The sequence below is a fragment of the Anomaloglossus baeobatrachus genome, chromosome 1 (genome assembly GCF_048569485.1).
Source record: "Anomaloglossus baeobatrachus isolate aAnoBae1 chromosome 1, aAnoBae1.hap1, whole genome shotgun sequence".
Lineage (NCBI taxonomy): Eukaryota > Metazoa > Chordata > Amphibia > Anura > Aromobatidae > Anomaloglossus > Anomaloglossus baeobatrachus.
In genome coordinates, this window is record NC_134353.1 from 7,203,546 (window position 1) to 7,275,634 (window position 72,089).

Genomic DNA, 72,089 nt, shown 5'->3' on the forward strand with positions numbered 1-72,089 from the left:
CAGTTTTCTCACGTTCCGGAGACACGGGCACACGTACACCATTATAATCAATGGGTCTGTGTTCACGTGCATATTCTGCCATGGACCGTGTGTACGTGTGGAGCATATATGTGCCCGTGTGCTCCACACATGGACATGTCCATTTTTCTCCGGCATCACGGGAGTCACACGTCCCGTACACGGATCACACGGAGGTGTTCCGTGTGACATGCACCGGAGAACACACACGTGTCTGAGGAAAAAATAACAAAACTTTACTCACCTTCTCCAGCCCTGCAGTCTCTGCCGTTGCTGTCACTTGCTGCCGACCGCCGCTCATTATGCTCATTGCATATTCACTTCACTGCGGCCAGAAGCAATAGCAGCGAGGAGTCGGCAGGACCGGAGACCGAAGATCAGCACCATGGACAGTGACGCCAGGGACAGGTGAGCAGAAAGTTCCTGTCCTCCGTGTGTTATCATGGATAACACAAGGAGAACACACGTGGGCCATAAACACGGCTCACGGACGGCATTACGCACCTTTGACACGTCCGTGAAAAATGTGCGTGGTTTTTCACAGACATGTGAAAGAGGCGTAAGGCAGGGCCCAGTGCCATCTCTCTGGAATGCTATCACTTACAAGGCACTGCATTATCACTGGTCCTATATCTGGGTCTGCGTTCACAGAGTTGCGGTCTGGCGATTTATGGAACTGCTAGCAGCTACTGGACACTGTCTTTAGCCCTTACAAGGACTATTTATTAGTTGGATCTATGAACGCTGTTCCACACAATACAGTCTATGTATACTGCCAGCTCCCTATCACTGCGTGTTCACAAAATGGCGGCAGCCTTATATAGCCCCTATGACGCTGTGCGGCCAAGCCAATCACAGTAACTCCACAACAAAGATGCCTGCAGCGTTACTGTGAGGGCAAGCAACGTCAGATGTGCTCATTGGCTGGAAAACAGGCACCAGGAATCTCAGAAATGAAAAAGACGGCCAGAGAGCCCCATAGGGGTGAACAGGCCCATGACGATCGTGAGGGTTAGGGTAGGAAAGAGTTAAGTGCTGAGGTTGGAGGCACATAGGGGCTGCCTGATTGGTGGGAGAGTCGGGAAAAGGGATTGGGTGAGGGACAAGATATGGGAGGGTTGTTGTGGTGGATATAAAGGGGGCTGTGCAGAGGTCACTGCCCCTTTTGACCTACAGACAGTGTGTCCCCCCTGCGCTGCTGCCTCCCTGACTGAAGAATGGTGGCGGTGTTGGAGCTGGGGGCGGGGGGCATCTGAGGACATCGGCGAGGACGCGTATGCAGGGCTGGAGCGGCTATCTCTGCTCCTGCGCCCGGACCTGCGCTGCGTGCTCGGCGGGTGCGACCGCCGGAGCGCTACTCCCCCGGCGGGGGGGGGAGTAAACAGATGTAGGAGCCCCTTCGGGGACCCTCCGGGGCAGCGGAGTGCACCTCACCTCCAGACGTGTCTTCGGCCGCCGGGAGGAATCCTCGTCGGAGATCCCGCGGGCCGGGGGTGGGCGGAGCTTATGCGAGGCCTACTTCCGGTCTGCGGCCTGCACGGCCACGGACCAGAGCAGCGGCAGCCCCCAGTGAGGTGCGGGCTGGGGGTGGCGCCCGGCACCACAGAGCGGACGGGGAGACTCCCTGCAGACGGCAGGGGAGAGAGCAGGGATGGAGGGACGGCGCGGATCGGAGCAGTAGTCGGAGGGGGCTGGTGGCAGGGTCATGCAGTCGGCAGGGCCCTTGCGGCGGTCTGTTATTACGGTACCTCCCAGCAGGGATCAGGCTGGGGGGGTGTTCCCGGCATCCGGACGGAGAGGCACGGCCTTCCTGCAGTCGGCAGGGAGGGGGACCACCGGGAGCTACAGAGCTTACAGCGGTGCAGCAGGAGGGGGTAGCAAAGAAGGATGGCGGCAGGACGCCGTGCCGCGGCATGAAACAGAGGACAAACAGGAGGCGCACGGAGGAGCAGGGTGCGGTGACCGTGGGGGTTGACGGCCGCAAGGTGCGGGCTGTCCCCTCGCTGGTCCCCCCAGCGGACTTCAGCAGCTCTTCTTATTCGGGCGAGGAAGAAGGACCGGAGGAGGCGGCAGGACGGATGAACGGCAGCAGGATGTTCGCGGTACGGCTGCTCCGGATTTGGTTCAGAGGCAGCCCGGTGAGAGGACAATCAATATGTTTAATGTTGTGGGTAGTGTTAGCGGGGGCGGGGGTTCCACCGCGGGGAGTGGTTTGTTGGGGGTTTAGTGCGGTCGGTCAGTCGGGGTTACCCGGGGCGGAGTTTTGGGGGGCAGCTGCTAGGGGTGTTGCAGGGGTTGTCGGCTGAGCAGTCAGGTCGAAGCGGGCCTGGGTCCCTGGCGGGGGGCGTGGGTGGGTCCCACGGTCGGGGTGGCTGCCGGTGGTACCGGTGCGCGAGGTAGAGGCTTAGGAGGTTGTGCCGGCGGTCGTTGCGGGTCAGGCGGACGGCGCGGCGGTCGTGGCGTTGGTTAGCGAGGACGTGGAAAAGGATGATGAGGTTGTGCGTTTGGATGATAGGGCACGGAGCGAAGTTACGGGTGCTTTGAGAGTCCGTTGGGGTGCATTTGACAAAGGAGGTGAGGGAGTAGATAAGAAAAGGGGAGTATGGGGAAATATTTTCACTGCTTCCCTTGGAAAAGTTTAACTTAGATACAGTGAAGGCGAGTGAATCTAAAAGAAAAGAAGGATAAAAAAAAAAAAAAAAAAAAAAAAAAAGGGAGGTGTAGGTTGTTCCCGAGGACGTTTACTAACTGGCAACGTAAGGCTATGCGGCCGGGCATCCGGTGGGAACACAAAGATATATGTTTTGTGGATGCGTTTGATAACGGCTCCGGCGCACCCCTTTTGAGGGGGTGCCAGGGGCCCGGGTGCGAGTGGCGGGTCTTTGGCTGGAAAAAAGAAAGGGGCGTGTTGGCAATTTAGTGAGGGGCAATGTAAGTTTGGGGGGCAGCGTGTCAGTTCGAACACGAGTGTTCCGGTGGTGGAGGTTTCCCACTCTTTGGCCAGGTGTTTCAACGGGGGAAAGAAAAGTCGGGGGAAGGTTTTGGTGACAGGGAGGACGCCAGTGAGGGTCGAGGCGATGCGTCCCTATTTAAATGGATATCCGGATGATCGGGCGGCGGAGCTGTTTGCTACAGGTTTTTATGGAAGGTTTCCGGATTCCGTTTGAATTTGGGGCGCCGGTGTTCGCCCGGGTAATTCGGGGTCCGCGAAAGAACATCCGGAGGTGGTGACGGAAAGGCTACAGAAGGAGGTGGAGTGGGATGGATGGCGGGTCCTGGTCCAGGACCCGCCACTCCCTAACTTGAGGTTTTTCGCCGTTGGGAGTGGTACCCAAGAAGGAGTCGAACGAGTATCGGCTCCTTCATCATCTCTTACCCGGCTGGGTTGTGGGGGAACGGCGGGACTTCACCCGAGTTGCCGGCGGTCTGTTATGTATCGTTTGACAAGGCTTTGGAGTTAGTGTGGGTAGTGGGCAAGGGGCCCAGATGACCAAGGCGGACGTGGAAGCAGCTTTACGGTTACTTCCGGTGCACCCGGAGAGTTTTCACCTTTTGGGTGCATGTGGGATGGGCAATACTATGTGGATCGGTGCCTGCCCATGGGTTGTTCTATTTCATGCGCTTATTTTGAAGCGTTAGTTCGTTTGTGGAATGGGTAGTCAGGGTTGTGGCGGGTGTCCACTCAGTAATACACTATTTGGATGGTTTCTTTTGTGTGGGCCCAGCGGGCTCCTCGGTTTGTTTCTTGCTGTTATTTACATGAGAACGCATTGCAGGAAGCCTGGGATTCCGTTGGCACGGGAGAAAACAGAAGGGCCAGTGACGTTCCTGTGTTTCCTGGGCATTGAAATTGACACGGTGGCTATGGAATGCCGATTGCCGGAGGACGAGCTGCGCGTTTTGAAGGCGTCGGTGCAGTTGTTGCACCGGGCTAAGAAGGGGCGGTTACAGGATTTCAGTCGGTCCTTGGGAAGTTGAATTTTTGCCTGTCGCATTAGGCCGATGGGGCGAATATTTAACAGGCGTCTGGCGAGCGCGATAGCAGGGGTGATTGCTACAAATCATTTTGTCAGAGTGACAATGACGATGAAAGGAGGTTTGCTGGTGTGGGGCTGCATTCCTTGAATGATACAACGGACGGCCGTTATGGGTGAGCAGGGCAGTATCAGATAGCCAGCTGGAACTGTTTATTGATGCGGTGGGGGCATCAGGTTTTGGGGCAATTATAGGACGCATTGGTGTGTGGGCTAATGGCCACGGCTTTGGGTGGAAACAGGGGTTTGTGACGAATTTGGCGCTGGTGGAAATGTCCCCCATCATAGTGGCGATGGAGTTGTGGGGCCCAGAATTGGCGGGCAAGAAGCTTTGTGTGCATTGTAATGACATGGCAGTGGTGCATTTCGATCAATTCATGGTCGTCAAAATCGCCCCCGGTGGTGTGCTACTTGAGACATCTGGTGTTGGGTTGCTTAGAACTCAACATGTGCGTGGTGGAGGAGCATGTGCCCGGAGTGCAAAATGAAGTGGCTGGTGCGCTCTCTCGGTTTAGTTCCACGGGTTCAGGGACTAGTGCCAGGAGCGGACAAGGTTGGAGAACTATGCCCGGCATGGCTGTGGTACCTGGCGTCGGTGTAGCATTTGAGGGAACCAGGAGACTGGTGACTGAGGCTACTTGTGCCGATACCAGGCTGTGTGGCAGGAATGGGAGAAGTTGGAGAAGGCGGATTTTATGGAGCTTGGTTAGACAGGCCGAGTGCTGGGGGTTTTTGTCATTGATTAGCTGGGATTTTTCAGCTGGCCGGTCTGTTTCGGCGATGATTACAAGTTGGGCGGTGTTTGGCCTTCTTGTTAAAATGCAAGGGGTTCGGGAAGTGACAAAGGATTTTCTGGTGCGGCAGGTGATGAAGGGTTTTCAAAAGGACGCGCGGTCGCGAGACAGGATACGGCCACTATTGTTTCTGTCGTTGGTTTGTTTGGCGAGGTGTTTGGGAGAGATATGCTCGTCCGATTAGGAACGAGGCTGTTTACGGTTGCCTTCGTATTGGCATTTTTGGGGCTTTCTGCATCAGAGAATTGGGTAGCCCTGCCAGGCATGCGGTAGGCGGGCTGTTATTGGAGGTGGTTACGCTTGGAAAGGATGGCGCGAGTGCCGGCTACGGTTTTCAATAGACAGATCAAGTAGGTCAGGGACGTCTGGTGACATTGTTTGAATTGCCAGGGCACCACCTATGCCCAGTGGTTCAGGTGGCGGAATTCTTGCAGGTGTGGGGGGGGCTACCCCGGTGTTTTCATTGGACATGTGGATGGATTTGCCTTATCGTGATTCCAGTATGGCAGTGTTGAAGACAGCTTTAGTAAGGGCCGGGGGAGGAGCCAAGGGATTATGGGTCCCACTCCTTTCGGATTGGGGCAGCGACCGAAGCGGCTAAGTGGGGGGCTGAGTGAGGATTGGACCCGGTGGATTGGGAGCTGGGATTCATCCAGGTTTCGTTTGTATATTAGACCACATCTGATTAGGTGATGTTTGGTGACAGGGGGTCCTTTATTGAGGATGGTTTGGTGGGCAGTTTCTTTGTACGGAGCGGCGATATAGGAAGCCCGTGTGAAACGGCTCGGAGTTCGGGGCATGACTTGGAGTAGAGTTTGCCCTGAATTGGCGTATTATAGCCGGATTGACAAGGAACCTGTTGTTTTAATGCTGCATGTGGGGGGGAATGACTTTGGAGTGTGGACGGCGAGAGAGTTAAAAGGGATATCAAGTTGGACTTACTTCATTTGTGGAGGGCGTTCCATGGCATTGTGATTGTGAGGTCCGATATGGTAGCCCGGATGCAGTGGCGTTTTGGGAGGGCGGTGGATCGGATTAACAGGGCCCGGAAAAAAAAAAAAAAAAAAATTGAACCGGGCGATTGGCAGGTTTGGAGCGTGGAACGGCGGTTTGGTGGTTCGATTTGAGGAGTTGGAGAAGTCCACCGAGCAGTATTTGAGGCGTGATGGGGTCCATCTCACGGATGGCGGTTTGGATTTGTGGATGTTGGGTTTGAAGGATGGATTGGAATGAGCATTGGGGGTGTGGGGGACCCGGGCCAAGTAAGGTGTCACTTGGCCGGTCTGTGGCGGGGTGATAGGTCCGTTCAGAGAGGTTTGGTGTACCGACAGTAGGTTTGTTGGTATGAAGCCACTCAGGGGGAGTGGCTTTGAGTTGGATGGGAACTTGTAGGCGGAGGTCCTGCAGGTTCTGGGGAGGGGTAATTAACGATGGAACGTTAATTACCCTACACCTCGGGTCGGTTGGTCACGGCCGAGGTGGTCCCCTGGGCCGGTTGGAGGTTACGGCCGGGGGATAGGAATGATGGTTGCCTCTCGGATGGACCTATCAGGTGTCATTTTGTGGAGAATATGTATATATGTACAGGTTCAGGTGTTAATGGGGTGGCATGTTGAGCCACAAGTTTGGTACATATATACTGTTTAATAAAGCTGTGGCCATTCGGCAATAAAGCTGGAGTCTGTGTCGTTACTAATATATTTAAATTAAGGGGAAGTTTGTCACTGGAGACCCGCTTATCCCTTATAGATACGTCAAGACGGCCAGAGAGCCCCATAGGGGTGAACAGGCCCATGACGATCGTGAGGGTTAGGGTAGGAAAGAGTTAAGTGCTGAGGTTGGAGGCACATAGGGGCTGCCTGATTGGTGGGAGAGTCGGGAAAAGGGATTGGGTGAGGGACAAGATATGGGAGGGTTGTTGTGGTGGATATAAAGGGGGCTGTGCAGAGGTCACTGCCCCTTTTGACCTACAGACAGTGTGTCCCGCCCACCCGCCCTGTAATAATGTAAAAACAAAAAAAAAACAAAAAAAAAAATAATAATAAAAAAAAAAAAAAAAAAAAAAGAAAATAAAAAAAAAAATAAAAATGAAAAATAAACGTGACATATATAATATAACAAAAAAAAAAAAAAAGGATGTTGTTTTCTTTTGAGTTGTTGTCACAGCGGGGTGATAGGTCCGTTCAGAGAGGTTTGGTGTACCGACAGTAGGTTTGTTGGTATGAAGCCACTCAGGGGGAGTGGCTTTGAGTTGGATGGGAACTTGTAGGCGGAGGTCCTGCAGGTTCTGGGGAGGGGTAATTAACGATGGAACGTTAATTACCCTACACCTCGGGTCGGTTGGTCACGGCCGAGGTGGTCCCCTGGGCCGGTTGGAGGTTACGGCCGGGGGATAGGAATGATGGTTGCCTCTCGGATGGACCTATCAGGTGTCATTTTGTGGAGAATATGTATATATGTACAGGTTCAGGTGTTAATGGGGTGGCATGTTGAGCCACAAGTTTGGTACATATATACTGTTTAATAAAGCTGTGGCCATTCGGCAATAAAGCTGGAGTCTGTGTCGTTACTAATATATTTAAATTAAGGGGAAGTTTGTCACTGGAGACCCGCTTATCCCTTATAGATACGTCATGAAAGTATCGGAGCTGATGTTGTTTTATTTGTTGTTTACCGAATGGTGCGAATAGCCTGTTATCCGTCGGATACCGAATAGTGGCGAATACATTCACTCATCCCTAGTAATAATCTGACAACATTTCCCAGCAGCAACCTGGGTGTCAGAGACGTGTCCAGGCATCTTCCCCATTTTGTTCCCATTACATTTTCACACTGTCTCCATCCATTTCAGTGATTTCCCAGCCCCCCTTAAGACCTCCACTATACTCGTTCCTCTAATCGAGCCCATCCGAGCGCCTGGCCTGCTGGATTCGAGTAATGAGCACCCGATAATTTTACGGCTCGCTCATCACTACTGTTTTTCCAAAAATGAGACCCTGTCTAATATTATTTTTTGCCCCAAAAAAAGTGCTAGGTCTTATTTTCCAGGGAGGGCTTACTATTGGAGAAACATGGTTGGGGCTAAGCTTACTCCCCACAGAAAAGCAGATCCCCCTCTTCCTAGGAGAATAATACTTACCAGACATTGGACATCGGCGTGCCTCCCAGCTCCTGCTGCGATCTTCGGCAGGTGCTCCCAGCAGGTATGATCCATGCTGTCCTCCCCTGTTTCTTGCGGACATACTCACACACATCAGATCACAGACAATCACACATCAGAGTGCACACACACTCACACATCTGGCTATACTGATTGCTTTCAGCCAGCAGGGGATGATGGGATGCAGGGCAGTGGAGTGTGAGCACCTGTGGTGGAACGTATGCAAGACCTGTGGTGGAATGCATAAAGGACCTGCAGTGGAACGTATAGAGGACCTGCGGTGGTACACATCAATGTGTTCCACCGCAGGTCCTCTATGTACCACCTTGGATCCCCCATGCATTCCCCCGCAGGTCCTCGAGCTCCACTGTACTGTGTCCCAGGTTCATCTGCTGGCCAGAAGTTATCGGTATCACTGGATGTGGTGAGTGTGTGCTATATGATGTGTGATTCTGTGTGGGATCTAATGTAGATATGTGTGATCTGATGTGTATGAGTGTGTGATTTGATGTGTATTTGTGATCTGATGTGTGTGGGTGTGCGATTTGATATGTGTGGGTCCTATGATCTGATGTGTGTGGGTGTGTGATCTGATGTGTGTGGGTGTGTGATCTGATGTGTGTGGGTGTGTGATCTGATGTGTGTGGGTCTGGTGAGTGTGATTGGGGGTCTTCTATCTTCTTTCTTATTTCTTTTGGGGGTGTCTGCTTTCTATGATGGTGTCCTGCAGTATTCTGTCATTTTTTTTCAGCGGCGTGAACACTTTATTATTGAACCGCGACTAGGGCTTATTTTCGGGGTAGGGCCTATATTTAAGCCTTACACAAAAAATGATGAAAATTTGTGCTTAGGCTTATTTTTGGGTAAGACTTATTTTTGGAAAAACACAGTAGTTCTCATCTTTTCCTTCAGATGCCGGTGTCCCGCTGCTCAGATCCATGTTCACCTGGAAGCTGGAGGAAGGCAGGACGGACAATTCATCCCTGCTGCTACGACTGCGTCCTGTGTTCAGAAGGAGAGATCTCTAATATGACCGGTAGGTACAGTAAGAGGCTGTACATGTTTTTTTTTAGCAGAAATTAAAAAAAAATGTATCTGCTCAGTCACAGACTCGTTGCTACATAAGATGCTTCTTCACTTCTGTGGAGACACGAGGGTCAGTGGGTGGTCTCATCTCCTGGCCTGGCTGTCTTCAGAAAGACCACACGGAGCACGGCTCATCCCAGTGAGCGTTCACACTCCATCGTGGACAGAACACTACTCAGACAGCAGAGTGAGGGCAGGGGTGTATCTAGGCTTTCCAGCACCCGGGGCAAGAATTCAGTTTGGCGCCCCCCTAACCAAGCAGTTTGGGTGGTCGTCATGTGACTAATCATTCATATGTGATTTGCACACTTACAGTAATGTGATGACAAACTTCTCTTAATAATTCTCTCAATGTTTAATGAGAAACGTTGAAAGAAAAGCTAATTGTCACATGAAAGTATGAAAGTCACACAAGAGTGGAGCCGCCATGTGGTGGAACCAGCGAGCAGAGTGGAATTGTGACAGTGGGTATGGAGCACCCCATGGGGCCTTGGGGAAATGCTCGTCACCGGGCTGGTGCAGGGTGAGGGGATGTCACAGGTGGCCCTGTCCAGTTTCGTGAACCCGAGATGTGTGGCCAGGGAATAGTCGCCACTGTGGGTGCTGTTCTCTGGGCAAATGGTGTCACAGGTTGGATGGTTCGGCTCCCCACAGGTAGAGGTAGGCCCCAGGGAGGATGATGGGGGTGGCAGTCTATGGTGGTGTAAGCTGGGGTGCAGGGCTGAGGACACTGACAGTAACTGGACAACACAGGCCGGTAGTTCTTTTAACTTTTACTGGTCAGTTGTTATGGTCCCGAATTTACAGTGGTCCGGTCAGCCTGGTAGCAGTGGGGATCTCTCCTTTGCAGGTAGTTTAAGCCCTTCCTTAGTGCGCTCTGCATGTGGGTCACTGTGACCTGAAGCAGCACAGCATCCCTCTTCTGGAATACTATATGCCTTGCCCCCTGTGGCGGGCAGCGCAAGTCGGATGTAGGGCACACTTTTTTTACGGCCCCGGTCTCTTTGATGCTACTTCGCCTTTGGAGTCTCTGTTGGGCCAGGAGATGTGGAATCTCATGATCTCCGGGTTTTACTGCGGGGCCGTTAACACCCGACAGTCGAGGACCCCGGTATCCTGATTCCTGCGCTCGGTCCTGGAAAGCTTACACGACAGCTCTCTTACAGCAACCGTTCTCCTTTCCCGACTCTCATGTTCTCAGGTCCCTCTTCCTGTCTCTCTGAATAACCCCTCCCAAACCCAGAATGCACAAGGAAGCTCGTCCCTATCCGAACTTAAGCTCCCCCTTCTGGCCTGAGTTAGGAACTGTTGTGTGTGACTGTACCTGACATAGAGATTTCCCCGCTGCTTCCAGGCATAGCATTGTTCCCTGGTGGGAAGAACAATGCCACTGTGGCTCCAATGACCACTGGGGTGCCACAGGTATATTACTTGCTGTTAAAACTGAAGATACTACATGGCTTAATTTTGTAATTAAACGGGTTGTCCAGGTTTGAGATGAAAGTTTGCAGTGACTGTTCGTGCATGCTCTGCACACTGTTAGGATTTTCCGGTGCCAGTAACGAGAGTGGAGGATCATGTGAGCAAAAGTATGTGATTTGTATATGTAGCGCCCCACAGGGCAGGTGTTTTAACCTACTTGTCGCCGGGCCGGGGGTGCAGATCCTCTGCGTCATCTCAGGGTGGCTTCGCCTTGTTCAGTTGCCCTGAGGCGTACAGGAAGGGAAGGATGGCGGTGGACAGGAGGCAGAAATGGAGGATGAGGGTGATAGTTGGAGGTGGAGGATGGGGGTGACTTCTAGGAAAATCTTTCACATGATCATGATGTCACTTGTTGTACGCAGCCAGGTATGCGGCCGCCGCTGCAGAGTCTTTCAATGGGGCAGATGTTAGGTGCAGCCGGGATGGTGTCACTCCTCTAAGGTGGAGCAGGATTACCCCAGGGAGGATAACGGAGGATGGATGGGGATGGTCCTAGTCCCCAGTGGCACTGCAGTGCTGGGCGCCGGCAAATGAGAGGCATGGGCTGCGGTTCCAGGTGTCCGGAACCCGGGTTGTGCCTCCAGCTCCAAGCCACGGGTCAAAGTTGAGAGAGGAATGCTAAATGCTAAATGTCAGTGCAAGTGTGGCGCCCCAGGACCTGGTCGCCACAACAGCATTGCCCTCCCAAAGGGTTAATGCTGAGCCTGGAGGTAATTGGGAGATCTATTGGCCAGTAAGTTAACACCCAACACAGTTCTCCCTCCGGCCAGCAGGGGGAGCTCTGAACCTGGAACTTCAGGGAGCATTCCTTAAGTCTGGCTGAAGGGAGGAAGTAGTAGTTAGTCTGTAGGGAGCAGTAGAAGTGAACAGACGCAGAGTGAGCTGTCCTGTGAATCTGGGGCCTGGAGCTAGAGTAGCTTGGTCCAGAGAAGCAGGAGTAGCTGAGAGGCAGCAGAGAGACTCGGACATCGGAGTCTGTGGCCACCAGGGCTTAAACATATTCCCTGGTAGCCGAATCCGAAGGGCAGGAGAGCTGCAAGCCCCTGGCCCAAACATCCCAAAGGTACAGCTGCAGCATCGAGGCCCGGTGTGGACTCCAGCAGAGAAGCACCAGAGAGAGGGCCTGCGCAGCCTGCTACAGAGGGAAAGGGACGTACCATCGGTCCCAGCAGCACAGAGGGCCATTGCTGGATTCAGAGAAGCAGGGTCCTATGATAACAAAGAAAAGCACAGGAGTAGGCCTCATACTCAGCTGGCCAGAAAGATCACCCCAAGTACTTCCAGGCCGACCGGATCCCCATCACCACCTGTAACGGTCTCCCAGGACTGGACTGTGTTCGAAGTAAAAGAGGAAAAGGTAAAGAGACTGTTGTTTATGCCTGATTCTTTCATTGCCTGTCGGCCCTGCACCGTGTTAGCCGCATAACCCCATAGACTCTCACAAGCACCAACAGCGCCCCGGGCATTGCTCCACCTGTGGGGAGCAGTACCAACATTGCTGCCACATCATCACCCCGGAGGCCTTACACAGCAGCGGCGGCTTAATAGCCGCAGACCACAGGTGGCGTCACGAACACAAACTTTATTACTTCAAGCCACATATTTTACTGACACCCACCAGGGCCACGGAGCCGGGCCCAGCCACCACTGACTATCACCGGACCAGTTCTGCCCGGCACCGGGTGTCCCATAGCCCTGGGGTGGGCGAGTCAACTTTTGGCGTCACGAACAGGATTTCGTGCCCGGTCCCACCGGGTACTGTGCGCCTGCAGGAATTGTGCTTAAAAGACTGTGTACTGGTTGTAAATTGCCGCCGCCATTAGCCGCGCCGAGCGCAGGAAGAAAGGGGGCGTGCCTGACAAAGAGCGCGAAGGGAGCGCGCCATCAGAGCAGAGCGCTGTTAACCCCGCGCGACCCAGAAGAAAATTTGAAAAGTGAACGGAGCCTGGTAAGGTTCACTAAGGGGGAGGAAGATGTCCGACTCAGAGGGAGAGCAGGTGGCTGCCATCGCCCAAGGCGCCGCAGCACCGGCCGAAGCAGTCCCAGTCGCCGTCGTCCCAGCCCCCACTGTAGCGCCGGTAATGCCGATCACCATGCCGTACATACCGGGAGCAGAATGGCTGCCGCAGTACTCCGGGGAGTCCCATACCTTGAGTGACTTCAGAGAAAGCCTGCACAGCTTATTCCGGGTGTATCCGCTGACTGAGAGCCAGAAGGTGGGCATATTAATGGGGCAGCTAGCCGGCGCGGCCCAGCATGAAGTGAAGTCCTGGCCTGATACAGATAAAGGGACAGCAACCCAGATACTGGCCAAGCTAAAGAGTACTTTTGACACCCGCACCGCAGCAGAGATAAAGATGAGATTCTTTGGGTGCAAGCAGCGGGCCACAGACAGCATAAGGGACAATGCCTTAAAACTGCAAGAGGCCCTGAAAGCAATTAAACAGGTGGACCCAGAGAGTGTACGTGAAGAAGACAAACTCCTAACTGAGCAGTTCATAGAGGGGCTCCTGTCAGATGCCCACAGGACCCAGCTGCGTATCCTGGTCCTGCAGAACCCTGCTCTGGACTTTGCAAAGTTTAAGGACCAGGCCATCAGGGTACTGAAAGAATCTACACCGAATGACCCAGTACCCCTCCGGCCTCTTGCTATCACGTACCCCGGGGTGGTGCCTGCAACACGAGCCACTGCAGGGGCTGAGGCGCAGTCCCTGGATAAGGATCCCACTGCAGAGCTCAGACAGCAGGTCCAGGAGCTGACCAAGACTGTGGCTGCCCTTGCCAAGACCGTGCAGTCTCTACAAATGACCCCCTCGCCTGCAAAAATCGAGTTGGCCTCCAGCCCAGATGACGTCCCATGGATGCGACAGAGAAGGATTCTGCCGACCCGAGGCAGAGACACAGACCGGTATGATTCAACAGGACAACCGATCTGCCGCCGCTGCAGCCAGGCGGGCCACATTGCACGACGCTGTCCTTTAAATGGGCCGAGCCTGGGGCCAGGATCCAACCCCCAGGTGTAAGGAAGCCCGGCTCAAACCCCAGCCGCAGCAAGTATGTGGGAGGACGACCGGTCCTTCCCATTGTGCTGGATGGGATCCCTTTGAATGCCCTCCTGGATACGGGGTCCCAGGTAACAACCATCCCCCACAAACTGTACAAAAGATATTGGGCTGATTCAGACATTGACCATGGCCCAGATGATGATTTAACAATTGTGGCCAGTAATGGTCAGCCCTTACCTCAAATTGGGTACAAAGAAGTAACCATTAAAGTGGGGCGGGTGGAATTGCCATGTCAGGGGATGATAATTGTAGATATTGATCGCAAAGAATCTGACCCACTGCTAACCATTGGTACAAATGTGATAGAAAATTGTATTGCCGAGGTGATAATTTTGTTGCAACAGGCGTCTGAAACTGCCAGCTCCAGGCAGCAGCGTGCCCTACAGAGGGAGATCAGAGCCCTGATGAGGAGGCAGCAGGTAGAGCTGGCCGGAGGAGAAATTGGCAGTGTGAGGGTAAGTGACCCCCTCCCCATTGCAATACCCCCAAGAAGTGAAATGTTGATATGGTGTCGGGCAGCAATAGGCCTCAAGGGTCAGGATTACCATGCCTTGGTAGAACCGGTGTATTCAGACAGTAGGCCTGGAGTCCTGATAGCCAGAGGGGTAGCAGACGTTCGCAAGGGGAGAGTGCCCGTCCGTGTCTTGAATTGTGGGGAGGAGGAGGCCAAATTGCCCCGGTACGCCACTGTAGCAAAACTGTACACTGTCAGCAACAATACCATTAAAACAGTGGAACCCTTGATCCCGTCCGACCAGGCGGAAGACAATGGCTCCAAGGGGCAGCTGGAAGACTGGTGCCAAAAATTACATGTAGGCACCGACTCCACCCCCTCGCACCAAAAGCATGGGTTTTACCGGGTGGTACAGGAGTACGAGCGGGTCTTCAGCAAACACCCCCTAGATTTTGGGCAGGTGAAAGGGGTTAAACATCAAATCCCCACGGGTGACCATCATCCCATTAAAGAGAGATACCGCCCTGTACCCCCCGCACAGTATCAGTGTGCCAAGGAAATGTTACGAGAAATGAAGGAGGCTGGGGTTATCAGAGATAGTTGTAGCCCCTGGGCAGCTCCACTAGTGCTCGTAAAGAAAAAAGATGGTACAATGAGAATGTGTGTAGATTACAGGCAAATTAACCGCATTACACATAAAGATGCTTATCCACTGCCCAGAATAGAGGAGTCACTAACAGCCCCAGCAACTCCCTTAGCACCTGGAGAACAAGTCCTCAAGAAGAAGCGGAGGACGCATAAATTGGATGATCAGTGGGAAAACGAGCCCTACACCATTATCCCCTCCAACTTTGACAATAGTAAGGTATGCCTCATAAGCAAGGATGAAGGCAAGACCTATCAAGCAATTTCTCGAGACCGCCTGAAAGCGTGCCCTGAACGGTGCAGAATCCAAAAAGAAATGGAAGAAGTACAAGGAAGTCCCCAAAGTCAAGAGAAAGAAGGGGATATGATTCAAACCATCCTTGGAAAATTCCCCAAAACTTGGACCCGAATAAACAATGCCATAGTGGTACCAGTTTTGACGTTTCCGCAGTTGGTCGAGCCAGAAACAGAAAAGGTTCCGGATCCACCTAAAGAACCGTCCGCTCCAACACGAGATGACACGCCAGCAGTGGAACAGGAGGATCAACCCCCTGTCAGTGGTGAACCTGTCATACCCTTGGCGACTCTTAGACCACATAGGCAACCATCACACTTACCTATCGGGGTTAGGCCCACCTGTAGTGCTGAGGTAGAAGACACACCAAGTAGTCAGGGGCAAACACCAGAGCTACGCAGGTCCCAACGCAGCACTCGGGGACAACCCCCTCCAAGGTATAGAGAGTCAACTGTATAGGGGAAAGAGAGGGAGTACTTATTAGAATGTAAATAGTTATGCAAAATGTCTGTAATGTTGTGTACAAAATGTTTTTCTTTTTCTTTGATTGCAAAAATGGACAATTGGGCCACTGGACTATGGGTGGCCAACACCTAAATTGTTCATAGTTAGCATTAGTGTGTTCAACACCCCTGAAGGAAAACCCGTCCGGCGTGCATAGAGTGGGGTCATCAATGCTCTGACGCACGCCCAGAGCCTACGTTGGGGGTTTGATCGCGGCGGGTCCCCCATGGAGCAGTGTAATGGACACCCGGCAGGGAGCCGCACTGGACTCTTATAGTAATGTTTAAGTTTGTAACGTTCAAGTAATGCGCCTCCCATAATGGGATGAAATGTTCTAACATGTTATGTTTGTTTCTACAGTCCGGGAGTACTGAATTTAACTAAGGGGGAGTGTGGCGCCCCAGGACCTGGTCGCCACAACAGCATTGCCCTCCCAAAGGGTTAATGCTGAGCCTGGAGGTAATTGGGAGATCTATTGGCCAGTAAGTTAACACCCAACACAGTTCTCCCTCCGGCCAGCAGGGGGAGCTCTGAACCTGGAACTTCAGGGAGCATTCCTTAAGTCTGGCTGAAGGGAGGAAGTAGTAGTTAGTCTGTAGGGAGCAGTAGAAGTGAACAGACGCAGAGTGAGCTGTCCTCTGAATCTGGGGCCTGGAGCTAGAGTAGCTTGGTCCAGAGAAGCAGGAGTAGCTGAGAGGCAGCAGAGAGACTCGGACATCGGAGTCTGTGGCCACCAGGGCTTAAACATATTCCCTGGTAGCCGAATCCGAAGGGCAGGAGAGCTGCAAGCCCCTGGCCCAAACATCCCAAAGGTACAGCTGCAGCATCGAGGCCCGGTGTGGACTCCAGCAGAGAAGCACCAGAGAGGGCCTGCGCAGCCTGCTACAGAGGGAAAGGGACGTACCATCAGTCCCAGCAGCAAAGAGGGCCATTGCTGGATTCAGAGAAGCAGGGTCCTATGATAACAAAGAAAAGCACAGGAGTAGGCCTCATACTCAGCTGGCCAGAAAGATCACCCCAAGTACTTCCAGGCCGACCGGATCCCCATCACCACCTGTAACGGTCTCCCAGGACTGGACTGTGTTCGAAGTAAAAGAGGAAAAGGTAAAGAGACTGTTGTTTATGCCTGATTCTTTCATTGCCTGTCGGCCCTGCACCGTGTTAGCCGCACAACCCCATAGACTCTCACAAGCACCAACAGCGCCCCGGGCATTGCTCCACCTGTGGGGAGCAGTACCAACATTGCTGCCACATCATCACCCCGGAGGCCTTACACAGCAGCGGCAGCTTAATAGCCACAGACCACAGGTGGCGTCACGAACACAAACTTTATTACTTCAAGCCACATATTTTACTGACACCCACCAGGGCCACGGAGCCGGGCCCAGCCACCACTGACTATCACCGGACCAGTTCTGCCCGGCACCGGGTGTCCCATAGCCCTGGGGTGGGCGAGTCACAAGGTCTTATCCCAAGCTGTGCCCAAGAAGGTTCTATCTCAAGTGTGTTTGTTGTGCCTACTTCTACCCCATGTGGTGCCCACCCCCAGTGGTTGTCCTAGTGACTGGGAAAGTCCCATGTTTCGTGATGGCTAACTATCCTGTCTGCCCTAGTCCACCCCCTGTGAGTAAGCACCTTACTGTTATATATGTGTATTGTGTGAAGGCACCAGCAGGTTAACCCCCTCCTGACCCGTGATAGACATTACCCCTGAAAAATGGAGTAATACCCTGTGGTGCCTGAAGCCCAGGGGCGCCACATATACTTCTGGCCACATTCTGATTTGATGTGTCCAGCCTCAATCAATTCATTTTCATTGAGCATGTATGTTCAGCTCGTGACCACATCTATGTAAATGTCTTACTTGCAGTTTTATAACCTCCCACTCTCACCGCTGTCACTAGAGAATCCTTACAGCGTGCAGTGTGCGCACTGTGAGAATTCAGAAGTCTGTAGTCACATAGAGTGACACATAGAGTCACTGCAGGCTCATCACAAACTTGGATAACCTCTTTAATGCTCCTAACAACATAAATAAAAACATAGTAACTCTTAACTTGTCAGACGGCAGAAGACTTTATTAAAGAGATTGTCCACTACTTTAACATTGATGGCCTTTCCTTATGATAGGTCACCAATGTCTGATTGGTCGGGGTCCGGCACCTGGCACCCCAGACAATCGCTTGTTCTAGGTGCCGTGCCGGTGGTGGCAGGTGACCGGAAGTGCTCAGTTTTGGGTCTGCTCTGTCTTCTGATAATGGCATCAGCGGACACCATCAGAGGATGGAGCAGATCCAGAAATAAGCATTTCCGGCCACCTGCACCAAGAACAGCTGATCAGTGGGGGTCCCACTGCGCTCACATCAGAAGTAATGTGCCAGTGGGACCAAGGCCTAATTATGGGACATATTATCACAAATAAACATTTACATTCAGGTACCTTATAGATGATGTTGTCTCTAGTCGTTTTTTTATATTCTTCATATTGTCCTGATGTCATGATGAATTTTCACATTCATATATCGTCTCTGCAGATTTCCATCTTCTCTGGTCTTCTGCAGCACATCCCGACACGCTGGCCCTAAAAATAGCAGAATTATTATAATTAGGGATGAGCGAATATATTCGCCACTATTTGGTATCCGACGGCTAATAGGATATCCAAGGTTTTTGCTATCCAACGGCTAATATGGTATTCGCTCTGATACTTTCATTTTTGTTTCATGACTTCCTGGCACCTTTTTCCAGGCAATGAACACATCTGACGTTGCTTGCCCTCACAGTAACGCCGCAGCCATCTTTGTTGTGGTGTTATTGTGATTGGCTTGGCCGCACAGCGTCATAGGGGCTATATAAGTTAGCCGGCATTTTGTGTGCACGCATTAGTTCCTGAGCTGCCGGTGTAGTGAGACTGTACTGTGTGCAGGAAAGCGTTTATAAAGCCAACTAATATTAGTCCTTCTAAGGGCTGAAGACTGCACAGACAAAAACAAAGACCATTGCATCCAAATAAAGGCCCGTCCTAATGAAATAAACACAGACACCATTTTGTTGGCAGATATCGGTCACAGCTTTACTGATATATTATTATTTTACAAACTTTTACAAACTCATTAAAACTTGTGAAACATATTTTATAAACTTTTTTTCAAACTCTTTAGAACTTGTAAAACATAACTTGACTCCAGGTGAGAAGGGACACTCTACCACAGGACTAAGGACTTCCGCTCTCTCACCAGAATGCTGTTGACACATGCTGCTGTGACTTCACTGTACAAACATTTAGAAACTGTTACCAAAAAAGAAAAACGAGTAAAAAACAAGCATTAACAATAGGGAGGGAGGGAGGGAGAGCTGCTGCCGGATCCTGGGATACCAGGGGAAGAGGCCGGACACCGCTCCAGACCCCAATATATAGGTAGAAATTACACCCTATAGGTGGGATTGGGAAATTGGGAGGGGCCAGGACGGTGTCCCCTCCCAAATAAAGGAAGAGCAGGGCCTGGACGGGAGAGGGGGCTGGACAAAAACAGCATTGGGGTTAACCCCTTGCTGCACAGTCTGGGGCAGTTTCATTATGCACTACACCGCCCACCAGATATTTAGCATTGGCTGCTAGCGACTGTGTAAATCATAGAAACAGGTACAGGGACAGTGCAGTGCATTCTATCAGATAGTGTTCCTGCTGCACAATCCAAAATAGTCCTTGTAAGAGCTGAAGACAGTGTCCACTGTGTGCTAGCAGCTGTGAAAATCCTAGGACTGCTGAAAAAGAAATCCTCCTATTAGTGCTGCATACGGCCTGTTTCTGCAGTGTGTGATATAGGGACAGCTTATTCACAGGCAGGGAGAGATTTAAAGCTGTCCTGACATCTGCTACTAATAATCAACAGTCTCAGCACTGCTACATCCCTTGTGTCTTTTATACTAGCAATAGGTATTACAACTTGCAAAAAAAGTCCCAAAATTGTAAAAACAACGGGTTCAGGTGTAGTGTAGTGCCTGTCAGCCACCAACTCAATTCATAGTCTGAGTGTTACCAAATGTTTATTTATACTAGGTGTCAGTGGCACAACTTCTGCCTCAAGGCCAGTGCCTTCCTACCAGCAACCTAACATTTTGGGGGGCTTCATATCTTACAGAACCTGTTGGGAGTACCTACTGATGCAGTGCTCCATAGTGTCTGAACCATTATCCCCTGGGAAACTGAATGCATTAAACTCCTTGGCATCTTATGCCCTGTTGCTTATGTGACGACCCTGGACTATCAGGTCGTCACAGGGTATTGCATAATCTGCACTCCCATTTAGTATCCACCTCCTTCTTGGGCCTAGAGGAGCTGGACCCCTGGTCGCAGGGGATCGTGGCAAGGGGCACAGATCTGTCGAGGAGGACAGCCGGCAGCCTTGCACCATCACCAAATACCACACCTTGGCATCGGATTAACCAGCCAAGAAAGAAGTGAGTCAGTACCAAATCACCATGAAATATTTGATATTTTATTATTAATAGATTCATTCAATTATTATGCAAACAAGAGAGCCACCTGGGGGGCACATGGATCCAGAGAAATACAATCATCGAATTTATCCATTATTAGACATGACCAAAAAATTAAAAAAATTAAAGAAAGTAACAAAAAAAATGAAAAAACAAAATAATAAATAACCGTTCATCACACTGAACAGGTGTAGATTTATGTCATATCTTGTCCCAAATACAGTGTTTTATATATGAGTATACTATATGAGTCAGTGGCCTGAAGAGTTGCCATATAGTTTTAGAACATCATCATGGCATACACATTGGCATATATCTTAACATACCAATTTATTGCCAAATTAAGCATATCACTGCCACCGCTCATATATTTCACTCCCATATACTGGGGCAAAAAGCTACGTTTATCATCGGAGAACAACGTACTTAATTTTTCTTAACTATATTCCAATGTGTATTTTGGATGTGGAGATTGATTAACATCTGCTTCACATCTACAGTGCCTACAAGTAGTATTCAACCCCCTGCAGATTGTACAGTGCCTACAAGTAGTATTCAACCCCCTGCAGATTGTACAGTGCCTACAAGTAGTATTCAACCCCCTGCAGATTGTACAGTGCCTACAAGTAGTATTCAACCCCCTGCAGATTGTACAGTGCCTACAAGTAGTATTCAACCCCCTGCAGATTTAGCAGGTTTGATAAGATGCAAATAAGTTAGAGCAAACTTCAAACAAGAGCAGGATTTATTAACAGATGCATAAATCTTACAAACCAACAAGTTATGTTGCTCAGTTAAATTTTAATAAATTTTCAACATAAAAGTGTGGGTCAATTATTTTTCAACCCCTAGGTTTAATATTTTGTGGAACAACCCTTGTTTGCAATTACAGCTAATAATCGTCTTTTATAAGACCTGATCAGGCCGGCACAGGTCTCTGGAGTTATCTTGGCCCACTCCTCCATGCACATCTTCTCCAAGTTATCTAGGTTCTTTGGGTGTCTCATGTGGACTTTAATCTTGAGCTCCTTCCACAAGTTTTCAATTGGGTTAAGGTCAGGAGACTGACTAGGCCACTGCAACACCTTGATTTTTTCCCTCTTGAACCAGGCCTTGGTTTTCTTGGCTGTGTGCTTTGGGTCGTTGTCTTGTTGGAAGATGAAATGACGACCCATCTTAAGATTAGAGTTGAGCGCGGTTCGTGGTTCGTGGTTCTCCAGTTCTAGGCTCGAGTGATTTTGGGGCCTGTTCTAGATCGAACTAGAACTCGAGCTTTTTGCAAAAGCTCGATAGTTCTAGAAACGTTCGAGAACGGTTCTAGCAGCAAAAAAACAGCAAATTCATAGCTGGCTTTCCGCTGTAATAGTGTAAGTCACTCTGTGACTCACACTATTATGACATTTCAGTGTATAGTGTGCGTGAACAGCGCCTTCAGATCACTGCTGTTTCTATAATGGCGATCGCCATTTTTTTTTTTTTTTCCTTGTCTTCCTTCCCTAAGCGCGCGCGTCTTGTGGGGCGGGCCAGCATGTCAGCCAATCCCAGACACACACACAGCTAAGTGGACTTTTAGCCAGAGAAGCAACGGCAAGTGTGATAGGATGTCCATGTCACATGTCCCTGCATTATAAAACCGGACATTTTCCTCCAGGACGCCATTATCTCTTCTGCGTCTTTGGTGTCAGACATCACTGGCGCAGCTCCGTCCTGAGTCCTATCGCTGATACAGCTGTATGCGCTCCATAAACAGCGCTGGACAGCATAGGGAGAGCACTTTCCATCAGTCCTTTTAAGGGCTCGTACGGGCAGGGTCAGAGCCATAGGTGACAGGTCCTGAAAACAGCGACAGCGTCTGTGTAGCTAAGGTCAGGGATTTCGTCGCTGCATTTCCCCATTAGGAGGGAATAGAAAGGCAGGCTTCCATTCCTCTACCCAGAGCCCCACAATCCTGGCACTGTACCCTCCTGTCCTCTGCACACTCCAACTCATTATAACTAAGACATTATACTAGCAAACACTCAGTGTACCTAGTGGCATCCTAAACGTGGCTATTGGACTTTGCTATAGTCCCACTAGTGCAAAGACATTTGCAGCACCTCTACCTGCATTGCACACTCCAACTCATTATAACTAAGCCATTATACTAGCAAACACTCAGTGTACCTAGTGGCATCCTAAACGTGGCTATTGGACTTTGCTATAGTCCCACTAGTGCAAAGACATTTGCAGAGCACCTCTGCCTGCATTGCACACCCCAACTCATTATAACTAAGCCATTATACTAGCAAACACTCAGTGTACCTAGTGGCATCCTAAACGTGGCTATTGGACTTTGCTATAGTCCCACTAGTGCAAAGACATTTGCAGCACCTCTGCCTGCATTGCACACTCTAACTCATTATAACTAAGCCATTATACTAGCAAACACTCAGTGTACCTAGTGGCATTCTAAACGTGGCTATTGGACTTTTGTGTAGTCAAACTAGTGGAAAGATATTTGCAGCACGTCTGCCTGCATTGCACACTCCAACTCTTTTTAACTAAGCCATTATACTAGCAAACAGTCAGTGTACCTAGTGGCATCCTAAACGTGGCTATTGTACTTTTGTCTAGTCACACTATTGCAAAGATATTTGCAGCACCTCTGCCTGCATTGCACACTCAAACTTTTTTTAACTAAGCCATTATACTAGCAAACAGTCAGTGTACCTAGTGGCATCCTAAACGTGGCTATTGGACTTTGCTATAGTCCCACTAGTGCAAAGACATTTGCAGCACCTCTACCTGCATTGCACACTCCAACTCATTATAACTAAGCCATTATACTAGCAATTTTTGCTGCCAGTTTAAGGGCCGTAGTTGCATTGTCAGGGATATTTATTCTTTATTATTCTGCTGTTAATAAAGCTTGACCACCGCTGCAATCTACACCACCTCTCAATTTTTACTACCACATTTTCAGTGCACAATCTTGTTGCAATCAACATGAGTGGCAAAATGACAGATGCTGGTGGAAAGGGGAAGAGGCGTGGTGGAAAAGGCAAAACAGGTTTTGTCCGTGGGGAAGGTGGCAAAGCTCCATTATCATCTGCTGAAGAGAGACCATCTACCAGCAAAAGTAAGATGTCTACTACTTACCGTGGACAATCCGATGTGCTCCCTTTTTTACGGACACGAACAACAGGAACAAAGGTAGATGATGGCCAAAAAAGAAAAATGCTTGAATGGATCTCATGTGGTCCAACAAGTGCCCTCTCAGCCACTTCAAGTACCGCATCCAAAAAACACCAGTCCTCTGAGTTGTCATCCCAATCAAACTTGCTTTCTCCCAGCTCTGAAGTCTCCATCAGCCCTGCACAGTATGGTGGAACTGAGATGGCTGAGTCTGCAGAGCTGTTCAGTCACACTATAGCCTGGGAATCAGAGGTCTGCTCCCAAGCTACAGTGAGTACAGACCAGGAAATGGTCTGCAGTGATGCCCAGAACCTTTGTGACTCTGATTCTGGCCGTGAGGACCAAGTTTCTGAGCATAATGTTGACCCTTTGTCACAAACTGTAACACCTGTGGTTATAGACAATGAAAAACATACTGATGAAGATGAGACGCAGATACCCGATTGGGATGATAACATAAATATTCGGTCAGGGCAAGAAGAGGCTCGGTCTGAGGGGGAGGGGAGTGCAAACACAACAATTGATGATGAAGTTCTAGATCCCACCTACTGTCAACCCCCAGTCAGGCACTCGAGGAGGTCAACAGAGGCGGTGGAGGAGGATGCAACCGACGACGAAGTTACCTTGCACCTTCCTGGACAGAGTCGGAGCACTGGTAGCACGTCTACAACTGCATCCTCAGCCACCACTCTGCCTATGAGCATTATTCGGGGTGGATCAACAGGTCGCATGGCCTCTAAGCCTTGCCTAGCCTGGTCCTTTTTTGACATAGAAAAAGATCGCCCAAATTATGTGATCTGTAAACTTTGTCATGGTTCTCTTAGTAGAGGTCAAAACCTCAGCAGTTTGACAACTTCTTCCATGAATCGTCACATGAATAAATATCATAGGTCCCGGTGGGAAGCTCACTGTGCTGCAATGCGGCCTAGCGGAGCGAACCATCCACGGCCTGCCCCTTCCAGTGCATCCGCGCGCTCTTCATCTTCTAGGACTGTGGGGACAGCTGTCACACCTGTTTTTCCACGCACAACTTCCACCACTGTAACCGCAACAGGCAGTTTGCTTGGTAGGTCGTCAGTTGGTTTGGAAGGGGAAACAAGTGAGTGTGTACAGCTCTCTCAGACATCGATAGCACCAACGTTGGATGAAGGCAACATCATGTCTCCGCCTGCACTTTCCTCACAAACCTGCATTTTTCCAGGGACACCCTACTCAACACCGTCTACACACAGCAGCCAGATCTCTGTCCCTCAGATGTGGTCAAATAAAAGGCCACTTCCTGCGACCCATGACAAAGCTAAGAGGTTGACTCTATCCCTCTGTAAGCTCTTGGCTACCGAAATGCTGCCTTTCCGCCTAGTGGACACACAGGATTTTAGAGACCTTATGTCTGTCGCTGTGCCCCAGTACCAGATGCCTAGTCGCCACTACTTCTCTAAGAAAGGTGTGCCCGCGCTACACCAGCATGTCGCACACAACATCACCGCTTCCTTGAGAAACTCTGTGTGTGAACGGGTGCATTTCACCACCGATACTTGGACCAGTAAGCATGGACAGGGACGTTACATGTCGCCGACTGGGCACTGGGTAACTATGGTGATAGATGGTGAAGGGTCTGCTGCACAAGTCTTGCCGTCCCCACGACTTGTGTGTCAATCCTCTGTCTGTCCAAGTTCCGCCACTGGTTCTGCATCCTCCACCTCATCTGGGTCCTCCACCTCCGCCCCAAGCCTGCCTGGTCAGGCCACCAGCGTTCTCACTGTGCAGAAGGAATCACGCATCCCTCATTACTATGCTGGCAGCAGAGCGCAACGGCATCAGGCGGTCTTTAGCTTGACATGTCTTGGGAATAAGAGTCACACAGCTGAGGAGTTGTGGTCAGCTCTGCGGTCCGAGTTTAATAAATGGTTGTCTCCACTCAACCTGCAGCCTGGTAAGGCCGTGTGCGACAATGCTGCAAACCTGGGTGCGGCCCTTCGCCTGGGCAAGGTGACACACGTACCTTGTATGGCTCACGTGTTGAACCTTGTCGTCCAGCAATTTTTAACACACTATCCCGGCCTAGATGGCCTTCTGAACAGGGCACGAAAACTGTCTGCTCACTTCCGCCGTTCAAGCGCCGCAGCTGAGCGACTTGCATCGCTCCAGAAGTCTTTCGGCCTGCCGGTTCATCGCCTGAAATGCGATGTGGCGACACGCTGGAATTCAACTCTCCACATGTTACAGCGACTGTGGCAGCACCGCAGAGCCCTGGTGCAATACGTCATGATGTATAGCCTGGGCCAACGAGATGCAGAGGTGGGGCAGATCACCCTGATGGAGTGGTCTCAGATCAAGGACCTATGCACCCTTCTGCACAGTTTCGACATGGCAACGAATATGTTTAGCGCTGACAATGCCATTATCAGCATGACGATTCCAGTCATTTACATGCTGGAGCACACGCTAAACACTATTCGGAGTCAGGGGGTGGGACAACAGGAAAGGGAGGAACTACAGGAGGATTCATATGCGCAAGGGACAACAACATCACCAAGGTCCAGACGTTCATCATCACCAACGCAGCAGGGATGGGACCATGGGGGACAGGGATCAACAAGGGCGCATAGTAGCAGGCGAAATGTTGAGGAAGGTGCAGGAGAACATGAAGAAATGGAGGACGAACTGTCCATGGACATGGAAGACTCAGCGGATGAGGGAGACCTTGGTCAAATTTCAGTTGAAAGAGGTTGGGGGGAGATGTCAGTGGAAGAAATAACGGGTAGCACCTCTATGCCACAAACACAGCGTGGACTTGGTCCGCATGGCTGCGCAAGACACATGAGTGCCTTCTTGTTGCACTACCTCCAACATGACTCTCGTATTGTCAAAATTAGACGTGATGATGACTACTGGATTGCCACACTATTAGATCCCCGGTACAAGTCCAAATTTTGTGACATAATTCCAGCCATAGAAAGGGACGCACGTATGCAGGAGTATCAGCAGAAGCTGAAGCTGTTACTCGATCTTAGCTCGGCTTTTCCACCAAACAACCGTGCAGGTGCAGGGAGTAAATCTCCCAGTTGTAACTTGCCTAACATGGGACGGTCTCGTCATCTTCAACAGTCTACCCGTACCAGTAGCACCGTATCTGGTGCTGGTAACAGCAATTTTATGGAATATTTTCATAATTTTTTTAGACCCTCTTTTGCAAGGCCACCAGAGACAACAAGTCTGACACATAGTCAACGGCTGGAGAGGATGATACAGGAGTATCTCCAAATGAACATCGATGCCATGACTGTGCAAATGGAGCCTTGCTCCTTTTGGGCTTCAAATCTAGAAAAATGGCCAGAGCTCTCCAGTTACGCCTTGGAGATTTTGTCGTGTCCAGCTGCCAGCGTTGTCTCTGAACGTGTCTTCAGTGCTGCTGGGTGTGTGCTGACAGATAAACGCACGCGTCTGTCCAGTGACAATGTGGACAGACTGACGTTCATCAAAATGAACAAGTCATGGATCCAGAAGGAATTTACTACCCCTGTGTCATCCTGGGGAGAGTAAATGCTTGTGGATTTGGAATGTGCTTGATGCAAATCTAGCTGTGAAGTGTACAACTAGGGCACAAGTGCTGCCACTGAATGGGTGGGTGTGTGTGGGGCACAATTTTTGGAAAAAAGGGAGACTCCGCTTGGAGTAACCCTTACTTGCTGTGTTTTTTAAAAGGAGCCAAGATGAACAAGTCATGGTTCAGCAAAGACTTTATCTATCTACCCCGGTGTCATCCTGGGGACGGTTAAGTATGGCGTATTTTTGAATGTGCTTGATGCAAATCTAGCTGTGAAGTGTACAACTAGGGCACAAGTGCTGCCACTGAATGGGTGGGTGTGTGTGGGGCACAATTTTTGGAAAAAAAGGGAGACTCCACTTGGAGTAACCCTTACTTGCTGTGTTTTTTAAAAATGATCCAAGATGAACAGAGCTGGGATCAGGAAAGAATTTGCTACCTACCCCGGTGTCATCCTGGGGACGGTTAAGAAGAGCGGATTTTTGAATGTGCTTGATGCAAATCTAGCTGTGAAGTGTACAACTAGGGCACAAGTGCTGCCACTGAATGGGTGGGTGTGTGTGGGGCACAATTTTTGTAAAAAAAGGGAGACTACGCTTGGAGTCACCTTGCGGTGTTTTACATGATTTTAGAAGGGCGTGCCATGCCTATATCTGTGTGTCCTCCTCTTTTTCCTTGTCCAGCTGTTTTGTTTTCGCATGAGTATATGTTCTTGTCACTTTCCCATGTGTTTGTGTTGTGTTGTGAGTTGTTTGTCACCTTTTGGACACCTTTGAGGGTGTTTTCTAGGTGTTTTTATGTGTTTGTGATTGCCTGCCATTGTTTCCTATGCAGTTCGAGTTCGGTTCGTCGAACGTTTGACGAGCCGAACTCGAACGGGACCTCCGTTCGGCGAGCCGACCTCGAGCCGAACCGGGACCGGTTCGCTCATCTCTACTTAAGATCCTTGATGGAGGAGCGGAGGTTCTTGGCCAAAATCTCCAGGTAGGCCGTGCTATCCATCTTCCCATGGATGCGGACCAGATGGCCAGGCCCCTTGGCTGAGAAACAGCCCCACAGCATAATGCTGCCACCACCATGCTTGACTGTAGGGATGGTATTCTTGGGGTCGTATGTAGTGCAATCCAGTCTCCAAACGTCACGTGTGTGGTTGGCACCAAAGATCTGGATCTTGGTCTCATCAGACCAGAGAACCTTGAACCAGTCTGTCTCAGAGTCCTCCAAGTGATCATGACGAGACGAGCCTTGACATGACGCTTTGAAAGTAAAAGGTACCTTATGGTCTCGTCTGGAACGGAGACCATTGTGGTGGAGTACGTTACATATGGTATTGACTGAAACCAATGTCCCCACTGCCATGAGATCTTCCCGGAGCTCCTTCCTTGTTGTCCTTGGGTTAGCCTTGACTCTTCGGACAAGCCTGGCCTCGGCACGGGTGGAAACTTTCAAAGGCTGTCCAGGCCGTGGAAGGCTAACAGTAGTCCCATAAGCCTTCCACTTCCGGATGATGCTCCCAACAGTGGAGACAGGTAGGCTCAACTCCTTGGAAAGGGTTTTCTACCCCTTGCCAGCCTTGTGACCCTCCACGATCTTGTCTTTGATGGCCTTGGAATGCTCCTTTGTCTTTCCCATGTTGACCAAGTATGAGTGCTGTTCACAAGTTTGGGGAGGGTCTTAATTAGTCAGAAAAGGCTGGAAAAAGAGATAATTTATCCAAACATGTGAAGCTCATTGTTCTTTGTGCCATACTTCTTAATACTTTAGGGGAACCAAACAGAATTCTGGTGGTTTGAGGGGTTGAATAATAAATGACCCTCTGAATAAACTTTTCACAATTTAAAAAAAAAAATAAAAAAAGAAATAACATTATTTTTTGCTGCAGTGCATTTCACACTTCCAGGCTGATCTACAGTCCAAATGTCACAATGCCAAGTTAATTCCGAATGTGTAAACCTGCTAAATCTGCAGGGGGTTGAATACTACTTGTAGGCACTGTATGTTAACAAACATGCATACTGACAATATAAAGCAACATAATCGAGCTCCATTAGCACCTATCTGCAGAAGGTATGTGTATCTCACTACTCAGATATCCAGCCCAGCATATCAGACACTATTACTACTGCCCGATCAGCTGAGAATGCACGATCACTGAATGTAACAAGGCAATACCAATGTAAATGATACATAATTATCATACCCAAGAATGATAAAGCGAGCAGCGAAACGTACGTCAGGGTTGGTGGGACAATCGATAATTGATCATGACGCCCCCGTTCCTCATCGACTGACGTCCTCTGCTTACCCTTCACTCACTCTCAACAGTATCCCGTGTATCTATATATCAGTGGGTAAGGTGCAACACCAAAGATAAAGCCCACAAGAGTAGTATGTACACATAGAATGTGCAGAGAAAAGGGAACTATGTCTGTCACTATTCATCCGTCATAGACTATTAGGGATGGGCCAGACTACGTCCTCAAGTCGACATTCAATAAATATCTAATATTGACTTAAGCTGTTTTTGTCCAGGATTCACCCTACGCGTTTCGCCCCTTAGTTAGCAAATAGGGGCTCATCAGGGGTATATCAGCATGGATCCTTGAAACACACAGCTTCAAACCTAGAATAGAACAAAGGTTTTTTTTTATCTTATACTATAGGAACCACTGTTGCCATCAATACGGATAAAATCACCACAGTATGGCATATAAATTGTGAATCACTGACCATTTACATAAAATAGCACCGGGACCAATAGATAATATGGTACGTCCTCCAGAAACAGTATAACACCACTTGATGCACCTGACAATCAAAAAGGGGGCATTTGCTCGATTATGAAGCAGATGTTAATCGATCTCCACATCCAAAATACACATTGGAATATAGTTAAGAAAAATTAAGTACGTTGTTCTCCGATGATAAACGTAGCTTTTTGCCCCAGTATATGGGAGTGAAATATATGAGCGGTGGCAGTGATATGCTTAATTTGGCAATAAATTGGTATGTTAAGATATATGCCAATGTGTATGCCATGATGATGTTCTAAAACTATATGGCAACTCTTCAGGCCACTGACTCATATAGTATACTCATATATAAAACACTGTATTTGGGACAAGATATGACATAAATCTTCACCTGCTCAGTGTGATGAACGGTTATTTATTATTTTGTTTTTTCATTTTTTTGTTACTTTCTTTAATTTTTTTAATTTTTTTGTCATGTCTAATAATGGATAAATTCGATGATTGTATTTCTCTGGATCCATGTGCCCCCCAGGTGGCTCTCTTGTTTGCATAATAATTGAATGAATCTATTAATAATAAAATATCAAATATTTCATGGTGATTTGGTACTGACTCACTTCTTTCTTGGCTGGTTAATCCGGTGCCAAGGTGTGGTATTCAAGTTTGTTTGAAGTGTATACTTTTTGGACGTTGTGTGATTAATTGCACCATCACCGGGCTGGGACCAGGGCACAACGGGGTACGTGGACCCTAGGTCACGGAGCAGCTTCAGGGAACCCGATAATTTTCACGAGGAGAACAGAGTCTTCAAGAGCCGTTCCCACCCGCTCCAAAATGGGGGTACTAGCGCAACGAGGGGGATAGGACTTTCCCCTCAAAATGGTCCAGAAAATCCCAAGCGTGAACCCTGAGAGCAAGATCCCACACTTAGCTATAGTGGAGAGCGGGACCCGACAAGTTTCATACTACCGGGATCACCAAAGAAGTAAATTGAGTGCCAGGAGGCAGGTCACGGATCACCAGGCAGCACCATTGGGGACGGGACCCCAATTAAGCTCCCCTCAGCGGCAACAGTGTCCCGAGACTTGTTTGACCAGTTGTTGGTGTCAGCTTAATAGACTGAGTGAGTACTGCAGTGAGCTCCTTGCATCCAACAGCACCCCCCTACCATCATTGAGCCCCGGGGTATTCCCCCTACCCGTGGAAGGTCACAACACCTGGCTGCCCCATTCCATCATCCCCGGGTACTCCCAATTGCAGCGGTGGTACTGTAAAAATTACCACATAGCACGGGTGGCATCACGAACTTTATAAATTCCCTTGTACATAATTCCCCCCTTCATTTGAGTGGCCGCATGACCACCGGGTCCGTAGATCCTCGAGCCACCGAGCAACCGGATCCGAAAAGCTTGGCTGCTGGCACGAGGGTGGCACACTTATGCTACCAAAATTTTATAAAATAAGCTGTTAAGAGCTCTTGGTAGTACCTTGTGATACTTAGCTACATGGTTTCTGAACCACCACACTCTAAGGGAACTGAATGTATTAAACTCCTTGACATGTTATGCCCTGTTGCAAATCCTACCATTTTTTTAAAAAAATAAGCTGTTGGGAGCTGTTGGGAGTAAATTCTGATGCTGTGCTACATATGCTACATACTTTTAACCATTCCCCCCTGGGGAGACGGATTTTTTTGAAATCCTCGGTGGAATAAAGCCTGAGTTCCAGAGTGAAACAACTGCCACTTCCACGGTGCTGCATGCTTCACAAATTGCGGTCTAGGAAGCAGGCGATGATGCCTCCTGCTCCCAACCTGCTTTTGGTCAGATGCAATCATCATCAACGACATCAGCTTCAATGTCCCAGCGTGGCGTTCATTTGCCTATAAAACATACATTACAGAATCATTTGAATAGAATTTGAATAGAGGCCAGTGGAGCCGGTGGTGTTGGTGGAGGAGGAGGAGGGCAAGGCCAACACCCAAATGGCCACATTGGCAATAGCACTGTAAAGTGTTATAGAGTACGTATTCCAACTTTCACACTAATGATATAGGGGACGCAGAAAACTACAAGTGACTGCCATCCCTCCCAATGTATGTTACAGGGCCCACCTGAGGGCCCTAAGAAGTCTGAGATTTGAAGACAGCCAGTGGCCCTTCTTGCATTTGTATAGAGGGCCACTGGAGCCGGTGGTGCTGGTGGAGGAGGAGGAGGGCAAGGCCAACATCCCAATGGGCACATTGTAGCTGACCTTTTAAAGTGCTGTCAAATTTGTCCCAAAAAAGGAGGTGTGAGACAGACCCCAATATAGTGTATCAGTTACAGCCCTTTCTAATCAAAAAAGAAGGAAAAATGTAAAAAATGAAACGTGTGAACATATGCTAAAGTGTTTTTTTAGGAGGTCGGGGCTTGATTTGACGTTTTATTACAGTGATTAGGCACTAGAAACTGTTTCTTAGCAATTTCCCCTCCTTTACTTTGGTGTGAGAGCTGTTCTGGCGACTACGTAAACGCCGCGTGCTGCTCTGACCACGTTATTCAGAGACTCCAGAAATGCAGTCAGGCCCCTTCTACAGGCTGTGCCCGCACTGTGCAGCCTTTTCCCATCCATTTCAGCCTCTTCCTCAGTCACCACAGGTCACCGACAGGTCCAACGTAAAATTATTCTGGCTTCCCATAGACTTACATTCCATACCAAATATTCATGAATAGTCGAATAGCGGTGACCTATTTGTTGGTTATTTGCAAAGTCGAATATTTTGGTATTCGATCAGCCTTATTAGTAAACTTTTTGGATGGTGTTTTGAGTACTTTGAGGGGTGCTGTTTTGAGAATGGTGTCACTTTTGGGTATTTTCTGTCACTTAGGCCTCTCAAAGTCACTTCAAATGTGATGTGGCCCCTAAAGAAATGGTTTTGTAAATTTTGTTGAAAAAAAATGAGAAATTGCTGATGAACTTTGACTCTTCTAACTTCTTGACCCCAAATATTTTTGTCTCAAAAATTGTCCTGATGTAAAGTAACAAGTGGCAGATGTTATTTATTAACTATTTTGTGTGACATAACTCTCTGCTTTAAGGGCATAAAAATTAAAAGTTTGAAAATTGCGAAATTTTCTAAATTTTCATCAAATGTCTGATTTTTTCCACAAATAAAAGCAAAAAATATCTTGAATGCACCACTATCATGAAGTGCAATATGTCTCGAAAAAACAATGTCAGAATCACTGGAATCCGTTGAAGCGTTCTAGAGGTATAACCTGTCAAAGTGACACTGGTCAGAATTCTGAAATTTGACCTGGGCATTAAGTACAACATTGGCTTCGTCTTTAAGGGTTAACAGACAAAAAATCTCCAGTCAGTCTGACATGAAACAATAAGTAATGGGGAACTCGAGCACTCAATAAGAAAGGAGAGGAAAATTTGAATGCAAGTGTTTTTATTCACAACCGACAAAAATTGCAAAATGTGATCCCTGACACAAAGCAACAAACCAACGTTTCGGTTTATCAGACCTTTCTCAAGGTAGTTGCTTATAATATAAGGACCATATAGTGCTGGAACAGCGGTGGCAGTGGTGATGACGCTGCCATCACCACTGTCACCGCTGTTCCAGCACTATATGGTCCTTGTTACGGGGGGCTGTCTGATAACCTAAAGGAGTATCAGACAGTCAGGGTCCACCGTGCAAAGACTCTGCTGCAGACTATGGCAGAGTGCAATACCTCTGTTAACTCACAGAAGGATATAATAAGTAAGTAAAGCAATTCCTCCCTTACTTGGAGGGTGTGTGGAATGATCTCTGTTAATAATCACAGAGACAAAGGCAATGTGTGCGAAATGGCACCTACCTAGGTCCGCTCTTCTAGTGGTGCAAAAGAGACGAACAGCAGCGTAAGCCGCACAAAGCTCCTACCTGCGTTCGCTCCACTAGTGTGCGAGGACAGGAACCACTAGATATGGCACCTGCCTAGGTCCGCTCTTCTAGTGGTGCAAAAGAGACGAACAGCAGCGTAAGCCGCACAAAGCTCCTACCTCTGTTCGCTCCCCTAGTGTGCGAGGATACGAACAACTGCCAGACGCAGTATAAGGAACGTTACCCTAGCGGCAACGTCCACCTACGAGTCGAACCACAAGGCCCAGCCAGACCATGTGCCTCAGGCACCTGCCTATGTCCGCTCCCCTAAGAGGTAAGGATACGGACAGCAGCCGAAGCTGTAAGGTATAAGAACGCTACCCTGCCGGTAGCGCTCACCTAGCATAGACAGAGGAATGCCTAGAGGAACGCGCACAGAGCGTCTACTCTTATGCATGAACCAAGAGGACTGAGCGCCATGCGGCGTGTGTCAGGGTCTTATATAGACTCTGTGCCTCATCCAAGATGGAGGACACCAGAGCCAATCCGCTGCCAGAACGACAGGAGTGACGTCATGCTGGCCTATCACCGAGCAAGGCATCACAAGCACATGACCAGCGACCAATCGGCATAAAAGGTGTCAGAGACATGTGACCTCGTGTCAGCGATGATGTCACCCGCACATGTGCAATGGCTCCAAGATAGGACTTAGTCTCCGGCGCTCGCACATGTGCAGTAGCAAGAAATCTGGACTTAGTCTCCAGCGCTCACACATGTGCAGTAGCAAGAAATCTGGACTTAGTCTCCAGCGCTCGCACATGTGCAGTAGTAAGAAATCTGGACTTAGTCTCCAGTGCTCGCAGCAACCGTAACAGTACCTCCCCCTCAAGGGCCCCCCTCCCGGCGACGCAGGTAATCGGCAACTAAGTCGGGAGCATGGACAGCCTCCTCAGGCTCCCAAGAGCGATGTTCCGGGCCGTAACCCTCCCAATCTATCAAGAAGAACCTGCGCCCTCTAACCATCTTAGAACCAACTATGGCTCGTACCTCATAGCTAGAGCGAGAGGAATCAGAGGCAGGAGAGTGCACTTCACGAGCGTGAGGTAAAATAGCCGGCTTTAGCAGTGAGACATGGAATTTGTCATGAATCTTAAGATGGACGGGTAACTTCAATTGGTAGACTACAGGATTTACCTGTCGAAGAACCTCATAAGGACCCAGGAAGCGAGGAGCAAATTTGACAGAGCTCACTCTAAGTCTCACGTGTTTTGCAGAGAGCCACACAAAGTCCCCTGGAGAAAAGACAGGAGCCGGGCGACGAAACCGATCGGACACCGTCTTCATACGGTCCTTAGCTGCTTGGATCGACTCTTGAGTCCGATCCCAAACCTCTCTGGCATTAGTTGCCCAGTCGGCCACAAGAGGAGGAGGTGCAGCAGCGGGAAACGGTACCGGTACCCTAGGGTGTTGCCCATTATTGAGTACGAACGGTGTCTGCCCAGTGGCCTCAGCCAGCGAATTGTTAAGGGCAAATTCTGCCCAGGGTAGGAGGGAGGACCAGTTATCGTGGTTCTCAGCAACAAAGTGTCGAAGGTATATAATCATAGATTGATTGGTACGCTCAACCAAACCATTGGTCTCCGGATGGTATGCCGAAGAGATATTCAACTCAATTTGCAGAAGGCTACAAAGATCTCACCAGAAACGGGAAGTAAATTGCGGGCCTCTATCACAAATGATACGATCTGGCATCCCGTGAAGCCTAAAGACATGCTTGAGGAATAGTTTGGCTAGTACCCTGGAAGATGGGATTCTCGATAACGGTACGAGATGAACCATCCGGGAGAAATGGTCCGTAATGACCCACACAAATCTATGTCCCTGTGAACATGGAAGATCACCCACAAAGTCCATGCCTACCACCTCCCATGGTCTATCTGGCACTGGTAAAGGATGCAAGAGTCCAGCCGGTCTCTGCCGTAATGGACGGTTGCGAGCACACGAGTAGCAGGAACCGACATATCTCTTGACGTGGCTGGCTAAGTGTGGCCACCAATACCACCTCTCCAGTAACTCTCGTGTCCGCCTAATACCAAAATGCCCACCCACCTTTGAGGTGTGGGCCCATGACAGTATATCATTCTGTCGATCAGGCGGAACAAAGGTCTTGCCCGGTGGGATTTGGTCTAACGTCACAGGGGAGAGCGTATGAAAAACCCTGGAGGGAAGGATAAGACGAGGTTCGTCAATCTCCTCCTTGGTAGAAAGCATAGAGCGAGACAGGGCGTCTGCCTTGTTATTCTTACTCCCAGACAGATAGTTGATGGAGAAGTGAAAGCGGGAGAAAAACAAGGACCAGCGGGCTTGGCGAGGATTCAGACGCTGAGCGGTTTGTAAGTACGTCAGATTCTTATGGTCTGTATAGACCTGGAAAGGATGTTTCGCTCCTTCCAGCAAGTGACGCCACTCCTCCAAGGCTAATCTCAAGGCGAGCAGTTCCCTATCCCCAATGGTATAGTTTCTCTCTGCTGGTGAAAAGGTTTTCGCAAAGAAGAAACACGGCCTTTTTCTACCTGCACCGTTCTTTTGATACAAGACCGCACCAGCACCCACTGAAGAGGCATCAACCTCTAAGAGGAAGGGCTTACTCTCATCGGGTCTTTGAAGAACGGGAGCAGTTGAAAAGTGTCTTTTTACTGCCTCAAAAGCCTGAGATGTCTCAGTAGACCAGGCTTTGGGATTAGCACCTTTCTTAGTCAAGGCCACCAAAGGGGCCACCAAAGTAGAAAAATGGGGTATGAACTGCCTGTAATAATTTATGAATCCTAAGAAGCGTTGCACCGCCTTCAAGGAATGAGGTTCGGACCATTGCAGGACAGCAGAGAGCTTCGCAGGATCCATAGCCAGGCCCTCTTGTGAGATAATGTAACCCAAAAAAGGCAATGAGGACTGCTCGAATACACATTTCTCGAGTTTAGCAAACAATGAGTGCTCCCTTAAACGGGAAAGGACACGAACGACATCCTGACGATGAGTCTCCAGATCAGGAGAAAAAATCAGGATGTCGTCCAGATATACCACTACTGAGCATAACAGTAAATCCTTGAACACATCGTTTACGAAGTCCTGAAATACTGCGGGTGCATTACATAACCCAAAAGGCATGACGAGGTATTCATAGTGACCGTCTCGGGTGTTAAAAGCGGTCTTCCATTCGTCACCCTTTCGAATTCGTACCAAGTTATACGCACCCCGCAGATCCAACTTTGTAAAAACTTGAGCTCCTCTCAATCTGTCAAAGAGCTCCGAAATTAAAGGTAATGGGTATTTGTTCTTTATTGTGATTGCGTTGAGACCCCTGTAATCTATGCAGGGACGCAAATCACCCTCTTTCTTCCGAACAAAGAAAAACCCAGCTCCCGCGGGAGAGACAGACTTACGAATGAACCCCTTCTCTAAACTCTCTCTTATATAGGTCGACATGGCCTCCGACTCAGGTATCGACAGGGGGTAAACCCTGCCTTTAGGTGGAACCGAACCTGGGATAAGGTCTATGGCACAGTCATACGGCCTATGGGGTGGAAGAACCTCAGCACCCTGTTTGGAGAACACGTCAGCGAAATCCAGATAGGGTGTAGGTATGGGAGAGAGATCAGTAGATGCAACCGCAATGACCTTAGGTGGTAAGGGAAGACATTGGGACTGACATTTCGAACCCCAACTAATAATGCTGTCAGACTCCCAGTCAATGTGAGGAGCATGAGTCCGAAGCCATGGGAGACCCAGAAGGATGTCGTCTATACCCTCAGGCAAAACAAGAAAAGAAATCTCCTCTATGTGACCCTGAGACAGGGAAAGGCGCAAGGGAACTGTCCTCAATGTAATGGAGTCAGACAACATAGTTCCATTAACAACACGGACAGGAATAGGCGCCTCTAACATGATAGAGGGAATATTGTGTCCCTTTACAAATCCTGAGGACACAAAAGTCCCGTCAGCTCCGGAATCCACAAAAGCCATAATAGGCCATGTATTCTCAGATAACGAGAGCTGACCTGGGATACAACACTTAGAGGGTGCAGAAGACGTCTCTAGTAACCCCCCTCTAATGGTTACTAGGCCAGGGAGTTTCCCTGACGACTAGGACACTTGTTGGCATAGTGCCCAGCCTGACGACATACGTAACATATAGGAGGACCAGACTTGCGTAGTCTGGAAGATGTATGACCTAACTCCATAGGAGTGGGAGATGTTTCAGATGCTGAGGAAGATGGTAGTGGACCCTCAACAACTGGAATAGCCCGATGCTTAGGGCGTGAGGAAGAGACCTCGAGTCTACGTTCCTTATGGCGTACATCGATCCTCGTTGCTACTGTGATCAAGTCCTCCAGAGAAGCAGGGACCTCACGAGTAGCAAGAGCATCCTTGACATAGCCTGCCAACCCTCTTCAGAAGATAGGAATCAACACCTTCTCTGGCCAATCTAGTTCTGCCACCAGAGTTCTAAAAGCAATGGCATAAGAACTAGTGGATAACGAACCCTGAGATAGATCTAACAGTCTCAGGGCCGCATCATGGGTAACCTGCGGACCCATGAATACCGCCTTAAGAGCATCAAGAAAGTCTTGATGTCTCAGAGTAACCACATCAGAGCGCTCCCATAGGGGAGTCGCCCATTCTAAGGCTTTGTCCTGAAGTAAGGAGATGATAAAGCCTACTCTGGACCTCTCCGTAGAGAAGCGAGAAGAGTTGACCTCTAGGTGTATCTGACACTGACTAATGAAACCACGACATGATCTGGCATCGCCAGAATATCTGTTTGGCAGAGCAAGTCGAGGATCATGTGCAGATGTCACCATGGTCTGAGGTTTATCCTCTATACTCTTGAGCCGTGACTCAAGTACTTGTATGTAACGGTGTAACTGCTGATATTCTGCCATAACTGCCAGACCCTTGGCTCAGTCCTAATGTTACGGGGGGCTGTCTGATAACCTAAAGGAGTATCAGACAGTCAGGGTCCACCGTGCAAAGACTCTGCTGCAGACTATGGCAGAGTGCAATACCTCTGTTAACTCACAGAAGGATATAATAAGTAAGTAAAGCAATTCCTCCCTTACTTGGAGGGTGTGTGGAATGATCTCTGTTAATAATCACAGAGACAAAGGCAATGTGTGCGAAATGGCACCTACCTAGGTCCGCTCTTCTAGTGGTGCAAAAGAGACGAACAGCAGCGTAAGCCGCACAAAGCTCCTACCTGCGTTCGCTCCACTAGTGTGCGAGGACACGAACCACTAGATATGGCACCTGCCTAGGTCCGCTCTTCTAGTGGTGCAAAAGAGACGAACAGCAGCGTAAGCCGCACAAAGCTCCTACCTCTGTTCGCTCCCCTAGTGTGCGAGGATACGAACAACTGCCAGACGCAGTATAAGGAACGTTACCCTAGCGGCAACGTCCACCTACGAGTCGAACCACAAGGCCCAGCCAGACCATGTGCCTCAGGCACCTGCCTATGTCCGCTCCCCTAAGAGGTAAGGATACGGACAGCAGCCGAAGCTGTAAGGTATAAGAACGCTACCCTGCCGGTAGCGCTCACCTAGCATAGACAGAGGAATGCCTAGAGGAACGCGCACAGAGCGTCTACTCTTATGCATGAACCAAGAGGACTGAGCGCCATGCGGCGTGTGTAAGGGTCTTATATAGACTCTGTGCCTCATCCAAGATGGAGGACACCAGAGCCAATCCGCTGCCAGAACGACAGGAGTGACGTCATGCTGGCCTATCACCGAGCAAGGCATCACAAGCACATGACCAGCGACCAATCGGCATAGAAGGTGTCAGAGACATGTGACCTCGTGTCAGCGATGATGTCACCCGCACATGTGCAATGGCTCCAAGATAGGACTTAGTCTCCGGCGCTCGCACATGTGCAGTAGCAAGAAATCTGGACTTAGTCTCCAGCGCTCGCACATGTGCAGTAGCAAGAAATCTGGACTTAGTCTCCAGCGCTCGCACATGTGCAGTAGTAAGAAATCTGGACTTAGTCTCCAGTGCTCGCAGCAACCGTAACAGTCCTCTATGAGCAGGCGTCTTCTCCTCTCCTCCTCTGCCTCTGTGTTTAATCATCACATCACCACCATTCTGATACCGCTTAATGCTGAATATGACACCATCCACTTACCCTCTACCCTAAAGGCTGTCCCTGTGACCCGTATACCTCTGCGTCTCTATTGTAAACAACTACCTTGAGAAAGGTCTGATAAACCGAAACGTTGGTTTGTTGCTTTGTGTCAGGGTTCACATTTTGCAATTTTTGTCGGTTGTGAATAAAAACACTTACATTCAAATTTTCCTCTCCTTTCTTATTGAGTGCTCGGGTTCCCCATTACTTGTTACTAATTGATTACCTGATAGCACCTATCTGTAGCAGTTGTAGCCGGACTTTTCTGTATTTAATTGACATGAAACAATGGCAAACTTGTCTTGATTTACCAATCAAAGGAACAATATGTCTGGCCTAATTAAGAGCAGTTAACCCCACACACAAGTAGTCAGATGCTGATTTGTCAAACATCTACTAGATATCTCTGTAGAACAATGATCAGTAACCAGTGGATAATGATGCAGAGAATAGATAGATAATGGATAGATAATAGATAAATAGATAATTTTTACTGTTATATATGTTAATTTTATGTAATTTCCTTACAGACGCTGACAAATGCATTCAATGCCAAAGTGATGAATGGCCAAATGAGAAAAGTGACCGGTGTCTGCCCAAAGTGATGGACTTCATCTCTTACCAGAAGGACCCCATTGCTTCTGTATTTTCCGGTGTTTCGCTCTTCGGATGTCTTGTGACCGGCTTCATATTTGGAATATTTATTTCCTACCGGGACACTCCTATTGTTAGAGCTAATAACCGGAACCTGAGTTATCTCCTCCTGGTCTCCATCTTCCTCAGCTTCCTCTCGGGCTTCTTGTTTCTTGGTCGTCCCACTGATGTAACTTGTAGATTACGGGAGACCAGTTTTGGGATTTTCTTCTCAGTTGCCATCTCGTCACTTCTTGCCAAGACTGTCATGGTTTGTGTGGCTTTTAAGTCCACCAAGCCCGGAAGCCCCTGGAGAAGATGGCTGAGTGTGAAACTGCCCTATACCATAGTGTTGTTGTGTTCGTCCCTTCAGGTTTTGATCTGTGCTATCTGGTTGTCTATTTCTCCCCCATTCCAGGACCTGGACACCGAGTCTTACCCTGGGACAATCATCATTCAGTGTAATGAAGGCTCAGATCTCTGGTTCTGCTCCATGTTGGGTTATCTGGGGCTCCTGGCAGCTGTCAGCTTTGTTCTGGCTTTCATGGTGAGGACATTACCGGATAGTTTTAATGAGGCCAAGTACATCACCTTCAGCATGCTGGTGTTCATCAGCGTCTGGATCGCCATGATCCCGGCTTATCTGAGCACCAGAGGGAAGTCCATGGTGGCTGTGGAGATATTTGCAGTCATGGGTTCCAGTGCTGGGCTCTTGGGTTGTGTGTTTTTCCCAAAATGTTTTATTATTTTATTTAGATCTGAAAGGAATAGAAAAACTGATCTGCTCCGGAAAAGTAATGAGAGACTGTGAGATATTAGCCGTGTGGTGATAGTGACTGATTCTGTGCATTAGAGGAGGCCATATTACAGTAGAGCTTCTCTATCGGCTCGTGTATGAAGGAAACATAGAATAATGTAACAAATACATGTAATATCTCCGGTTATCAGTGCAATTATTAGAATATCACATATTTATAAAGGAATAAATATGAGTAAATGCAAAAAGCTGCTTCTTGTAAGGACATTATTCCAGGCTCCAGATCTATGCAGAGAGGGAGAAACTGTGCAATGGGTTTTATCTGAGGAAATAGAAATTATCATATGTGCTCATCTCGGTGGAAATAAGGCTTATGAATGACCGCAGTTGCAGATCCACAGGATCAAAGAGCCGATAACAAGGAGAGAAGGACGATTAGTGGTTATTCCGCGCTGCCGGTCAATAACGATGCTGTGCGCCATTCAAACAACGGGTCCATCGATTCAATGAGCTTAGAACCTGCCTCGGCTCTGCAGACACCACGGATAGACTGTAAAACACAGGCGGCTCCTGCACATCTCCTGTGCTCCAGAACTGGGATGTACAATTACTGTAGTTTACAGTAAAGGGGATCTTTGATGAAAACAAGTTATCACCGATCCACAGGATCCACAGGATCGTTATGAAATAACTTATTGATCTCTGGAACCAGACCAGTTGAAACCGCACTGATCGGAAGAATGTGGAACTTTTATTCCCATTATATAATGCAGGGGCGGCTGGTGGGAAGTGTGACCGCAGCTCCATTCATCCTCTATGGGGTGGGATGTGTGACCGCAGCTCCATTCATCCTCTGTGAGGTGGGATGTGTGACCGCAGCTCCATTCATCCTCTGTGGGGTGGAATGTGTGACCGCAGCTCCATTCATCCTCTGTGGGGTGGGGTGTGTGACCGCAGCTCCATTCATCCTCTGTGGGGTGGGGTGTGTGAAACGCAGCTCCATTCATCGTCTGTGGGGTGGAATGTGTGACCGCAGCTCCATTCATCCTCTGTGGGGTGGGATGTGTGACCGCAGCTCCATTTATCCTCTGTGGGGTGGGGTGTGTGACCGCAGCTCCATTCATCCTCTGTGAGGTGGGGTGTGTGACCGCAGCTCCATTCATCCTCTGTGGGGTGGAATGTGTGACCGCAGCTCCATTCATCCTCTGTGGGGTGGGATGTGTGACCGCAGCTCCATTCATGCTCTGTGGGACGGGGTGTGTGACCGCAGCTCCATTCATCCTCTGTGGTGTGGGATGTGTTACCGCAGCTCCATTTATCCTCTGTGGGGTGGGGTGTGTGACCGCAGCTCTATTCATCCTGTGTGGGGGGGGGGGGTGTGACCACAGTTCCGTTCATCCTCTGTGGGGTGGGGTGTGTGACCACAGTTCCATTCATCCTCTATGGTGTGGGATGTGTGACCGCAGCTCCATTCATCCTCTGTGGGGTGGGGTGTGTGACCGCAGCTCCATTCATCCTCTGTGGAGCAGCCAGATAAGAACAAGTGCAGCGCTCGCAGCCACTGAGGGAATGAATGCACCGGGGGTTGAGTCGGACATGACTTCCAGTGTAATGGAGATAAGGCCTCTGTCACACGTTTGTGCCTCCGGTACATGTTTGGCAGTTTTTTCACGTACCGGAGACACGTACACACAGGGACCAATGTTTTCCTAATGTATTGGACACACGTATGTAATTTTGAACAGAACGTGTGTCCGTTCCGTACTTATGTGTGTCCGTGAGTTTCTCATGCTGACATGTCCGTTTCTCTCCGGCATCACGGGTGTCACATGGCCCGCGCCCGTACCACACGGATGTTGTGTGGATGCGGTCCCATGTGACACGCGTTGGAGAAAACTCACGTGTCATAGAAAAAAATAACAAATCTTTACTCACCTTCTCCTGCCCTCCTGTCTCTGTCGCTGGTGTCACTTGCTTCCGACCGCCGCTCATTATGCTCATTTAATATTTACTTCACTGCGGCTGTAAGCAGCAGCAGCAGGGAGTTGGCAGGACTGGAGACAGAAGATCAGCACCATGTACAGCAGCAAGGACCACGTGAGTATGCAAATTACCGGTTTTCCGCATGTTATCGCGGATAGCACACGGAGAACACACGCTCCCCCTCCCTGTCCCCTCGCTGTGTTTAAAAGAACCAAGATGAACAAGTCATGGCTCTCAGAGGACTTTTCTTCACCTGGGTCATCCAGGGGAGGTGAAAGGCACATGTATTTTTGAGAGTGCTTCATGCAAAGCATCTTTTTCATCTTAAAAATGGGGGTCAACTGATGCCAGTGAAGTGGTGTGTATGTGTGGACCATATTTTGGAAACAAGGGAGACTGTGGTTGGAGTCCCCTTGTTGTGTTTTACATGCTTTTAGAAGGGCATGACATGGCTTAGAGGTTGACTTTCAGGATCTGCAAACTGTTGGCTACCGAAATGCTTCCTTTCCAAACCTTTTTAACCGAGGATTTTCGAGACCTTATGCCCATCGCAGTGCCCCAAGAGCCGATGCCCCAGCGCCACTCCTTCTCCAACAAAGGCGTGCCCGCGCTACACCAGCATGTCGAACAAAACATCACCGCTTCTTAGAGAAACTGTTTGTGACAGGGTGCATTTCACCACAGATACTTGGACCAGTAGGCATGGAAAGGGGCGTTACATGTCGCTGACTGGGCAATGGGTTACTATGGGGAGAGATGGAGAAGGGTCTGCTGTACAAGTCTTGCCGTCCCCACGAGTTGTCAATCCTTCCTCTGTATGTAGAAGTTCCTACACTGATTATGCCTCCTCAACCTCGTTTGGGTCACCAACCTCGGCCCAAACCCTGTGTGGTCAGGCCACCCTTCCTTGTAACTGTGCCCAAGTAATCCCACACACCTCCTTACTATGCTGGCAGCAGAGCTCAAGGCCATCTTGCGGTCAAATATTTACTTTGAAATGTATGGGAAATGTGAGTCACACCGCTGAGGAGTTGTGGATGGTTAGCTCTGGAGACCAAGTTTCATCAATGATTGTCTCCACTCAACCAGCAGCCAGGGAAGGCCGGGTGCGACAATGATGCAAACATGGGTGCGGCCCTTCGCCGTGACAATGTGACACACGTGCCTTGTATGGCTCACGTGTTGAACCTGGTTGTCCAGCAATTTTTAAAGCACTATCCTGGCCCACATGGCCTTCTGCAGAGGGCACGGTGTAACACCTTCCTTGATCCACACACTCAGATGGGCTGTAAAGGATAGGTTAGAGGGAAGCCACTCACCAAGCAGGACCACCAGAACCCTGAAACCCTTTAACCCCTATACAGGGATTAGGAATTACACAGGGCCCAAGGTGATCAATACCTGTGGAAGGCTGCAGTTCCAAAGAATAGTAGTCAGGCAGGGTCAAAACAATAATTGAGGAAGAGGAACAGAATGGGACGGCCAGGACTTCATCAGAAAACAAGCAGAGGTGAAATGCGGATCGGCCAACGAGGTACATAAACAGCAGGCAGGAAAAGTAGTCAGGAAACAAGCACACAAAATCACAAAACTGAACTGGGGGTAACAGTAACAAGAGGTTCCTAGCTTTGTCTGGCAGTGGTCAGCAGACAGGAGGGGCCTAAAAAAGGGTGTTGTGTCTTCCCATTGGTTGTAGCTGAATGATGGTACTTCATCTGTGAGATACCCACCACTTACATTCAGCCAGAGATTCTGCATCTGTCAAGGTAACGCAACCCAGTGGGTGAGCATAACCTGCGTCCACCTGCGCCGCTGGCATCGACTCCTTTCCCATCATCAGCACTATGCACGAAAGGAACACATAGTCACCTGGAGACCGGAGTACAAATTGATGGAGCGGACTCCAGTGGTGACTTAACAGCCGTGTGCGGCAATGATGCAAACCTGGCTGTGGCCCTTCGTCAGGGCAATGTGACACGTGTTGAATCTGATTCTCCAGCAATTTTTAAACCACCATCCCGGCCAACATGGCCTTGTGCATCAGGCATGCTCGCTATGTGCTCACTAGAGTTGAGCACGGTTCGCGGTTCATGGTTCTCCAGTTCGCAGTTCGAGTGATTTTGGCAGGTGTTCTAGATCGAAATAGAACTCGAGCTTTTTGCTAAAAACTCGATAGTTCGAGTTACGTTCGAGAACGGTTTTTGCAGCAAAAAGCCAAGCTAATTCCTAGCTGGCTTTCCGCTGTAACAGTGTAAGTCACTCTGTGACTCACACTATTATGAAATTTCAGCGTATAGTGTGCGGGGACAGCGCGTTCAGATCATTGCTGCTGTGATAATGGCGATCACCATTTTTCTTTTTCTTCCTTCCTTAAGCGCGCGTGTAGTGGGGCGGGCCAGCATGTCAGCCAATCCCAGACACACACACACGGCTAAGTGGACTTTTTGCCAGAGAAGCAAGGGCATTTGTCATAGGTTGTCTATGTCACATGTCCTTGCATAATATAGACGGACATTTTGTTCCAGCACGCTATTATCTGCCTTATGCTTCTGGGTGACAGTGACCGCAGACGCAGCTCCTGCCGCCGATCCTGTTGTGTACGCTCTACACAAAGCGCTATACAGAATAGAGATAGAAGTTTCTTTCAGCCCTTTTAAGGGCTCATTACAGCTTGCTCAGAGCCATAGGTGACAGTCAGGTCCGTGGAAAGAGTTTTTAACAGCTACAGATAACAGCATCTGTGTAGCTAAGGTCAGTGACTTCCTTGCTGCATTTCACCATTAGGAGGGATAGAAAGTGAGGCTTCCTTCCCTGTCCACTGACCCACAACCCGGCCACTGTACCCTCCTGCCCTTTTTAGCAAAGCCATTTTAATTGCAGAGTGCTTCCAGTTAGTGGCATCCTAAAAGTGGCTGTTGGACTTCAATTACTGTCCCACTGGTGTCAAGCTATTAACAGCGCATCTGCATTGCACCTTCAAGCTCATTTTTACTAAGCCATTGTAATAGCAAACACTGAGAAAACTTAGTTGCATCCTAAAAGTGGCTGTTGGACATCATTAGTGTCCCGCTGGTGGCAAGCTATTTCCAGCACCTCTGCATTGCACCCTCAAACTCATTGTTACTAAGCTATTAGAATAGCAAACTGTGCTGCCAGTTTAAGGGCCATAGTTGCATTGTTGGGGATAGTTATTGTTGTTTATTCTGCTGTCAATAAAGGTAGATCACCGCTGCAATCTACACCACCTCTCAATTTTTACTACAACATTTTAAGTGGACAATCTTGTCACTATCAAAATGAGTGGCAAAATGACAGATGCTGGTGGAAAGGTGAACAGGCGTGTTGGAAAAGGAAAAAAAGTTTGTGTCCATGGGGAAGGTGGCAAAGCTCCATTAACATCTGCTGAAGATAGGCCATCTACCAGCAAAAGTAAGATGTCTACTACTTTCCGTGGACAATCCGATGTGCTCCCTTTTTTACGGACACGAAAAACTGGAACAAAGGTAGATGTTGCCCAAAAAAAGAAAATGCTTGAATGGATCTCAAGTGGTCCAACAAGTGCCCTCTCCTCCACTTCAACTACCGCATCCAAAAAACACCAGTCCTCTGAGTTGTCATCCCAATCACACTTGCTTTCTCCCAGCTCTCAAGTCTCCATCCGCCCTGCACAGTATGGTGGAACAGAGATGGCTGAGTCTGCCGAGCTGTTCAGTCACACTATAGCCTAGGAATCAGAGGTCTGCTCCCAAGCTACAGTGAGTACAGACCAGGAAATGGGCTGCAGTGATGCCCAGAACCTTTGTGACTCTGATTCAGGCCGTGAGGAATAACTTTCTGAGCATAATGTTGACCCTTATTCACCAACTGTAACACCTGTTGTTATAGACAATAAGGACATACTGATGACGATGAGACACAGATACCAGATTGGGATGAAAACTTAAATATTCGGTCAGGGCAGGAAGAGGCTCAGTCTGAGGGTGAGGGGAGTGCAAACACCACAATTGATGAGGAAGTTCTAGATCCCACCTACTGTCAACCCACAGTCAGGCACTCGAGGAGGTCAACAGAGGCGGTGTAGGAGGATGCAACTGACGACGAAGTTACCTTGCGTCTTCCTGGACAGAGGAGGAGTACTGGTAGCACGTCTACAACTGCATCCTCAGCCACCACTCTGCCTCTGAGCACTAGTCAGGGTGGCTCAGCAGGTCACATGTCCTCTAAGCCTTGCCTAGCCTTGTCCTTTTTTGACCTTTCAAAGGATTGCCCAAATCATGTGATCTGTAAAATTTGTCGGGAATCTGTTAGTAGAGGCCAAAACCTTAGCAGTTTGACAACTTCTTCCATGAATCGTCACATGAAAAAAGATCATATGTCCCAGTGGGAAGCTCACCGTGCTGCAATGCGGCCTAGCGGAGCGGACCATCCACCGCCTGCCCCTTCCAGTGCATCCGCTCGCTCTTCATATTCTTGGACTGTGGGGACAACTGTCACACCTGGTTTTGCACGCACAACTTCCACCACTGTAACCGCAACAGGCAGCTTGCTTGTTAGGTCGTCAGTTGGTTTGGAAGGGGAAACAAGTGCGTGTGTAGAGCTCTATCAGACATTGATAGCACCAACGTTGGATGAAGGCAACATCATGTCTACGCCTGCCCTTTCCTCACAAACCTGCATTTTTCCAGGGACACCCTACTCAACACCGTCTACACACAGCAGCCAGATCTCTGTCCCTCAGATATGGACAAATAAAAGGCCATTTCCTGCGACCCATGACAAAGCTAAGAGGTTGAATTTATCCCTCTGTAAGCTCTTGGCTACCGAAATGCTGCCTTTCCGCCTGGTGGACACACAGGATTTTAGAGACCTTATGTCTGTCGCTGTGCCCCAGTACCAGATGCCCAGTCGCCACTACGTCTCTAAGAAAGGTGTGCCTGCGCTACACCAGCATATCGCACACAACATCACCGCTTCCTTGAGAAACTCTGTGTATGAACGGGTGCATTTCACCACCGATACTTGGACCAGTAAGCATGGACAGGGATGTTACATGTCACTGACTGGGCACTGGGTAACTGTTACACATCGTGGCTCTCTTACTGCAAGGAATGAGGTGGTCCCCCATTCCTTGTCTGCCACGAGCCCTCCTGCTCAGCAGCGCCAAAGGTCTGGGAGACTGCAGGAGTTGCCTTCTCAGAGACACAGCAGAAGGGTGACACCTAGTGGTTCTCCCCTTGCAAGGAATGGAGCGGTCTCCCATCCCTTGCCTGCCACGAGCTCTCCTGCTCAGCATCACAGAGGCTTTGGGAGGTTGCGCAGTGTGCAAAGAATAGATGCTCAGGTAAGCAGCAAGACTTCCCATGTCTCTGCACATTGTGAAACCGGGGATCCCGCCTTTATGACCCCGAGGCAGGAAGATGAGCATGTGCTCCACGTGACGTCTTCTGATTCGCTCACTGATATCACACGGCCCGATGACGAGGCTGGTGATGTGCTGAATCCTGACTGGCTGGGCCAGGACGTCACGAATCCTGATTGGGTCACGCCCGTCTCGCGCCCGCCCTTGGGTGGAGCTACACCTCCTTAAAAGCTCCCCCTGCCATCATGGCGGCGTGTGACCGTCCTTCTATGTTTGGATGTCTGGCAGCGTGCTGCCACACCACTGCTTAGGCATTATTGTCTTTTTTGGGCTTTGCCCTTGCTGCTCAGGCAGCACCTAGTTTGCAGGTCTTGCCCCTGCCTTGCTGCTCCGGCAGTATCCAGTTTAGCAGGCTGTGTTCCTGTCCCAGGTGAGCTCCTCGAGTCTCTGTCGGACTCACTTGGTTTCTGAAGCACACGTGCGTGGGCACCTCTGTGCTACCCCCGTGCCATATTCCTGTGACTCCCGCTGGCACACGTGTGTAGGCACCTCTGTGCGTCCCCGTGCAACAGGTACACCGATCGAGAAGCCCCGAGCCATACAACCCTCACGGGTTAGGGCGGACCGGTGTACATAGATCGTCTGTGACATTCCAGACGATCACTAGCAGCAACCCGCTCACTCTTTCCTGACCATAGCAGCGGTCCCTTACACCGCACAGTGTACCTTGACCGGCGGAAGCTGTCCATTTCCCATCTTGGCACACTTCCCCGGGTCCCCCTCGTAACATTACGGTCGCGCCAAAGGTCTGGCTATGGCGGAAGAGCAGCAGCAGTTGCTGCGTTATGTGCAGCAGTTGGAGTCACGATTGGCAGCAGTGGAGCGGTCTTCCCCCGATAAGGCTGCTCTAGCAACAGTCGCCACCCAGGCGGCTACTCAGGCTGTGGAATTGTGCGGAAGGTCGCCTTGCCTTGCGCTCCCAGAGCGCTTCAGCGGGACAGCTCTGAGTGCCGTGGTTTCATAAACCAGGTTACCACCTACTTGGAGTTGTCCGCGACTGATTACGCTACTGAGAAGGCGAAGGTAGCCTTCGTCCAGTCCCTGCTCCCAGGGAGAGCGCTAAAGTGGTCCACGCCGTTGTGGAAGCGCGGAGATCGGGTGGTGAATCACCTTCCAGTTTATCTTGAGGCTATGAGAAAGGTGTTCCTCGGCCCTCAAGTCACCCACGACTCCGCGCTGCGGCTCCTACGCCTTCGGCAAAGGTCCACTTCATTCGGGGACGTTGCAGTACAATTCAGGACACTCGCCGCAGAGCTGGACTGGCCAGATAAAGTCCTGGTCCCTGTGTTCTGGGAGGGTCTGGCAGGGTTCGTCAAAGACGCGCTGGCCACGCGTGACGTGCCGACCACCTTAGAGTCCTTGATTCGGCTTGCCTCTCGCATAGACATCCGCCACGCGGAGCGGAGGCTCGAGGTCTCTTCGGCACCCACGTCTTCCTGGTCTACAGAGCCTCTGACTCCCCTTCCCCACCAGACCGGTCTCCCAGCCAGCTCTATTGACGATTCTGTGGAGCCAATGGAAATCTCCACAGTGGTCTCCTCTACCACAGGTTCTCGGCCGTCGGTCGAATGCTTTACCTGTGGGCAGAGGGGACATGTAGACACCCGATGTTCGAAACCATCGGAAGAAACACAGTGTCTTGTTCCACCTCCAGTCAGCGTGAGGAGGGTCACTTCCGTTTCCTTAGACCAGGTGCCACCAGGTAAGACCCTCATTTCCCCTGACCCACGGAATGATGTGCTGTCATGGGATCATGCCTCCAAAGGCAGGGGTCACTTCAGGGTCGACGGGACCAGAAACCCTGCGGTCAGGCATTATTGGGGGCCGGAGGTAGCCCAGGATGTACAGGTGAACATGCGAGTCTGTACGTCGTATGCGTATAATAAACCGTTCAGGCAGAGACCTGCGGGTCTTCTTCACTCTGCGCCATCTTTCGCACCTGGGGATCTAGTGTAGCTGTCTTCTAAACATATCTACCTTCCGGTACAGACAGCCGAGTTCGCTCCTAGGTACCTGGGTCCATTTACAGTAATAGAGCGGGTAACCCCGGCGGTATATCGACTCCAGCTCCCTCCATGCTGGGCTATTTCTAATACTTTTCATGTATCTCTTCTGAAACCCGTACGACCTAAAACCTCGGGGTCTCTGCTGTCCCAGGTTGGCTTCTCGTCCGACGACCCTGAAGTAGCGAAGCTAGTAAGAACAAAAATTGTACAGGGCAAGAGGTACTTCCTCATGGAGTGGGTCGGTCGTGGCCCGGAGCATAGGTCCTGGGAATTGGAGGAGCATGTCCACGCCCCCGGTTTGGTGGCGGCCTTCAGGCGCAGGCGAGGGGGGGGCCCTAATGTTACACGTCGTGGCTCTCCTATTGCAAGGAATGAGGTGGTCCCCCATTCCTTGTCTGCCACGAGCCCTCCTGCTCAGCAGCGCCAAAGGTCTGGGTGACTGCAGGAGTTGCCTTCTCAGAGACACAGCAGAAGGGTGACACCTAGTGGTTCTCCCCTTGCAAGGAATGGAGCGGTCTCCCATCCCTTGCCTGCCATGAGCTCTCCTGCTCAGCATCACGGAGGCTCTGGGAGGTTGTGCAGTGTGCAAAGAATAGATGCTCAGGGAAGCAGCAAGACTTCCCATGTCTCTGCACATTGTGAAACCGGGGATCCCACCTTTATGACCCAGAGGCAGGAAGATGAGCATGTGCTCCACGTGACGTCTTCTGATTCGCTCACTGATATCACACGGCCCGATGACGAGGCTGGTGATGTGCTGAATCCTGACTGGCTGGGCCAGGATGTCACGAATCCTGATTGGGTCACGCCCTTCTCGCGCCCGCCCTTGGGTGGAGCTACACCTCCTTAAAAGCTCCCCCTGCCATCATGGCGGCGCGCGACCGTCCTATGTTTGGATGTCTGGCAGCGTGCTGCCACGCCACTGCTTAGGCATTATTGTCTTTTTTGGGCTTTGCCCTTGCTGCTCAGGCAGCACCTAGTTTGCAGGTCTTGCTCCTGCCTTGCTGCTCCGGCAGTATCCCGTTTAGCAGGCTGTGTTCCTGTCCCAGGTGAGCTCCTCGAGTCTCTGTCGGACTCACTTGGTTTCTGAAGCACACGTGCGTGGGCACCTCTGTGCTACCCCCGTGCCATATTCCTGTGACTCCCGCTGGCACACGTGTGTAGGCACCTCTGTGCGTCCCCGTGCAACAGGTACACCGTACGAGAAGCCCCGAGCCATACAACCCTCACGGGTTAGGGCGGACCGGTGTACATAGATCGTCTGTGACGTTCCAGACGATCACTAGCAGCAACCCGCTCACTCTTTCCTGACCATAGCAGCGGTCCCTTACACCGCACAGTGTACCTTGACCGGCGGAAGCTGTCCATTTCCCATCTTGGCACACTTCCCCGGGTCCCCCTCGTAACAGGTAACTATGGTGATAGATGGTGAAGGGTCTGCTGCACAAGTCTTGCCGTCCCCACGACTTGTGTGTCAATCCTCTGTCTGTCCAAGTTCCTCCACTGCTTCTGCCTCCTCAACCTCGTCTGGGTCCTCCACCTCTGCCCCAAGCCTGCCTGGACAAGCCACCAGCGTTGTAACTGCGCAGAAGGAATCACGCACCCCTCATTACTATGCTGGCAGCAGAGCGCAACGGCATCAGGCGGTCTTTATCTTGAAATGTCTTGGAAACAAGAGTCACACAGCGGCTGAGTTGTGGGCAGCTCTGGAGACTGAGTTTGGTAAATGGTTGTCTCCACTCAACCTGCAGCCTGGTAAGGCCGTGTGCGACAATGCTGCAAACCTGGGTGCGGCTCTTAACCTAGGCAAGGTGAAACACATGCCTTGTATGGCTCAAGTGTTGAACCTTGTTGTCCAGCAATTTTTAACACACTATCCTGGCCTAGATGGCCTTCTGAACAGGGCACGAAAACTGTCTGCTCACTTCCGACGTTCAACCGCTGCAGCTGAGCGACTTGCATCGCTCCAGAAGTCTTTCGGCCTGCCGGTTCATCGCCTGAAATGCGATGTGGCGACATGCTGGAATTCTCCACATGTTTCAGCGACTGTGGCAGCACCGCCGAGCCCTGGTGCAATACGTCATGACGTATAGCCTGGGCCAACGAGATGCAGAGGTGGGGCAGATCACCCTGATGGAGTGGTTTCAGATCAAGGACCTATGCACCCTTCTGCACAGTTTTGACATGGTGACGAATATGTTTAGCGCTGACAATGCCATTATCAGCATGACAATTCCAGTCATTTACATGCTGGAGCACACGCTAAACACTATTCAGAGTCAGGCGGTGGGACAACAGGAAGGGGAGGAACTACAGGAGGATTCATATGCAGAAGAGACAACAACATCACCAAGGTCCGGACGTTCATCATCACCAAGGCGGAAGGCATGGGACCATGGGGGACAGGGATCAACAAGGGCGCATGGTAGCAGGCAAAATGTTGAAGAAGGTGCAGGGGAACATGAAGAAATGGAGGACGAACTGTCCATGGCCATGGAAGACTCAGCGGATGAGGGAGAACTTGGTCAAATTTCAGTTGAAAGAGGTTGGGCGGAGATGTCAGAGGAAGAAAGAATGGTTAGCACCTCTATGCCACAAATACAGCGTGGACTTGGTCCGCATGGCTGCGCCAGACATGTGAGTGCCTTCTTACTGCACTACCTCCAACATGACCCTCGTATTGTCAAAATTAGAAGTGATGATGACTACTGGCTTGCCACACTATTAGATCCCCGGTACAAGACCAAATTTTGTGACATAATTCCAGCCATAGAAAGGGACGCACGTATGCAGGAGTATCAGCAAAAACTGTTACTCGATCTTAGCTCGGCTTTTCCACCAAACAACCGTGCAGGTGCAGGGAGTGAATCTCCCAGTTGTAACTTGACAAACATGGGACGGTCTCGTCATCTTCAACAGTCTAACCGTACCAGCAGCACCGTATCTGGTGCTGGTAAAAGCAATTTAATTGAATCTTTTCATAATTTTTTTTAGACCCTCCTTTGCGAGGCCACCAGAGACAACAAGTCTGACACATAGTCAATGGCTGGAGAGGATGATACAGGAGTCTCTCCAAATGAACATCGATGCCATGACTTTGCAAATGGAACCTTGCTCATTTTGGGCTTCAAATCTTGAAAAATGGCCAGAGCTCTCCACTTACGCCTTGGAGATCTTGTCGTGTCCAACTGCCATCGTTGTCTCTGAACGTGTCTTCAGTGCTGCTGGGTGTGTGCTGACAAATAAGCGCACGCGCCTGTCCAGTGACAATGTGGACAGACTAACGTTCATCAAAATGAACAAGTCATGGATCCAGAAGGAATTTACTACCCCTGTGTCATCCTGGGGAGAGTAAATGCTTGTGGATTTGGAATGTGCTTGATGCAAATCTACCTGTGAAGTGTACAACTGGGGCACAAGTGCTGCTACTGAAGGGGTGTCTGTGGGGCCCAATTTTTGGCAAAAGGGAGACTCTGCTTGGAGTCCCCTTGCGGTGTTATACATGATTTTAGAAGAGCGTGCCATGCCTATATCTGTGTCTCGTCCTCCTTTTTCCCATCAAGCTGTTTTGTTTTCGCATGAGAATTTGTTCTTGTCACTTTCCCATGTGTTTGTGTTGTGTTGTGAGTTGTTTGTCACCTTTTGGACACCTTTGAGGGTGTTTTCTAGGTGATATTATGTGTTTGTGATTGCCTTACATTGTTTCCTATGCGGTTCGAGTGGTTCGCCGAACAACCAGTTCGCTCATCTCTAGTGCTCACTTCCATCGTGCGCACACAGCAGCTCAACAACTTTCATCGCTACAGAAGTCTTTAGGTCTGGTGGTTAAACGCCTGAAATGCGATGTGCCGACACGCAGGAATTTGAATCTGCACATGTTGCAGCGTCTGTGGCAGCACTGCCAAGCCCTGCTGAAATACGGTCTGACATATAGCCTGGGCTAACTTGATCTAGAGGTGGTGCAGATCACGCTGCTGGAGTGGTGTCAGATCAAGGACCTATGCACCCTTCTTCACAGTTTACAAATGTCGACGAAGATGTTTAGCACTGACGATGCCATTCTCAGCGTGACAATTCTGGTCATCTACATGATGGAGCACACTGTAAGCAATATTCGGAGTCAGGTGTTGGGACAAGAGGAAGGTGAGGAAGTACAGGAGGAGTCATATGCAGAAGGGATAACAAGATCTACAAGTTCCAGACGGTCAGCAGTACCTAGGCGGTAGTCATGGTGGGGGAGAGGAATTAACAAGGGCGCATAGTATCAGCAAAACTGTTGAGGAAGGTGCAGGAGCCCATGAAGAAATGGAGGACAAACTGGCGATGGGCATGGAAGTCTCAGCAGATGAGTGAGAGCTTGCTCACATTTCGGTTGTGCGAGGTTGGGGGGAGAGGGCAGAGGAAGGAGGCACGATTCTCACCTCTCTGCCACCAACACACCAAGGACTTTGTCCTCCTGGATGCACAAGACACATGAGCGCCTTCTTGCTGCACTACCTACATCATGACCCTCGGATTGTACGAATTCGAAGTAATGCTAACTACTGGGTTGCCACACTGTTAGATCCCCGGTACAAGACAAAATTTGGTGAAATAATTCCTGCCATAGAAAGGGACGCACGTATGCAGGAGTATCTGCAGAATGTGGTACGCAATCTTAGATCTGCTTTTCCACTAAACACCAGTGCTGCACAGAGTGAATCTCAACGCTTTGTCATGGATAGGAGGAAATGGTTTTTTACTTGTCCACATCTGAGGGACCGAGGGCTGGCTGCTGTGCTGAGATGGCATTGAGTACGGTGTCCCTGCACAGTTGCACTTTTGGTCATATACAAAATGAGTTGAAAAAGGACAGATGCTGGTGGAAAGGGGAGCAGGTGTGTTGGAAAGGGGAAAAAAGTTTGTGTCCATGGGTTTGGTGGTTAAGCAACATTAACATTTGCTGAAGAAACACCATCTGTTACGGTGGGACTGGCAGATTTGGATAAGGTGGTATATACTATGTTACCGCTATATAACGAAAATTAATAAGAAAAGAAAGAGAAAGGTATATATCCCCATCAGCGTGCTCCCAGATGGAAAAGGAGAGGTTGGCAACTGGAAGGTTAGGTGGAGGATACAGAGCTGTGTGGCTATGAAACTAATAGTAGCCTGAACCAAGTTAGACGCCACTCGGATCTGGAGACCGGGAGCCCTGTTAGCGTCACAGGGTCCACACGCCCACCCAGCACAGGAACTCCCTGTTAACAACACAGGGGCCATTGGGTACGCTGTCCGTGTGCATAGGGGCCACACCTGTGGACAGCAGGCACATCAGCAGCAGCAGGCCTGTTAATGCCACTGGGCTGCACAAGCAGGACTTGTAGGACAGGAGCTGGTCTTAACCGTTCTGCGTTACCAACTGTGGTGGCGGCCTGCATCCACCACCCTATCCCTGCCTACCTCTGGCCTAAAGCCGCAATGGGTTCAACACATGGAGGTGTGCTCTTTCGGAGCATAATAGAAGACTGCGCACCTCCTTGTTGGCTCAAGGCCCTTTTATAACCTGGGTCCGCCCCAAACCAGGGTGGACCACAATGCACCTCCTGGAGACAAAAGCAGAGTGCCACATCATCAGTGGCATAACCAGCGTCCTTTATGGAACCGCAACTTCAATAATGACCTCATGGCTGCCATGACACAAACACCTCACCAGTCATCGTCTGACCATCAATAATGAGGTGACAAGTCATAGGGGCGGCCTCTGCAAGCCAGTTGGGAGTGGCCTGGCCACATTGTCAGGACACCTGATGCCCTGTGGTCTATATGTGCCCCCCACATCAGGGGTAGGGCCAAAGAGTTCATTACCGGACGTAGCCTCTGATGCAGTAAGTGCCTGAGCATGCTCAGTAGCATGAAATACAGTCTCCGAAAAAAGACTATCAGCTTCAGCATGGTGTCTAGGCACAACACAGGACTTAGACCCGGCCAGAAGTCCAAGTACCTGTGCAAAGAGGCTTTTCGCACAAAGTGTGGGAACATGCGCTGTAGCCCAAAATGAAGACTTAGCCTCAGGAATGGCACAGTCAGGCTGAGTATACTCACTAGGCAAAACAGTGGAGTTAGGCAGCGGGTGGGGTAAATCGGCACACGCATGCGCACTAGCCGCCTCTCCACACTTAGACGTGGAGGAGAAAGCAGCCAGCTGGACAACCCGAGGCACAGCCCTAAATGGCAGCTGACGCCTGGGCGCAACTAGAACCGCAGCAGGCTGCTTGCGTTTACAGCGGCACTGATTCGTAACAACAAATAACAGCCTAAATAACAGGTGTACTTCTTCCCGTGGATAATCTGATTATGATCCTTTTTTCACGGACACGACCATCGTTAACAAAAGTAGATGAAGCAACAAAACAGCAGCTGCTTCAATGGATGTCAAGTGCGCCATAAAGTGGGCTCTTCTCCACCTCAAGTTCAATATCACAAATACTCCATTCCACTGTGGTGTAAACCCAATCACACTTGCTTGATAAGAGCTCTCAAGTTTCCACCAGCCCTGCTGAGTTTGGGGTAACAGAGATGGTTGAGTCTGCAGAACTGTTCAGTCACCATTTAGCAGGGGAATCAGACGTCTGCTCCAAAGCTGCAGTGAGTACAGACAAAGAAGTTATTATTATTATTATTATTTATTTATAGAGCACCATTGATTCCATGGTGATATACATGAGAAGGGGGTTACATACACAATACATATAAAAGTAACAATAGACAGACTGGTAGAGAGGGAAGAGGGCCCAGCCCTTGCGGGATTACATTGTAAAGTATTTTGGGGAGGAGACAGTAGGTGGGGTGTAGGTTGGGCGGCAGCTACGTATGGTGGTGGGGTCATTGAAGGTTATAGTCATTTCTGAACAGATGAGTTTTCAGATTCAGTTTGAAGCTTGCGGGTGTAGCAGATAATCTGACGTGTTGAGGCAGCGAGTTCCAGGAGACAGGGGAAATTATCTGCACAGATGGCCAGAAGCTTTGAGTCGGATCCAGGCCCCGATGAAGAAGGTGCTGAGCATAATGTACATCCTCATTTCCAAACCATACATCATCCTGGTGGAGACAATGGGGAACATGATGAGGAGACTCAGATAACTGATTGTAGCGACAACTTTGCTATTTGGTCAGGGCAGGAAGAGGTTGTCACGGAGGACTCAGGCCGAGGGGAATGAAAACACACGGGGTGATGATGAGGTTGGAGACAACACTTACTGTCAAACCAAAGTCAGCCAGTCGATGACGTCAGCAGAGGAGGTGGAGAAGGATGCTACTGATGACGAGTTTGCGTTGTGTCTTCATGGACACAGACAAAGTACTGGAAGCACGTCAACAACTGAATCCTGGGCCACAACTTTGCCTCTGAGCAGAAGTCGTGTTGGCTATGCAGGTCGCATGGGCTGTAAGCCTTGCCTAGCCTGGGACTTTTTGGACATCGTAAAGGATCACCCAAGTCATGTAATCTGTAAGATTTGTCAACAATCTCTAAGTAGAAGGCAAAAACTCACAACTTTGAGTACTTCCTCCATGAAGTGTCACATGGATATGAATTGATAGCGTGAAGGTGTATTGCTCAGCTTTAGCCACTGTCAATGCAACATGCTTATTTGCCGTTCATTGCATGCATTGTTGCAGACTATCACACAAGGGGCTATTTTTTGGGGGATCTGCCTTTGTCAGTTTGGTCACTATAGCAATAGTAAAACGGTCTTCGGATGTGGACTTGGAGATGCTATCTATGAACAGAAGGAAAAGCTAAAGGTGTGTGTTACAGCAAGGAGCCACCGCGGTAACACTTCGTTCAATTGTGAGGGGAGTCCTGTTGGAGTTTGGTGAGGAGCACCGTAACGCAAGTGAGCAGCATCCAGTGCCACAGACCAACAATCTTCTGGTGCTGTCTATATTGTTTACCGTGAGAGGAGCGTAAAGTCTGTATTTATGGCAACTGGACATCCCAGTACCCGGGTACGGTAGGCTGTGCCCAGACAGTAATGCGTGCAAGCAACACTTTGTTTTATTAGCAAAACACATCTTTTCTGGGTTGGCTGACTATATAGACAATAAGACTTGCTGCCTCTGCACTGTCAAATTGTCACTTACAGTTTAAATCACAGAGGGACAGCGACACATGTTTGCATTGACTGTTGCTTTACAAGATTTCCATGACTGTGTAGCAGAGCTGTGTGGTTTGCTTTCACACTGTTATCATCTGCCTTATCTGTGAGGCTTCAGCTAACAAGGGTATTCAGGGGGGGTAATGTGATTTGCCTATGTTTAGGTAGATAACTTGGAAGCTCTTGTGATGCGCCACTGGTAAGTCGTGTTCGCACACACACACACACACAAACACACACACACACAATTATTGCTCCTGCGCAGAGGGATTAGCAGGTAGTAGGCAACTGAATAGATTATTCTATTATTTCAATTTTATGCATAGTTCTTATTGTTTGTTTTGGGAAAGTTAAACAATCATTTATCAACCCAACTGCCTAGAGTCCTTTTCCTGTTGCGTGGTTTTGCTGCATACTGGGGAGCCCACCAAGTACAAAACTTAAAATGAAGCATAAGTCGCAATGGGAATTTCACTGTGCTACAATGCGGCCTAGCGGGACTGTGCAACCACCGCCTGCCCCATCAAGTGCATCTTCATGCTCTTCATCTTCTGTGACTGTGGGGACAGCAGTCACACATGCTTTTTCACGCTGAACTTCCACCCCTTTACTCGTAAGCGGGAGTGTGATTGGCAGGTCATCACTTGTTTTGGAAGTGGAAACAGATGGTATTGTTGAGCTGTCATACAGCGAGAGAACCACCATTGGATGGAGGCAACATTTTATCAACGCCTGCACCTTTGTCACAGATTGGCTGGACTACCTGCAGTTAATAATTGCGTTCCAGAAATGGAAAGGAGTGTAGAATGCACATGTGTTGTACCTTGCTTGGCAGCAAAGGAACACTAACTTAGTATTCCAGACAATTTTAGGATGGCAGAAAAAGTGTCAGCTCTTTGGGCAAATTAAATAGCGTGGCAAAAGTGGGCAGGTGGGTACAGTGGCCGTGTTCTGTGTGTACCAGAACAGTAAAGGAAGCCTCACTTTCTATCCCTTCAAATGATGAAATGCAGCAAGGAATTCCCTGAGTTTGCTATTAAAATAGTGTAGTAAAAATGTGTATGAGGGTAGAATGCAGAAGTGGTGGCACTTGCTTGGCACCAGTGGGACACTAAATTAGTATAGCAGAAACTTTGTGGATGCCACTAATTTTCAGCACTGTTTGCTATAAAAATAGGGTAGCAAAATGTGCATGAGGGTTTGTCGCGGGCGGCGGGGCGCTGCACTCGCGTCCAGCGCTGCTGCTGCTGCTCAGTGGCTCGAGCGGTGGGCCGGATCCGGGGACTCGAGCAGCGCTCCTCGCCCGTGAGTGAAAAGGGGGTAGTTTGGTTTGGGGGTTTAGTCCATGATGCCACCCACGGGTTGTGGTGAAGATGGGCACCACCGCTGCTGGTGACGGGGATCCCGGGATCGATGGTAGGGTGCACCTGGGATGTTGTTTTCCCCTTCCGTGGGTAGGGGTTGGTGGTCCCGGGGCCCGGTGGTGTGACGGGGAGGCAGGGTTGGTGAGGTGCAGGGTTGCAGGGACAGTGCGGCGCGGTGCCGGATGGCACTGGTGTACTCACTTAGCAACAGATGCACAAAGTCTCTGGTAAACCAAACGACTGGATGGACGGGTCCCGCAGCCGGCTGCAGTGTTTCTCCCTGGACTGGTGATGGTGGCTGTCTTTCCCTGCACCTTTGTGTGATTTTTGACTTCAATGGCTTCCCAACGGTAGTCCGCTCCCCGGTGTATAGGTACTGGAGGAGCCCAGTTTGCCCGCAGGCGCTGGCCCTTGGGTTTCTAGCCTGTGGCGGTGGCTGTATACCCTCACGGTGTGGACGGTTGCCTTCTAACGGGACTTGGGTAGGTAGGGGACCCTTAGGGCTCCGGTCACTTTCAGATTTGACTGTTAACGGCGGCTCCAAGCCTAGTCGGGGTCCAATTGCCCTGCCTGGGTGTGCTGGCTTCACTTTGCTCCCCAGTTCGGTATCGGCGGGCCACCGCACGACCTCAGTCCTACGGTTCTGCGTCGATCCACCACTCCTGCAGACGGCCACCACCGTCTGCCAACCTTGCAGTCAGTGCCTGGGCTCCAACCCAGACACCTCCAGTAGCTCCTCTTACTTCAACTTCCTGAACTTAACTCCAAACTACAACCGACTACCTTTTCCTGCCTCTAGGACTGTGAACTCCTCAGTGGGTGGGGCCAACTGCCTGGCTCCACCCCACCTGGTGTGGACATCAGCCCCTGGAGGGAGGCAACAAGTATTTTGTGTCTGACTAATGTAACTGTCTGGGGGTGGGGGGGTGTGTGTGTCTTACCTGTGATGACCTGGTTAGTCCAGGGCGCCACAGGTTTAATGCAGAGGTGCTAGTAAATGCTTGGTACCAGTTGGACACAAAATTAGTAGAGCAGCCACTGTTTGTATGCCCCTTATGTCCAGGACTGTTTGCTATAAAAATAGCGTAGCAAAATGTGCAGGAGGGTAGAAAGCAGAGGTGCAGGAAAATGCTTGGCACAAGTGGGACAGCAATGGAGTATAGCAGCCACTGTTCGTATGCCACTTATGTCCAGCATTGTTTGCTATTAAAAATAGCATGGCAAAAGTGGGCAGGAGGGTATAGTGGCCAGGTTCTCTGGGTCAGTGGACAGGAAAGGAAGCCTCACTTTCTATCCCTCCTAATGGTGAAATGCAGCAAGGAATTACCTGAGCTTAGGTACACAGACGCTGTTATCTGAAGCTGTATACAGTGTTTCCACGGACCTGACTGTCACCTATGGCTCTGAGCCCGAGAAAATGAGCTCTGAAAAGGACTGAAATAAACTTCTGTCCCAAATCTGTAGAGCGCTGTGTGTAGAGCGTACACACAAGGACCGGCGACAGGAGAGAAAATGGCCGTATTTATAATGCAAGGACATGTGACATGGACAGCCTATGACACATGCCCTTGCTTGTCTGACAAAAAGTCCACTTAGCTGTGTGTGTGTCTGGGATTGGCTGACATGCTGGCCCGCCCCACTGCACGTGCGCTTAGAGAAAAAAAAAATCGCCATTATCCCAGCAGCACTTATCTAAACGCACAGTCCCCGCACACTATACGCTGAAATTAGATAATAGTGTGAATCACACTATTACATTGAAAAGCCAGCTAGTAATTAGCTAGGCTTTTTGCTGATCGAACTGTTCTCGTACGTAACTCGAGCTGCCAAACTTTTAGCATAAAGCTCGCGTTCGTGTTCGATCTCGAGCACCCCCAAAATCACTCAAACATGAAATTGGCGAACCTCGAACTTCGCTCAACTCTACTCCTTATTGAAACACAGGGACTAAAAAAAAAAACAGCCGATGCAGCCACGTTAATGGACTGTGTGCCCCGACTCTGCACCCGGGGACCAAAACACTTAGACATTTTTACACATGACTTTAAGGCTGTTCAAGTTTTCAAGCAGGCAGATTTCTTCACAAGAACAAACTATGCCACCTCCGAAGAGATTCTGGTGTTTGTGGTTTTTTTTGAGTTATTGAAAATGTTACAAAGTTCATTGTTGCACTGAAATGCATGTTTATCTACTGTTACGGTATTTTCATAATTAAGTCCCCTCAAAGTTTTTACAGAGAGTAGGGAGAACATTAATCTTTTCCTAGTACCTTGACATCAACCACGGTACATATTTTGCAGTTATTCGGGTTTCCACCTATATCTTTACGGGTTTGCCAACCTGAGAGGGAATCCTTTCTCTGTATTCAGATGTAATCTATGGGAAGAAGTATTGAATGGACCCATAGATTTGCTACAGACATAGGGTTCTGCCCTGACATAGTGCCCCACTGCTTAGTTACCAATAGAGATGAGCGAGCCTCTAAAGGCTCGAATTCGGTTTGGTTTGTCGAACGGAGGCCCCGTTCGAGTTCGGTTCGGCGAACCGTTCGACAAACCTCTCAAACCCCATTGAAAAGAATGGCAGGCAAACACAAACACATAAAAACACATTATAAATGTACACATATAGTTAATAAACATTGCCATAACACTTACAGGTCCCCGCGATGCGTCCTGCACTCTGTCTCCCACCGCTTTTCCTTCCAATAATCGCTGCATCCTCCCGGTAACCAGCACTCATGATAGGACCTTCCGTGATGTAAAAAAAAGCATGTGACCAGTCAGGTGTCTATTATCTCATTGGCTACAGACTGGTCACATGGCAATGACGTCATGCTAGGTCCTGTCATTGCATCTCTCCGGTATGCGGTGATCGTTCCAGCATCTCCGTGTACAGGCGAAATGGTCTGGCACATGGTCCGCTTCCCTGTTCTGCTTCCCTGTTCTGTTATTCACCGGCTGCCACAGCCGGTCAATAACGGAGATCACCGTTACTATAGCAACCCGCCTGTCAGTGGTAACATCACTGCTTACAGTCTGCAGCCTCTGCTCACTCTCACTGAGTGATTACTGCACGGAACAGCAGCGTCTTCCCCGATGCAGTGATGTCTGATGAAGCAGAGCTGCATGGGTTGAAGGAGAAAGAAGACAGAAGACCATGGATCGTGGAGGGATGAGAGGGAGTAATAAACATGGAGTCTTTAATGTGTCTGTGTATTTATTTCTATTAAAGCATTTTTTCTCTGTGTGGTGTATTTTTTTTTAACCTTTTTTTGGAGATTTTTAATGGCCAGGTCAAACTTGCCTGACATTAAAAATCTCTGACTTAATACTAGCTAGTAAAACAAAGGTAGTATTAACTCAGTATTACCCAGCAGGCCACCTGGCTTCAGGGCTGCTGGAAGAGTTGGATACAGCGCCAGATGATGGCGCTTCTATGAAAGCGCCATTTTCTGGGGTGGCTGCAGACTGCAATTCACAGCAGAGGGGCCCAGAAACCTCGGGCTAACCTGTGCTGCGGATTCCAATCCTCAGCTGCCTAGTTGTACCTGGCTGGACACAAATATGTGGCGAAGCTCATGTTGATTTTTTTTTTATTATTTCATGAAATTTATGAAATAATTAAAAAAAAGGGCTTCCCTATTTTTTTGTTCCAAGCTGGGTACAAATAGGCAGCTGTGGGTTGGGGGCAGCCGTACCTGCCTGCTGTACCTGGCTAGTATACAAAAATATGGCAAAGCCCATGTCATTTTTTTTGGTGGGCAAAAAACTCCTGCATACAGTCCTGGATGGAATATCCTGACCCTTGTAGTTCTGCAGCTGCTGTCTGCTCTCCTGCATACACTAGTGAATGGAGCATGCTGAGCCTTGTAGTTCTGCAGCTGCTGTCTGCTCTCCTCCATACAGACAGACAGCAGCTGCAGAACTACAAGGCTCAGTACACTCCATCCAGGACTGTATGCAGGAGTTTTTTTCCCCCCAAAAAATGATGCGGGCTTTGCCATGTTTTTATATGCTAGCCTGGTACAGCAGGCAGCTACGGGCTGCCCCCAGCTGCCTATTTGTACCCGCCTGGGAACCAAAAATATAGGGAAACCTTTTTTTTTTAATATTTCATGAATTTCATGAAATAATTAAAAAAAAAATGACGTGGGCTTCGCCCAATTTTTGTGTCCAGCCAGGTACAACTAGGCAGCTGAAGCTTGGAATCCACAGCTCAGGGTGCCCAAAACTTCTGGGCACCCCTGCTGCGAATTGCAGTCAACAGCTGCCCCAGAAAAGGGCACTTTCATAGAAGCGCCATCTTCTGGCGCTGCATCCAACTCTTCCAGCTGCCCTGGTGACGGGTGGCTCGCTGGGTAATAATGGGGTTGGGGGCTAGCTCTATATTATCAGCTGGCCCTAAGCCCGAAATTCATGATGTCACGCCAATATTAGACATGGCCACCATGAATTTCTAGTACAGATAAATTAAACACAACACACAGAAAAATATTTTTATTAGAAATAAAACACAACACAATTAGTGACTCCATCTTTATTGAAATAAAACCCCCCTCCGCAGTAATCCTGGGTCAAGGGTCCCGCGCCGTCCAATCCGGATGCAATATCATCTGATTGGTTTGCTGAAAGGCAAAGCGATCAGATGATGTGTCAGGTTCAACGGCCTGAATCACATGACACATCAGCTGATTGTATAAACGGCTTTTATACAATCAGATGATGCATCAGTGAAAAAAAACCAAAACAAACTACACACTTCTGTGCAGACTCCTGTCCGACAACATCAGTTGATAGTTTGGCTGGCCGGGCGGTAAAAAGCCGGCCTCACCGCTCTATTTATAGTGTCAGCTGACTCCGTCAGGTGACCGCATCAGCTGATCATTGCCAGGTCTGAGAGAGAGAGAAAAAGAAGAGAGAGGAAAGAGAGAAAAGAGAGAGAAAAGAGAGAGAAAAGAGAGAGAGGAGAGAGAGAAGAGAGTGAGAAGAGGAGAGAAAGAGGAGAGAAGAGAGAGCGAGAAGAGAGAGAGGAGAGAGAGAAGAGAGAGAAGGGAGAGAAGAGGAGAGAAGAGGAGAGAGAGAAGAGAGAGAAGAGAGAGAAGAGAGAGGAGAGAGAGAAGAGAGGAGAAAGAAAGTGAGAGACTGACTGACTGAGACTGAGACTAAAACTGACTGACTGTGACTGACTGACTGACTGACTGAGACTGACTGACTGACTGAGAGAGACTGACTGACTTACTGAGAATGACTGACTGAGACTGACTGACTGACTGACTGAGACTAACTGACTGAGACTGACTGACTGACACTGAATGACTGACTGAGACTGACTGACTGACTGACTGACTGAGACTGACTGACTGACTGACACTGACTGACTGACACTGACTGACTGACTGAGACTGACTGACAGAGACTGACTGACTGACTGAGACTGACTGACTGACTGAGACTGACTGACTGACTGAGAGAAAGAGTTAGCAATGCAGCTTCATTCCGTGAACTGCTCCGATTTTAGAGGTGTGGCTCACAGCTGATGTCCGGCTCCTCCCCTCAGTGCATAATTAAATTAAATTAGAATTATAAATAAAGAATTTTAATTTAAAATTTTTACTGGGACAGCCGGGGATAGAACTTGTGAAGTCATGCTTTTTAGGCAAGCACTCTAACCATTCAGCCACTAGCTCTAATGAAAAATATTGGCAGATTTGGTAATTTTGACTTCTGCATTGCAGACTGAAGTCTCAGATTACAGCGTGGTTCACGTCAGGTGCTACATGGAGAGGACAGATCGCTCCCTGTCATCTTCATGTAGCAGAGCTAGTAGAGCTGACAGTGTCAAGTGGATTACCTTGGACCTGAAGGGGTATTTGGGGATTTTAATAAAATGGTGAAACAGGGTGTTTTTTTGTCTTTTATTCCAAGTAAAGGATTTTTAGCTGTGTGTGTTTCTTTACTTTCACTTTCAGTTTAATCATGAAAGGTATCTCGGGGAGACGCCTGCCATGATTAACTCATTATTACCCCGATTGCCACCGCACCAGGGCAATTCAGGATGAGCTGGGTGGAGTCTCGGGACTGTCACATCTAATGGATGCAGCAATTCCGGGCGTCTGCTGGGTGATAATGTTAGGGTGGTGGGCTCCCCATAATGTGGCGCTCCCCATCCTGACAAAACCAGCCTCCAGCCGTGTGGCTTTATCCTGGCTGATATTAAATATGGGGGAACCACATTTTTTATTTATTTATTTATTTTACTGCATGATATAGACCCGCCCGCTGGCGGCTGTGATTGGTTGCAGTGAGACAGCTGTCACTCATCGTGGGGGCGTGTCTGACTGCAACCAATCATGGACGCTGGTGGGCGGGGAAAGCACGGAATACCTGATTGAATAATGAAGCGGCAGCCATTTTCTAAAGAGGAAAAGACACTGCAGATTTGTGACAGATGCGGAGCGAGGCGCCCATGATCGGTGAGTAGGAAAGAGAGAGGGATTGTGCTGGGGACACAGGACACATGCAGATAGCAACGTGTGCACATAGCCTTACTGTGAAAAGCCACATTTTTGTTGATTGAACCGTTCTCAAACCTAGCTCGAACTGTCGAGCTTTTAGCAAAAAGCTCGTGTTCAAGCTCGAACACCCCCCCAAATCACTCGAACATGAAATTGGCGAACCTCGAACATCACTCATCTCTAATTACCAAGTCTACACCCCACACTTGGGAGATATAGACGCTGGTGTCACACCCACCTGTTGAGAAATATTACAGCGATTTGCCAGTGTCGCACAACCGACGGGGGCGGGTAAAATCGTTTGCAATCTCGCTTGCGAGCGCGCAGTGTGTAAAGCCCCCTTAACTCTTGCTAGCCTGCCCACCCTGCATTAATCACAGGCAGCAGGGAAGTTAGCAGGCAGAGGGTGGGAATCTGAAGTTTCCCCAGATTCTGATGCCAACATGGCAGTCGGCGATGCCAGGAAAAACCTTGCATTGACATCTGTGTCCATTAGTTTGTAGGTTAAGAATTAGAGATTTTATTATAAGATCTCAAAAATCCAGCGCTGAAAAATAGTAATGGAATTATTGTTAAGAATTTTATTGATATCCTTATTCTGAAGATTTTAACACATTCACATAAATTGATATATACACAAAAAATTGAACTAAACAGCTCAACAAACTGTATTAGCAAGCAAGTAAAAGCACCTAAAAAGGTGATGAAGCCCCGGCCGGCGGCAACAAAGATCAATAAAATGAAAATAAAATTTGTTGTATATATTATAGAATAATCAGTCAGTGGAAAGGGCTTTAAATTCAATAGTCTGCAAAAAAGCACTAAATCAGTGCCAGTTCGTAAATCACATCAGCAAACCTGCTTGAAAATGCCTGTAGTGGAACTACTTCTTCACCGCTTAATATGATCGTATTAGCGGTCAGGCTCCACTTATTTCCAGACCTTAGTTACTACTAGTAGAGATGAGCGAACCGGTCGCAGTTCGGCTCGAGTTCGGTTCGCCGAACGGACGTCACGTTCGAGTTCGGTTCGGCGAACGTTCGAGGAACCGAACTCGAACCGCATAGGAAACAATGGCAGGCAATCACAAACACATAAAAACACCTAGAAAACACCCTCAAAGGTGTCCAAAAGGTGACAAACAACTCACAACACAACACAAACACATGGGAAAGTGACAAGGACATATACTCATGCGAGAACAAAAGAGCTGGACAAGGAAAAAGAGGAGACACAGATATAGGCATGGCACGCCCTTCTAAAATCATGTATAACACCGCAAGGTGACTCCAAGCGGAGTCTCCCTTTTTTCCAAATATTGTGCCCTACACACACCCACCCATTCAGTGGCAGCACTTGTGCCCCAGTTGTACACTTCACAGCTAGATTTGCATCAAGCACATTCAAAAATACGCCATACTTAACCGTCCCCAGGATGACACCGGGGTAGGTAGCAAAGTCTTTCCTGATCCCAGCTCTGTTCATCTTGGATCATTTTTAAAAACAATGTAAGCAAGGGTTACTCCAAGCGGAGTCTCCCTTTTTTCCAAAAATTGGGCCACACACACCCACCCCTTCAGTGGCAGCACTTGTGCCCCAGTTGTACACTTCACAGCTAGATTTGCATCAAGCACATTCAAAAATATGCCATACTTAACCGTCCCCAGGATGACACTGGGGTAGGTAGCAAAGACTTTCCTGATCCCAGCTCTGTTCATCTTGGCTCCTTTTTAAAAACAATGTAAGCAAGGGTTACTGCAAGTGGAGTCTCCCTTTTTTTTTGGGCCACACAGACACCCCTTCAGTGGCAGCACTTGTGCTCTAGTTGTACACTTCACAGCTAGATTTGCATCAAGCACATTCAAAATACACAAGCATTACTCTCCCCAGGATGACACAGGGCTAGCAAATTCCTTGTGGATCCATGACTTGTTCATTTTGATGAACGTTAGTCTGTCCACATTGTCAATGGACAGACGCGTGCGCTTATCTGTCAGCACACACCCAGCAGCACTGAAGACACGTTCAGAGACAACGCTGGCAGCTGGACGCGACAAAATCTCCAAGGCGTAACTGGAGAGCTCTGGCCATTTTTCAAGATTTGAAGCCCAAAATGAGCAAGGCTCCATTTGCAAAGTCATGGCATCGATGTTCATTTGGAGATACTCCTGTATCATCCTCTCCAGCCGTTGACTATGTGTCAGACTTGTTGCCTCTGGTGGTCTTGCAAAGGAGGGTCTAAAAAAATTATGAAAAGATTCAATAAAATTGCTGTTACCAGCACCAGATACGGTGCTACTGGCACGGGTAGACTGTTGGAGATGACGAGACCGTCCCATGTTTGTCAAGTTACAACTGGGAGATTCACTCCCTGCACCTGTGGCGCCCCTGAGGCTTCCGTCGCCACAGAGACATTGCACCCCAGTCAGAGGTGTGATGTCCCATCCTGGGTAAGGAAAGGGGTACATGCCAGTTCACAGGTAAAACTGCACTACACCCATTGCTAGGCACACACTGGGACCAGGGACAGTGGCAGCAACCCTCCCATGCTGCATGCTGGGAGGGGTCGTAAGACCCATCCCTGCTCCCATAGGGTGGTAGCTTAGCAACCGGGGGGTGGGAAGAGCCAGCCGAGTGTAGAGCAGAGAGGAAGGTCAGAGTTTCAGTTTACCTCAGAGTGAGAGAGTGAGGAGACAGCATGTAGCTGTGAAAGAGAAAGGAGCTCTGTGAGTTCAGAGTGTCCGCAACAGAGAAAGAAAGCAACAGAGAAGGAGAGAAACAGAGAGTAGAAGAAGAGCTCTAGTCAGGCAGGAGTTAAAGAAAGAAGAGACGCTTCCTGGTGAAGACCCTGGGACTCGGAGGGTCCAGGTGACACCAAGCAGGGAACGAAGGGATTCCAGGGCCACAGATAGCTTCAGAGCTGGTGGCCAGTGAAGTCAGCTGATAAAGGATACAATTAGTGGGGTGCACTGGCATTTACCCCCAGATCTACCCGGGATCGGCGGAGGTCCCTGACGGTGGTCCCAGCAGTCCAAAGGCTCCTGCAGGCCTTGAGAAGAACTGTGAGTAAAGACCTTGAAACTGCACCCCTGGTGTTGCCTCAGTTATTTATCTGCATAGACTCTCACGAGCACCAACAGTGTCCCCGGGGCACCGCTCCACCTGTGGGGAGCAGTACCACCATTGCTGCCATTCCATCACCCCGGAGGCCTCATACAGCAGTGGCAGCTTAATAGCCGCAAACCACAGGTGGCGTCACGACAACCATAAACTTTATTCACCAGCCATATTTAATTGACACCCACCAGGGCCACGGAGTCGGGCCCCGCCACCACTGACGACCCCCGGACTAGTCTGGCCCGGCACCGGGTGTCCCATAGCCCTGGGGTGGGCGAGTCAACTTTGGCATCACGAACAGGATTTCGTGCCCGGTCCCACCGGGTACTGTGTGCCTGAAGAAACTGTGCTGAAGAGACTTTCCGTGTTTGAAAACCGCCGCCATTAGCCTGGCTGAGCGCGGGACGAAGGGGGGCGTTGCAGAAGAAAGGGCGCGAAGAGAATCCCCGCCCCCTTGACCTTGTCTAAGAGCGCGAAGCTAAGCCTGCGATGCAGAGCAGAGATTGAAAAATGGCACCCTGAAAAGAGAATTGACTGTCTGGCGGTTCAGCTTGCTGCCTAAAGAAAGGAGAAGTCGACTTACCGGCCAGAGAAGGAGAATCCCGGAAACACCAAGGGGGAGCGGACGGAAGATGTCTGCGTTCAGCCCTGTCAGCAGCATGGCGGGACTCTGAAGTGGAAGACGCGGAGTGGCCTTTGATGTGGAGGATCGTGGCCCGAGTGAGCTCCCCGCAGGAACCACTGCCTGGTTGGAGCGGGAGCTGGGTCGATTCTGCGTCTGGGTGAGAGCACAGACACTGCAGCAGGTGCTCGACTGGAAGGCAGAAGTCCGGAGGATGGTCGCCGCGGTGTGGGCCCAGGAACAGAGGGCCACCACAGCAGCCGTGTCGCGTGAAGATAAAGCCACGCAGACCCCCACGGCATCCCTCCTCAGCTGGGAGCCAGGACCCGACAGCACCGTGACGAGTGAGCCCTGTGAAGCACCACTCCGGGATCAAGAGGTACAGTGTACGCTGCCCCCGCTACCGTTCCCACTGGAGGTTCAGAGCCCGGGTATGTATTGTGCCTGGAGAAGAAGTCTGGTGTCCCGTACGACATTGGCACAGTATGGTCCCCTGCAATGCTAACCGCATCCGTAAGTTAACCCCTGAAGTTAAACGTTCGAGTTGAAAGTTTTAAAGGACCTGCTCCAGAAATAATGCCTCCTGCCTTTGTTGAACGTCCCTAAGTTCTCCAGGAGATGCCACCCAGCACAAGAGGTGGAAGGAGGAGGACCTTGTCTGACTTGTTGACCGTCGCTGGGTCGGAGTCCCAGTGGTCGCCATCAAGGGTCGGAGCCCCTGGTGGAGGACGACAAGGAGTTAATGGGGTCAGGACAGTACATAGCCCCTGAATGTCTGCCCATTGTTCTTTTCGAAGATGACACCCTATTCCTGAATCCTTGTCCCCTGTTCTTTTTGAAGATGACCCCCCTGTTTATGTGTTACCGGGCCACTGGACTGGAATGTGGTCCCCGGTGAATGTGTTATTTTTGTGCCTCCCATAAAGGGATGTAATGTCCTAAAGTTTTAATGTTTTATGCATAACAAAATTTTGCAGTTTCTTCCATTGTTTTTGTTGTTTCAGCCCGAGGACGTGCTGGGATTCGCTGTGGGGGAGTGTGGCGCCCCTGAGGTTTCCGTCGCCACAGAGACATTGCACCCCAGTCAGAGGTGTGATGTCCCATCCTGGGTAAGGAAAGGGGTACATGCCAGTTCACAGGTAAAACTGCACTACACCCATTGCTAGGCACACACTGGGACCAGGGACAGTGGCAGCAACCCTCCCATGCTGCATGCTGGGAGGGGTCGTAAGACCCATCCCTGCTCCCATAGGGTGGTAGCTTAGCAACCGGGGGGTGGGAAGAGCCAGCCGAGTGTAGAGCAGAGAGGAAGGTCAGAGTTTCAGTTTACCTCAGAGTGAGAGAGTGAGGAGACAGCATGTAGCTGTGAAAGAGAAAGGAGCTCTGTGAGTTCAGAGTGTCCGCAACAGAGAAAGAAAGCAACAGAGAAGGAGAGAAACAGAGAGTAGAAGAAGAGCTCTAGTCAGGCAGGAGTTAAAGAAAGAAGAAAGTGACGCTTCCTGGTGAAGACCCTGGGACTCGGAGGGTCCAGGTGACACCAAGCAGGGAACGAAGGGATTCCAGGGCCACAGATAGCTTCAGAGCTGGTGGCCAGTGAAGTCAGCTGAGAAAGGACACAATTAGAGGGGTGCACTGGCATTTACCCCCAGATCTACCCGGGATCGGCGGAGGTCCCTGACGGTGGTCCCAGCAGTCCAAAGGCTCCTGCAGGACTTGACAAGAACTGTGAGTAAAGACCTTGAAACTGCACCCCTGGTGTTGCCTCAGTTATTTATCTGCATAGACTCTCACGAGCACCAACAGTGTCCCCGGGGCACCGCTCCACCTGTGGGGAGCAGTACCACCATTGCTGCCATTCCATCACCCCGGAGGCCTCATACAGCAGCGGCGGCTTAATAGCCGCAAACCACAGGTGGCGTCATGACAACCATAAACTTTATTCACCAGCCATATTTAATTGACACCCACCAGGGCCACGGAGTCGGGGA

The 72,089-nt window shown here is 49.6% G+C and overlaps 1 protein-coding gene across 1 annotated transcript; it reads left to right on the forward strand.

The window, feature by feature from the left end:
- Positions 1–8,918: 8,918 nt before the first annotated feature.
- Positions 8,919–41,124, forward strand: LOC142250746 (vomeronasal type-2 receptor 26-like). The gene is made up of 2 exons (XM_075322962.1): positions 8,919–9,042; positions 40,076–41,124. Exons 1-2 carry the CDS (start codon positions 8,919–8,921, stop codon positions 40,987–40,989), a joined length of 1,038 nt encoding a protein of 345 aa, XP_075179077.1. The 3' UTR covers positions 40,990–41,124.
- Positions 41,125–72,089: the final 30,965 nt, after the last annotated feature.

What these genes read in the sequence shown, in the direction of transcription:
- LOC142250746 (XM_075322962.1), top strand. Translation starts at nt 8,919, where the DNA reads ATGCCGGTGTCCCGCTGCTCAGATCCATGTTCACCTGGAAGCTGGAGG. An exon ending in AGAGATCTCTAATATGACCG is followed by an intron (nt 9,043 to 40,075) that starts GTAGGTACAGTA and finishes ATTTCCTTACAG; the next exon opens with ACGCTGACAAATGCATTCAA.